The sequence below is a fragment of the Megalops cyprinoides genome, chromosome 2 (genome assembly GCF_013368585.1).
Source record: "Megalops cyprinoides isolate fMegCyp1 chromosome 2, fMegCyp1.pri, whole genome shotgun sequence".
Taxonomy (NCBI): Eukaryota; Metazoa; Chordata; class Actinopteri; order Elopiformes; family Megalopidae; genus Megalops; species Megalops cyprinoides.
The window spans coordinates 67,286,089-67,358,177 of record NC_050584.1 but is presented as its reverse complement, the minus strand read 5'-3'; the positions used below and the strand labels follow the sequence as shown (position 1 = coordinate 67,358,177).

Below are 72,089 nucleotides of genomic sequence, written 5' to 3'. Positions count from 1 at the left end.
TCACCGCTACCACCTGAGAAGAGAAGGATAGTTGGCTATCAAGCAGTAGCAGCGCGTGGCTGCAGTCCCAGCAATTCCCAAAATGAGATCCATAACTCGTTATTTAGAGGAAGACACTGGGACATACTCTGCTAATTTGTTGTGCTCTTGGCTGCTTGGCGCACTCAGTGGGGGAAAAACTATGCTCTTCTTGCCTTTGGTTGTCTCTGTGTTGTCTGAGTGTTGAATGTGTGTTCAGTGCGCACCTTTTGGCACCTGATACGGGGATGCAGAACGGTGATAGTGGGGACCCCTGGGGGTGTAGCATGGTCCCCAGTGACGGGGGTAAGCTTTCTTAATGCCTATCGAGTATATGCTTTACTTGCTAATGACTGCAGGGTTTCGAGTTAGGCTTAAAGTTATGGTTATTTAATATCTAGTGAGTAAATGTGCTACTTTATATGACATGAATTCACTTGTATCACTTGCTGCTTATTTTGCTTGTAATATCGCGATGCCTCATGGATACTGTGATCTAGTCACTGGGATGTATTGTAGTGTTACTACTTGACTTCCCTTAGTTTTGTAAGCTGTGTAGTTTCAGTTTAGCACAAGTTAACTTGTGGTAGTGCTTGAGTAATGTTGTACCCACACTCACTGGTCTGGGAGTGTTGTTAGCCCGGTCTGACACTGTTGCTCATTCAACTTAGCTAACTAAATACACATATGTTCTCTTGTGCTGGAAGCTGCTCTGGATAAAAGCATCTGCTAAATGAATGTAATGTGATTTCATGCTTGATGCATGTGGGGACTGAGTGTTCTACAGTAATGTGCCTGATATGGGCATCTCTGAGAGACCTGAACTCTGTCTCCACCTGCTGGTTGAAACAGTCACTGAGCTCATTCTCCTCCCATCGCCCTGTCCTGTCCAAAGCTCCCCTTTGTTGCAGGTATCAGTGTAACAGGGTTTCGTTGCAGGACAGGGTGGGGTAATAACCCAGTTCCCCATGCAGGCTGTGTGGGCACACCTGTCCCAGAGTTACCTGTAGGAGCTGTTTTTACACCTGGATCCTGCAGCAGCTCAGGACACCGAACGCCGACTGCTGATAGATGCACACAATGCACACATGAACACAATACCAGTCTAAACAACACCATTTACACACACACAATACACTGTACAAGCAGCCTATTCACCATTTACACACACAATACACTGTACAAGCAGACTATTCACCATTTACACACACAATACACTGTACAAGCAGCCTGTTCACCATTTACACACACACAATACACTGTACAAGCAGCCTGTTCACCATTTACACACACAATACACTGTACAAGCAGCCTGTTCACTATTTACACACACAATACACTGTACACGCAGCCTGTTCACCATTTACACACACACACACACAATACACTGTACAAGCAGCCTGTTCACCATTTACACACACAATACACTGTACAAGCAGCCTGTTCACCATTTACACACAATACACTGTACAAGCAGACTATTCACCATTTACACACACACAATACACTGTACAAGCAGCCTGTTCACCATTTACACACACACACAATACACTGTACAAGCAGCCTGTTCACCATTTACACACACAATACACTGTACAAGCAGCCTGTTCACTATTTACACACACAATACACTGTACACGCAGCCTGTTCACCATTTACACACACACACACACACAATACACTGTACAAGCAGCCTGTTCACCATTTACACACACAATACACTGTACAAGCAGCCTGTTCACCATTTACACACACACACACAATACACTGTACAAGCAGCCTGTTCACCATTTACACACACAATACACTGTACAAGCAGACTATTCACCATTTACACACACAATACACTGTACAAGCAGCCTGTTCACCATTTACACACACACAATACACTGTACAAGCAGCCTTTTCACCATTTACACACACAATACACTGTACACTCAGCCTGTTCACCATTTACACACACACACACAATACACTGTACAAGCAGCCTGTTCACCATTTACACACACAATACACTGTACACTCAGCCTGTTCACCATTTACACACACACACACAATACACTGTACAAGCAGCCTGTTCACCATTTACACACACAATACACTGTACAAGCAGCCTGTTCACCATTTACACACACAATACACTGTACAAGCAGCCTGTTCACCATTTACACACACACAATACACTGTATAAGCAGCCTGTTCACCATGTACACACACAATACACATGCTCATTTCACAGGTGCACACAAACTATACACAATACAGACATACATACAGTAAGCAGTCTACACACACACACTCAAAACTCACACACACATCACAGACACACATCACAGACACATACAGTCCACACAAGACACACATACACATGGAGGTTAAAAATCCAAATCACAAATCAGTTTATTAAAATATGTATAAAAATATACTTTTATATATACAGTATATACACACATAAAAGGCATCAGTGCTCAGAGGTGAAGTGGGTGTTGAGCAGTGCTGCAGTCTCTTGCTCAGTCTTCATCACTTTCTCTCCATTCTCTGCTTCCTGAGCAGATCCTTCAGCTCACAGCTGCACAGTTACTCAGGAAGTTCAGTTTCAGCTCCTCAGCTCCAGGGTGTGATTGCAGCGCCCCCCTCTGGACCCCCAGAGTCTGATGATTTGTGCCCCGCCCTCTCTCTCTCTCTGGGTCTGGGACGTCCTGCGTATCCAGCTATGCAGCTGCTTGCTTCTGGTAACCGTGGTGTAGCAGGATTTCTCTGGGTAAGTATAATTAAAGCTGGGTTAATGTCAGAAGACTGTAAGCACGACTACGGAGCCTAAAGAAGTCAGCAGAGAACAGATGACACACAAAACAGGTGAGTTTGGAAAATATATTATAAAAAAAACAATTACTCACATTCCCTGCCTATCTAAGCCGGCTTCCTAAGTGCACAGGCGCACATTACAGGGATCCCCAAAATAAAAGTTAAAAAAATGAAAAATAAAATTCTGTCAGATTCTGCTGGACAAAGGGAAATGAAGTTGATTCATTGTCTCTATTCTGTGATGTGTGTGTGTGTGTGTGTGTGTGTGTTCTTGAAGTGTCTTGAAGTAATTCTTCTACTACCCGGGTAGGTTTACATGTTATCTTATCTGTGTCTCAAGGAAGGAGAGTGATGATGATGATGGTTCCAAGGATGCCACGGCTGGCCACACCGAGCTCTTGGTCCGTTCTCTGTCCAATTCTGTGGTTGGCTCGCCACTGACCGCCAGGGTCAGGTTCAGATGATCTCTCTCTCTCGCAAAAAAACCAATCGGAGGAATCTTGAGGAGCTCGCAGATTCATGCGGCTCAACTCTCTCTCTCTCTCTCTCTCTCAACTTTCAACCTAATAAACACACAATATTTCAATAGTTGGTACAAGATGATAAAACCTAGTATCCTTCACAGGATATTTCCATACCGGGGTCTCAGTGGGATGACTGTGTGCTCTCGGCAACGTCTCGATCCAAAGAGAGCGAATACAGGCTGGAGTTCTTTTTCTTATAGCCTGCGCGCCACCCGCTGGTGGAACAGGGGATTGCAGTAGCTCGCAAAAGCTCTGTAACCTGATGTAGGTTACAGTGGCGATTGGGTGTCTGTGGATCCAGCCAGCTCCGCCCCCTGCCTGCCAGTGGCAGTGACGCTTGTCCTGTCTGTGATGTCACATGACGCAGGTGACCCCGTCCTTCCCCTCTCTCACAGTACCGCTGTCTATCACCATGGAGACAGCTATGCTCTACGGTGAGCCATTACCCAATCAGCTCGTTGTATTCAGAAAGTCCTCCAGCTCTCCGTTTCCTCCTTGTCATCGTGTTTCTTTTGACCCTCAATTACAAGAAGCAGAAAGTATGTGAAATGTTTCGAAATAAAGGTCAAATATCAATGTGGTAAACTCCAGCCAAAACATCAATACATCATAATCAAGTATAAATATAACGCAGAGTCATTACCTGAAGCACTCATAAGACATTGTTCCTGTTCCTCTTCTCCATCTCTTCTCTCCTGTTCCTCTACTCCTCCATCTTCTTCTCCATCTCTTCCCCCTAATTACCACCCAGAGGCTGTAACTCCTCTCCTCTATCTTCTGGTCCTTCTCCTCTCCCCTGGTTACCATCACCTGCAGGAAGGAGGATATGAGCCACAGAGAGAACAAAGCAGGCCCATCCACATCCAGAGGCCTTCAGTCCCGGTGCCCCACATTAACGAGGTGATGTCATCGTGCCCATTCTTTAAATGCCAGTAATGCTTAACTAACTAATCCAGAGGCCTTCAGTCCTGGGGCTCCACGTTAATGAGGTGATGTCATCATGTCTATGCCAGTAGTGCTTACTTCATTCAACTTTTATATTTGCATCACATACCACCCAAATCTTAATGTCAACATGCTGAACTCCAGTGAAAATGTAAACATAATATAATCAGTTTAATATAGTCTAGTTTAAATATTGACACTTTACTCCAGCTGTATTAATAACACATTACAATCCAGAATAGCTGTTAACATCAGTGCATTAGTTAAACTATCAATACATAATGTTTGAGTTCTAATACTAATGTACTGTACCTCAGTTAAAATATTTATGTAGTACAAAGAAGCTAAATATATCAGAACAGTGTATTCAAGTTAAAATATCAAAATACCATAACAGGAAATATGTAAACACTACACTGCCTTTTGACAGATGAGTTATTAATGTTCTGTATGATAGTAAGGAAATGCACCTGGATTCAGTCTTACCTCTTAGTCCTTGTATTAACTGTATTAATCTTTGGAGCCACCCTGTAGTACACAGACATGTAAATCATATCCAGGGCCATATGCATAACACTCACACTCACACTCACACTCTGATCAATCTCTATACAACAGGAGACAAAATACAGCTCCTTCATGTAACTGCTGTCAGTCTCAGTAACAGAATCTAAGCAGTGCATAATGTACATGTGTGAATGCACATGTGTATGTGTTTGTTTATGAATGTATTTCTGTATATTCGTGTGTGTGCATGTGTGGGTGGGGGGGTAGTGTGATGCCTATGATTATATGCTGGGAACAGCACTTCAGTTTAATTACCACTGTTCTGTTGGACTAAAGACAGATAACCTATAGTAAACAGCATTGCTATTGCAACGATAACAAGAACAATGATGGCAACAGGGTGCCAGGTGTCTCTCCAATAGTGTTATGCTGGAAATAAGTGTGTGCAGGTATACATGTATATTTATGTGTGCGTGTGTGTGTGTGTGTGTGTGTGTGTGTGTGTGTGTGTGTGTGTGTTTTGGTAAGTGCTTTATGGGTAGCAGTTCAGTTTGATCAGCACTGCACTACAGAGCTGGCAAAACAGTTTTAACATATGGGTATAAAATAATAAAATGAAAAGAGTTCATATTTCTCTGTACCTTTTCTCCATGCTACTATGAGGAGTCCTGTCACGAGAAGAACAGTAATAACCACAGCAACAGCAGCAGGGTGCAGGGTGGCACTCCCAGAATGCTTATCTGCACCTGTAAATAAAGACACACTTCTTCAGAGGGGGTTACAGCTGACAGCATTTTCACCCTGAACCAAAGCCAGTCATGAAGGAGGAGTCTAAGAATGACTTTCAGCAGCTCTTTCTAAGGAGAACTATATGGTATATGCACTAGAAGCCTCAGCATGTAACCGCAATATTATTAATAGAAGTATGCTGAGTGCCATAAGTAAGGAGTATCTTTGCACATTAAATGCTTATGTCAAAAATAGAACATCTTGTTTCATCTGATCATCTGTCCTGGTAATTGGTGTTATGGACAATGCCTACATGTTTGTTAAGGAGTCCCTAAAATATGAAGAATCACAGTGTAAATTCTGTGGCTTTCAGCACTAAAAAGATTTATTCTTAAAAATTCTGGCGTAGCGTTATCACAAATGGATTTGTATTAGTGGAAAGTGAAGCTCTCTGTGGCTCCAGACCAGCTCAGGTGAGTTTTATTCAGTTTCTTCTCTTTATCTTTCACTTCCTGGATTTGTACCTGTAAATCTGACATATGTCTGGACCAGCTGCAGGGTCCGGTCGGCTAACACCTTGCAGGTGTACGTTCCTGTGAGGTTCTGGCCTGGGTTCTGGATCAGGAGCGACCCGTTTTCTAAAAGGTCCTGAACCCGGTTCTTCCACAGGTCTGAGATATGCCGGTGTGAGGTGCCGCTGTTGTGTGTGAGGATGGGCAGGGTTTGTCCCATGAAGGTCCAGGTCTGAGTGAAGTTCTGGAGGCTGGGCTTTGGTACAGGGCAGGGGATGGCCAGGGTTTGGCCCACTTCTCCATGGATGTTCCCTGAAAGGACAATCAAACACAAATTGAGTTACACTTAGACCAAGCCCTCCATACCCAGACAGACCCGGTCCAGTAAGATGATCACACACTGCACATAAAAGCCCAGGTTAATCTCTGATATTATTTCTGTTCTGGGTTATTAAGTGAGTCAATAAAGTAACTGGCTCTATCCAGATTATTGCCAGTGATGATGTGACTAGGTATTGGAAGATGACCTCAATAAAACTGAAGGTCAAAGAGTAAATGACAGAGCCTTAAGGCCACACCCATTCTGGGGTTCATGAAGCCTCATTCTGCAATCAGTAGACACTCCCCTCTGTTCAGGAGATTGGTGGTGGTGTTGTAATCCAGGCTGCGGTACCTTGCTGTCTGAACGAGGCCCTCCACTCCCCGCTCCCGTCCTCTTTGGACACGGAGCAAATGTAGGCGTGGTCAGAAAGATTTCCCAGCATCCTCACTGTGCTGCTCACTGAGAACAGTCCCTGGGCATCTGCAGTCGGCTGGCTGGAGTCCTGCAGGGTTCCTGATGGTGTGGGTGGATCAGTGGACCAGGAAACGCGAGGGGTGGGGTAGATGCCCTGGGACATGCAGGCCACTCCCTCTCTGGTCCTCTCCATGCTCACTGATTTGATGGGAGCTGCAGTGATGTCATAATAGCAGTTAATATCCACTTCCTCTGCACAGTCAAGGTGGAACATACGACAGTTTCGTCAGCAACACAAGTCATATGCTACTCACTAAATTCGTTCAGGCACATCTTACGATGCATCCAATTTAACAGCAAAGGTTAAGCAACACTGAAGTGAGAGAAAATGGCACATGTACCGTCCACTTCAGCTGTGGAATCTGATGTCAGCAGCTTCTTACTACCCAAAATGCACCACTTAAGCAATTCACACCCCTTCAAGAATGTTCACAATGATCCATTAAATCAGAACACTTGGGTTTATTTGACAAGGACAGTTCACATTAATTATAATCCTTTATTTTTAATAATCCTTTTTGTAAATGTGCCAGAATTAGCCAAAATGGCTAGTTTTCACAGGCTGTCTCTGAGTGGGTAATGAAGACATTACATGCAACAAAAATAAAAAAATGACAAGCGTGAAAAATGAAATGACATGGATCATGGACAGCTAAAGCAGGTCAATGTCATGAATCATAAACAAAGGCACTTGAGAATCTACAGAAAAGTAGCAGCATAGATTATGCTTAGAAACCTTACATCGATTACTGGATGTTTTAATCCATTGTGTAGGTACATGATATTACTGTCCGTATATTTATCATAAATACCATTGTTTTTTATGCCCCAAATGAATATTCATAACACACAGCAAATCAGAATTAGCGTTAAATTGTCCAAAATGAAGCACGTCAGTCCTTGTCCTGTAGAAATCTGTAGTCGCATGGCTACAGGAACACTGTGGGTCATGAAGGAATTAGCAGGAGATGGTTGTGGGGAGACTTACCCTCCACTCTCAGGCTCACAAAGGACTCCTGGTTGCCCAGTGTGGTGCTGGTGTAACACTTGTATCTTCCATGGTCCTGAATGCTGGTGTTCCGTAGCAGCAGGGATGCGTTGCCGTGGGAGATCAGGTCCTTAAAGAGAGAGGTCCGTCCTTTGTAGCGCCTGTCTTGGTGCTCTAGCTGATCGTTGCCATGGTAGTAGCTGTGGACAGTGATGACATCCTGTCCAGCCAGCGTTTCCCAGGTAATGACCTCTTCAGGTGAGGGTGTGAAGCTGCACGGCAGCACACAGGCCTCAGAGAAGAGGCAGGTAACAGGTGTGTCTGCAGAGGAAGAACACACAGCAGAGTGGTTCAGCTGTTAGGGAGCCAGGCTCCTAACCAAAGGGTTGCAGGTTTGATTCTTTGCTGTGCTCCTGAGAAAGATACCAGATTACATCTCTATGTTACTCTTGAGCTGTGCATGTTTGTGTGGATGACTGATATGAAAGTAAATAGTAATAAACTGATGTGAAAACAACCATTTAATTGTACAATGTGAATTGGGTGGCAAATTAGGCCACCTTCCTACATTCCATTCTTATGATACTAGCTTCTTGAAAGGCCAGCACACCTCCAACAACACTGTACGTTTGACCAACTTAATACATATCAATGGTAACCGCTGTTGTGGTTGCGTTGGATGGAGAGAAGGAATCCTTTATATCAGCAGCATGGACTTTGGCTCAATTGACTCAATTCAGCAAATGGTTAGAAATTCTATACAAAACACCACAGCATCAATAATCACAAATACGGTCATTTCCAATCCATTCACTCTACATCACAGAACTAGACAAGGATGTCCTTTCTCACCATTTCACTTTCACAATGGGAAATTCTCTTTTGCTTATGTGGCACAACAGTACTCATTACCACAAAATCAAAACTTCAAATATATTCAACCACCTATTACCATCAAGTCCAAAATGGTCATCTCTTCTGAATTCCCTGCTAAACCTCCCAGACCCATTCCCTTACCCTGTAATGTACCACACACCAAGATCAATCTGACCAAACACATATCAAAACTCAAAGTACAAAAACATGTCTGTATTTCAATGGTTATCTTTTAATGAGTGATCACCTCAAACCAGTCAGAGCACTACAAGTATCTAAGGAGTATAAAGGAATATGACAATACATGTCATCCATTCATAACATCATAATTCATAACTGTCAAACACCCCCACCAACCCCACAACCCTGTCAGTTATCAGCATGGCCTCTCTCTCCTTACTGTTCATTCCTCTCTTTTCTTTTGCTGTCTACTAGGGGTGTATGATTCATCGTAGCACGATACATCGCAGTGCAAAAATGTGACGGTACGCATCGTATAAGTTGGACGGTTTTGATTGTCAGCTCGAATTATATTTTTGTATTATTATCATCACTAAACATAGATTTTATTTCAAATGTTTAGATATGCAAATACATACAAAAACAAAATATAACAAACACTATGTTACAATTCATCAGCGGTAGTATATAAATATAGAATATGAACGTAGCACCAGTGCACAACGTCATACGTCACGCTTCTGACATTCCAATCGAGGCCTCAAGTTTTACATGTTTCAGTCACAGACAGAAAGAAGAGGCTTCAGTAGCAGACTAGCAGCGTCAGCGAGAAACGTAATGAGTGCGGCTGGAGCTGAGATTGAAATCGAGGACGCGCCATCCTCCTTTAAATCAAAAGTATGGCAACATTTTGGCTTTCCGATCATTCAGCAGGAGAATGGCGACAAATTAACCGACAAAACGAAGATGGTATGCAAACACTGTAGAAAAACCTTCAGCTACACTACTACTTACAACGCCACCACAACGACAAATTCTGTTCAGGGGATGTGAGAAATAAAGTGTTTAAAGGCCAGACTTCTCTTGAAAAAAGTTTTGCATCCCCGTTGCCTCATACGTGTGCAAGAGCACAAGATATCACCAGATCCACAGGAGTGCTAAAGACATGAGACCATTCTCGGTAGTCGACAACGAAGGATTCTGCCGACTACTTAAGACACTAGAGCACAAGTGCAACATCCCGTCATGCCCGCACTTTAGTCAGTCTTTAATACCAGCCTTGTACAACGAAGCAAAAACCAAAGTGACAGAAATTCTGAAAAGTACGGTGTGTGGTGATGGCAACAGACAGGTGGACGTCCAGGGCTGTTCAGAGCTACATTACAATAACGGCGCATGTTATTAATAGCGAGTGGGTACTGAAAAGTTTTGTGCTCCAGACTCGTCCGCTTTTTGAGACGCACACAGGAACAAACTTAGCTGAAGTTTTAAAATCGGCCGTTTTGGAGTGGGAACTCGAAAGACCAAATCACAGTATCGCTGTCGTTACCGACAATGCACGCAACATGGAGGTGGCAGCGAGAGAAGCCGGGCTATCACCGCATATCAAGTGTTTTGCGCACACACTGAATCTAGCTACCAGACGGGATTACAGATAACCCGCGTCAGTCGTTTGCTCGGGCGAATGAGACGGGTTGTGGCCTTCTTTCACCAAAGTGCCACAGCAACAACTGTGCTCACTGCAAAGCAAAAGATGCTGGAGATTGCACAGCATAAGCTAATTATGGACGTTGTCATACACTGGAACAGCTGTATGGAAATGCTGGAATGCTATCCCGAGCAGCAAGCAGCTGTACCTGCTGCCCTGGTAAGCACAGAGGTGCGCAAAAACGCTCGTCAACTTGACACTTTGGATAGCTCTGACATCAGTGATGCCGAGGACTCAGTGAAGCTTCTGAAACCTAAAAAAACAGCTACCACTCTGCTGTCTGATGAAAAGAGTACCACACTGTCACTTACTGTACCCTTGAAATTCATGATTGAGCAGAGCATGGTACCCAACCAGGATGACTCCACCACTGTGGCTGACATGAAGAGCCATACTGCAAAATCTCTCTCTGACTGTCAGTACTGAGGTGCAATTTTCATAATTTCATATTAATGTAATACAGACAGACCCATTCAATTTAATATTTTATGTTTGAAGACTATTCAAGGTCAAGCTGTCATCACTTTAATGGTAAAAAAGACAACAATGGTTCAGCTTTGTTAATGCATCAAAAACAAATATATTGTTTTCATTTCAGTGTCAGTTCAATTGATTTTCTTAAAGATACTGTGGAAGAATCGAACCGTAAACATTGTATGGTGAATTGAATCGAACCGTGAGCTGAGTGTATCGTTTCATCCCTAGTGTCTACCCTTCCCTGCCATCTCCCACATCGCATCCTCTTTTCTTCCTTTCTCCTTTGAACTCTCTTTATACTTTGTTTCATTGGGGGGAAACGACACAGAATTAATCACTCAAGTCAAGGTTATTTTTCAGCTCTCAGGCACCAGAATCCACAGAAATGGATATATCCACCGATATACATACACACAGAGCACAAGGTGATGAGCACTGTAACCCACTATAGACATAATGCAACGTTAATGCAAAGTTCACATACCACAATACTACACATTTTGGACAACCACCTCACACAATCAAATTTTTGTGAAGGGCTTCTTATCAACATTATACACCACAGGAGTGAAAAGGAAAAAAAGAGCAGCTAGAAGCACAGCAGGTGAGAGTGAAGCTGGAAAGTGGGTTTTGTGTTACCTTGGCATTCAGTCAGAGTCAGTATCCACAGGAGGACGATGGTGACGGCCAGACGAGGCCCTGCCATGGCTGAGACTCCACCCAGCAGCTGAAAAATCAGTTTATTTATTAACTTATTTAGTTGAAAGGGACAGAGCATAACAGTCAACTGTGTCATTACATATAGTGCCAGATTTAGCTGTAAGATAATTCCACCAAGAACATTTTTTTGAATGTAGGTTCAGTATCACATTTTGGAATTTTAAATCCATAATATTAAAATTTCCTTTTCCCTTTCTGCAGTTCTCATCTATTATCTGCAATTTTGGAGATGACCAAGAGCATTCTTAACAGCTTTTAGCTTTTAATATTATCTAAGGTCAAGCCCTTTTTATCATTTAATGATTTCGAAAGGGTTATACGTGCTTTTATCTCGTCCCGGCTTGACTGCTGTAATGCTTTGTACGTTGGTGTTAGCCAGGCCTCCCTCTCACGCTTACAGATGGTCCAAAATGCTGCAGCTCGTCTTCTAACAGGAACATGCAAGTGAGAGCACATCACCCCTGTACCCGCCTCCCTTCATTGGCTCCCTGTACGTTTTAGGATTAATTTTAAGATTTTATTGTTTGTCTATAAATCGTTAAATGGGCTTGCTCCAACTTATCTTTCTGACCTATTACAACCACCCATCCCATCAAGATCACTCAGGTCCGCTAACCAGTTCCTTTTAGCTGTTCCAAAATCAAGGTAGAAGCATAGGGGAGATCGTGCCTTTGCAGTTACAGCACCTAAACTCTGGAATGAGTTGCCTCGGCATGCAAGGCTGGTCCCTACACTGCCTGTTTTTAAATCCCGTCTTAAAACGCATTTTTATTCCTTGGCTTTTAACTCAGTATGAGAGGTGCTTTTTCTTTCGTTTCATTGCTATGGTCTCATTGCTTTTATTTATTTTCTTTTGGCTATTTATTTATTTATTTATTGTTTTTTTGTACAGCACTTTGGTCAACTGCTGTTGTTTTTAAATGTGCTTTATAAATAAAATTGACTTGACTTGACTTGAGTATTCTTAACAGCTTGCAGTTTCCAGCATGGATCCCCCAGGTTCAGTAGCTGGGTAGCAGTGTAGCATAGCGGTAAGGAGCGGTGCTTGTAGCCAAAATGTGGCAGGGAGGATTCCCTGCTGGGGTGCTGCTGCTGTACCCTTGCACAAGGTATTTAACCTGGATTCACCTCAGTAAATATCCAGCTGTATAAACGGATAACATGTAAAAACAGTAACATGTGTTAAGTAGCTCTGGATAAGAGCATCTGCTAAATGCCATTAATGTAATTTCTACACTTTAAGAAGAAGGCCTGAGTAGACCCGAGGAGGCCTGGAGACCCAAAAGTTCATCTGGTGAACAATAGCACAGATGAGTCAATATTTGTATTACTTTAAAAATACAGATTAAGTACCATAGAGATCTTCATAGGTACCCTTGTGAACCTTTATAGAGCTGATTATTGTACTTCTGTATTGACGTTTGATTTGAGAGATACCATTGATATTATAAACAGACTGTTATCAGTCTAGGCAAAGTCGAAACACTAAGTGGGAAAGTTCAGAGTGAGTTCTTCCACAGATGACAGAAACCGTACTGAAAGTGGTTGCAACGGTAACACAGGCTTGTGATAGGGTTCCATTCACTGTGACCATTGGTGCCACATGCAGCAAAGTTGCCCTGCCTAAATATAAGAAAGATTATGATTTGTTTTCTCTTCAGGCTACGGCAGTTAGAAAGACACAGACTAACTTTAGATAAGGTTAGGCTACTAATTTTTCATGCATTTACTCAGCAGATATGAGTATTCAAAAATATTTTAAGAGAATATGGTGTGAGGAAGAGAGACGCACTGCACCACAGGTAATTTAGCCAACGTTAGCATTTAGCGTGAAATGGCATTAAATAAACGCATAAGCGTCAATAATTACATCTGTCCGTTAATTCGACGTGAAATTACAATTGCAGTCAACAGTGAGACGAAATGCAGAGGCCAAACTAGATTCAAGCTTGTTCTCAATTCCAGGGGTCGGTCAGGGGAGCACCTGGCTGCATGTCTGCGAATATCTCTAAATGGACCGGCACCAGAGGCGTTCCCATAAGCACAGGCGTTGGAGTGTTTTATCCTTATTATTATAATTATTATTATTATTATTTTTTGCTTTGTCTTACTCCTCCCATGTGGGTAGATGGAGGGGAGGGTTGGGGGGTCGATCTGTGAAATATATTATGTGAAATGAATGGAAATATTCAATAAATCAAAATATTGTGTTAAAGGTCACACGTATTTGTTTGGCACATGTAGAAGACCATTTTTGTGCCGGCAGGTAATACCGGCCCTTTCCGCCGGATACCACAAGTATATTTCCACGAGGATACCACGCGGTCGCATAGCTGCTTCTACTCCTTTACCAACTGGCCTGTGAAACCAGTTTTACTCAAAGAGGCGATTCACTTCATTCATATAAACCATATATAAATCATTCATTCACACATATAAACCAAAACAGCTGCTTTCACCTGAGAGATTTACCTTTAACTGTTCTCCCTTTCCACCTGCCACGACTGGGCTCCCAGTTCCGACTTTAGTCGTCCAATTTTCCTGAGCGTCGACACTAACCCGCATTTTCACCCCGACTAGCTACACTTATTTCACCCCACTAACACCATTATCAAACCGTGTCGCTCCCCTCGCTTCTTCACGCTCAAAACTCTTTCATCCAATCCCTCTACTTGTTCGTCGCTTTGTTTTTCCCCGCCTCTGGTATTACTCAATACGTTTCTTAAAGGGGCGTGTCCTAATTGCACAGATCACACACACAGGGCCTCTGAGTCATGTGTCCTGTGGTTCACCGCATACAGTTCCGGCAAGCACAGCGCTGCATCAGGGCGAGCTGCTGAATGTCTGCGCATGTTTCCAGCTCTGTCGGTTCAACTTCCTCTATCCATCCCAGACAAAAGTAAAACACCACCATTTAAGCCGTGAAACACAATGTGGTCGTCACTACACGGCCAGATTGTACTTATCTTAACACGATAGCTAGGCAGTCGAATTTCTAATTTGACATAACTGTGTTGTGAAGTTAAGTCTAGACTTTATACTGTGAGCCAGCTCGCCACTTGCTTTCATTTTTTCCGAACACAACTTACTTAGCAAGTAAGTGAGACCGATTTATTTCACCTCTTCGAGTGAGGGTAATAATAACTACCCTGTCCCCTCAGTGAAGATTAAGGCCTAATTTGATTTTTTTTTTTCATTTTAAAATACTAATACATAGTTTAGCTCACCATAATTAGCTAAAACCAAAGTCACGTTCTAGCCTACATTTTCAAATCCACTTGATTGGTTGTCTGGGTGAGTGCGAGCTAAGTAACGCAGCGTAAGCTTGTTGTGTTGCGTTGTGTGGACTCCGAGTTGGCAACTTTCCCACGGTATTTCAAGAAGGTAGCTAGCTTAGTTTATCTAGCTTTTAACAAACAAAATGGACATCCGAAAATGGATAAAAAAAACACGATAGTGGGCCCTGGGACTAGCGTATCAAGCAGCACTGACCAACCAGCCGCTCAAGACAACACAGGCAAGCCAGAAAAAAACGACTTTGGGGGAGCAGTCGCTCACTGACAGTCCTGCTCACCCTGCTACTTTCAGCCAGGGGACCTTGGCTTCAACCAGTGGCGTCGTTAGGTCCGATCATTCGGGGCTATAGCCCCGAATATTTTCGCCCTGAAAAAGGAGGTGTTTATAGCAAAACAACAGACTGTGTAACAGAGCGGGACTTGACTTGCAGCGTCCGAAGGTGTGAAAATATTTATTTATTGCTGGCTTTCGGTGAAATTGATGCAATACACATAGGTTCACATCTCTGTCTGTTGGTGAGCGCTCACAAATCGGAAATCTCATGGTACGCACTGTGCGTACAGCCGTACAGCTGCAGGCGCCCGTGGCTGCAGCAGTACTTCCACTTCAGAACTACTGAAGTTGTTTTTGCGCTTGGCTTCCGGGGCTCCGTCCTTAGATTTGCTTTTCGGCATTTCCTCAACTTTTCCCTTCTGATATCTCTAGGATAGCTTTAAGGGCATTTGCAGCCGTTTACCTATGCTAATTAAGGACAAGTGGCACGCGCTTGTCATGAATCAGTTCATGTTCATGAATCAGACGTAGACTTTTCTTAAGAATTTTCTTAAGAACAATTAAAGTTAATATTTGAGAAAATACTTAGGAAAATATTAGTGAATGAGGCCCATTGTTCGCACTTACCTAACACGACGATACTGTTCTCCGTTTCCACCTGTCACGACTGGGCTCCCAGTTCCGACGTTAGCCGTCCAATTTTCCTGAGCAACCACACTAAGCCGCACTTTTACACCGACTAGCTACACTTGTCTCACCTCACGAACACCGTTAACAAACTGTCGCTCTCGTTGCTTCTTCTTCACGTTCAAAAACGTCGCCAAACCTCTCCGCAGCTCCGATACTTTTGGACCGCTCACTGCTCAGATCCGGCGTTTGGTTTGCTCAGGTACTTCGCCTGTCGAAGCTGCTGAGGCGGCGCGTAGGTTGCTTAAAGTGGAATGTCCCCCTCCCACAGAACACGTGGGGAGGGACGCTGAATCCCCGCATCTAAATGACTCACCATACAGCACCAGCAAGACGAGCTGCCGAGGGCCTGCGCATATTACCGGCTCTGGCGGGGTAACTTCCTCTGTCCATCCCAGATAAAAGTAAAAATGCCAACATTTCAGCCGTGAAGGACTCTGTGGTCGATACGTGGCCAGGTTTTACTTCGCTAACGTATAACCAGAGAGCTAAACGAGTACACGCGTAACGAGCAAGATAGATGGCTGCTTTAATGTCTCATTTGACATACTGTGTAGTAACGTTCAGTCTGGACCATCTAATCTACGAGTCAACGAGCCACTTTCATTTTCTTTGAACACAACTTGATTAGCGAGACCAACTATATTTCACCTCTTCGAGTGAGTATAATTCTGATTGCATAACATTATATACTATACTATACTCATTCTACCAAAGGTTTCTGTGAATTATTTAATAAACTTACAAAAATTCGCATTTGTGCTCAGCACCTTTTTAGAGCAAGACTTTTGTCTGCAGAGGCTCAGTCTGATTTTAGCGGTTGACAGAGGACGCTGTCTGCTGTCCGTGTAAGGCAGATCATGATAAAATAAAGGAATCACACTTAAAGAAAAAAAGGTGGGCTTGATCCCGTTTACCTGACACGACCGTACTGTTCTCCGTTTCCACCTGCTATGACTCGGCTCCCAGCTCCGACGTTAGTCGTCCAATTTTCCTGAGCGACACTAACCCGCACTTTCACACCGACTAGGTACACTTGTCTCACCCCACTAACACCGTTAACAAACTGTGTCGCTCTCGGGATTTCATCAGCCTGTCTGCGCGCACTCCTCAGTTCCGCTCGTTCGTGGCTTTGTTTTTCTCCGCCTCTGGTATTCCTGCGCCCTGATTGGACGGAAAGCTGCTGATAAACTAAAAGATACCCATGTGCTGATTGCGTTTCTTAAAGGGGCGTGTCCTAAATGCACAGAACAGACACGGGGCCGCTGAGTCCTCATATCCACGGGGCTCACCGCATACAGCTCCGGCAAGCGCAGCGCCGCACCAAGGCGAGCTGCCGAGTGCATATTACCGGCTCTGGCGGTTTAACTTCCTCTGTCCATCACTATACTGTCATTTCAATATTGAAGGAAATACCCGTAGTATCTGCTGAGAAAGTTGCCCGCTTGTGTTTAGTTTGGGTGCTCAGATTCGAATAGTTACAGCTCGTTATAGATTGTGGTTTCCATCCGACAGGTGTCTGTCTGCAGGCTACTCATAAAACGCATATTTAGCCAGCACTGATTACAATTCAGTAACGATAAACACATGGATTGTCTACTTGTACGTCTCTAACGGTATCCTACCCAATATCCTTTACTACAGTCATTCTACCAAAGGTTTCTGTGAATTATTTAATAAACTTACAAAAATTCGCATTTGTGCTCAGCACCTTTTTGGAGCACGACTTTTTTCTGCAGAGGCTCAGTCTGATTTTAGCGGTTGACAAAGGACGCTGTTTGCTGTCCGTGTAAGGCAGATCATGACAAAAGAAAAGAGAAAAAAATCTCGTTTACCTGACACGACCGTACTGTTCTCCGTTTCCACCTGCTATGACCCGGCTCCCAGCTCCGACGTTAGTCGTCCAATTTTCCTGAGCGACGACACTAACCTGCACTTTCATACCGACTAGCTACACTAATTTCAACATTGGTTGAAAAAAATTAGTTATCCAAAAATTAAGCTTTTACATGGATAAGAGTTTCTGCTGGAAGTAAATGTGTATGTCCTTTAATTATAGCTGCATTTTAAGAAACAAAAAGTAGACCTGGAAAAATGTATAAATTTCCAAAGCGTTATAGCATGTAAGAACTTCCCACACTATGTTATTAATAATCAATTAAGTAATAGTGGTTGCTCCTTCAGATGGAAAAATATATGCACCATTTGGCATATAGTTCATCATAATATTATTCTTTAGGACACTGTGTCCTGTGGCCAAGTTACAATGTTTTATTGTTCAAAAGAACACCTTCCAGGGCACGATGTATCACTTGAAATAACTACATTTTGAAGAGCATTCCATGCTTTAAGTTGTTAAATGTCTATGTGGCTTTAGGGTGTTTAAATACACAAAAGGTGCATAGATTTCTTAATTGACAAATAAAAACAATAAAAATTATACCTTGTTGTAACTTAACCCAAACCACACCTACAAAACAATGTTGTCCATTTATACAGCTGGATATTTTTACTAAGGCAATTTAGGGTTAAGTACCTTGCTCAAGGGTACAGCAGCAGTGTCCCAGTGGGAAATCGACCCATCAACCTTTCAATCACAAGTCCTGCTCCTTAACCACTATGCTACACTGCCACCCTAATACAATACAATGTAACTTTCAAATGCAATACTGGAGCAAAGTTGAAAATATAAAATAATTTCAAAGATTAATTAAGTCTGATTATAACAGTGATTGATTACACCAAGAAGTAGTGTACCTAGAATACTGGGGAAAAGTAAAACCAGTTTGTGTTTATGCCACAGATCTGTGATCTCAGAATATCTAATTGTATGTGGACTACATGTGGTCATCTGAAAAGATATAAACCATGTGCTTTGACCTAATCTCAACCCTTCCACAACTTTCTGATATGTTGTGTTTTGGGTACAAGCACAGGCAATCTAAATAGACAACTTACCTTCTTTCCAGACAGGCCCTGCAAAATAGTGAGAAAAGGTGAGATTCACTGAGGGGCTTTCAACAAAATATAAAGCATCAATATTATCTGACTGATACATTTTACTATTATTACTCTTTGTACTCTTTGTTGTTTGAATGCCCTTATCCAGGTTGTCTGTAAATGGTTCCAGTTTTGTGTCTTACACAGTCTGAGACCCATATCCAGTTATACAAAAGCAACTGCAATACCAGAACCTCAACTCAGGGTGGCAGCAGTGCTCAAACTTGGATTTGTGCACATGGCCTTCAGTGCAAAGCTCCAACCACTAGAGCACATGCTGACCATACATTTTAAACTTTTGTACTGCATTCAGGATTAATGATAAAAACGTTTATTCCATTACATTGTACTGTCACAAAAATTCGCAGAGGAGGACTCTGGATCCCATAGAGAGCAGGAGACACTGTATGCTGTATGTAGACAGACTGTGTCATGGCAATAACAGGTGCTGCCGTGGCAGAATAATAGGCATGTTTGTTGATCGGTGACCTTGTGTTATTTAAGAGAGATTTTAAGTTCTGAATTTCTGATAATCAGCTGAAGTCTCTCCGCGGTCTCCTCCTGAAGTGCACTGATCTCTGCCTCAGAAAAATCCATCATGAAATGGCTGGTAGAGTGTGCAGCTCTGTCTGTGTGTGTGACACCGGGAAGCAGTTCAGAGACTCACCTGCATGTCAACAGAACACAAGCTTATCCATTCAGTTTAACTGAGCAACAGTGTCAGACCAGCCTCACAACACTCCCAGACCAGTGAGTGTGAGCTTAACAGTAGTCAACCCCTACCACAAGTTAACTTGTGCAATCTAACAGAAACCAAGTATACTATGATACAACAGTCCCTAGAACACAGAATCAATACACTTCACAGTATTACACAAAATAAACATCAAATACTAGAGGTAGCAGGTGTTAGGGGGCGGGGATTGAGGTGGAACCGAGATGCAGTCTGAAGAAGTGGGTCTTCAGTCTGTGTTGCAGGATGGCCAGCGATTCCACTGTCCTAACCTCCAATACCGACAGGGATCGTGTCTGAAAAGAGCAACCCCGTCAGGTCGGGACAGTCAGTTGCCCTGTAGATGCAGAGCGCAGCGAACTTGAGGGAACATAGGGTTTGAAGAGGGGTCATAGGTATGAGGGAGGCTGTCCCATTCACTGTCCTGTATGCAGCACCAAGGTTCTGAACTTGATGCGAGCAATAACAGGAAGCCAGTGAAGTGACTGAGGAGGGGAGTAACTTGACTATGTTTAATGAGATTGTAGACAGGTTGTGAAGCTGCATTCTGCACTCAATTAGCTGTAAAGGTTTGATTGCACAGGTGGAAAGGCAAGCCAAAAGGGACTTGCAGTAGTGCAGGTGTGAGAGCACCAGGGCCTGAACCAGGAGCTGTGTAGAGTATGTAGTGAGATAGGGGTGGATGCTTCGGATGTTGTAGAAGAAGAATCTGCACGCCTGACTCACCGCTACCACCTGAGAAGAGAAGGATAGTTGGCTATCAAGCAGTAGCAGCGCGTGGCTGCAGTCCTAGCAATTCCCAAAATGAGATCCATAACTCATTATTTAGAAGAAGACACTGGGACGTACTCTGCTAATTTTTTGTGTTCTTGGCTGCTTGGCGCACTCAGTGGGGGAAAAACTATGCTCTTCTTGCCTTTGGTTGTCTCTGTGTTGTCTGAGTGTTGAATGTGTGTTCAGTGTGCACCTTTTGGCACCTGATACAGGGGTGCAGAACGGTGATAGTGGGGACCCCTGGGAGTGTAGCATGGTCCCCAGTGAAGGGTGTAAGCTTTCTTAATGTCTAGCGAGTATATGCTTTACTTGCTAATGACTGCAGGGCTTAGGGTTAGAATTATTTAATATCTAGCGAGTAAATGTGCTACTTTATATTGACTGCAGGGTTTATTCTCAGGTGACGGACAGAAGCCCAGTGCTGACATACCTGTGTAGGAGATCAATATGCCATTTTCCTGAAGGGGGCGCTCACAGCCTGGGGAGGGTCAGTGCAGCGTCAGCCAGTGCAGGAAAGGAGTTAACCAAGCAGTGATGGTTTCCTCAAAGAAAAGTCACGTTGTACATGAATATGTGGATCATGTAGATTTTACAACAATGACTTACATGAATTCACTCGTATCACTTGTTGCTTATTTTGCTTGTAATATCGTGATGGCTTATGGATACTGTGATCTAGTCACTGGGATGTATTGTAGTGTCTCTACTTGACTTCCCTTAGTTTTCTAAGCTGTGTAGTTTCAGTTTAGCACAAGTTAACTTGTGGTAGTGCTTGAGTAATGTCGTACCCACACTCACTGGTCTGGGAGTGTTGTTAGCCCGGTCTGATACTGTTGCTCATTCAACTTGAATAAATGCACACATGCTCTATTGTGCTGGAAGCTGCTCTGGATAAAAGCATCTGCTAAATGAATGTAATGTAATGTGATGTCATGCTTGATCTATATGGGGACTGAGTGTTCTACAGTAATGTGTCTGTTTATAATACAATTATTATTACCTTATTCACCTTTAGGTATCTGTATCAAATAACACCCAAATCTTAAAATAACACACTCCAGTGAAAATGTGAAAAAAATCAGTTTTCTATAATCAAGTTTGAATAATAATGCACTCACACCAGCTGAAATAATACAATACAATCCAGAATAAATATTAAAATCAACGCGTCAGTTAAACAATCAGTACACGTTCGACTTCAGTGTGCTTGTGTGTGTGTGTAAGAGAGGGTGTAGATAATCATTAGTGACAGAGCTATTTCACCTCCTGTTTCTTGCTTTCAATTATGTGATATGTGATAGGTTCATTCTTACCTATTTGAGGTTTCAGGGTTATATAGAGGCCATACACGTGTAAAACATACACACACACACACACGTCCACACACATGCACACATACACACGCACACACACACACACATTCACATACTCACACACATATTGTGACACACACACACACGCATGCTCATGCACACACACACACACACTCACACACATTCACATACTCACACACATATTGTGACACACACAAACGCACACATACACGCGCATACACTCACACACACACACACACACACACACACACACACACACACACACACACAGTCTCTATACCACAACAGACACAATACAGCTCACATAACTCCGTCTCATGAGTCCTGTCACCCTTAGTAAGGAAATCTTAAGCAGTGCAAAGTGTATGTCTGAGTGTGCATGTGTTTGAGAAAACACATAAATATGCATGTGTGAGTATGTGTGTAAATGTGTTGGTGGTTCACTGGTTTGTATGTGTGGGTGTTTCTACGTGCATAATGTGCATATTTGTGTACTTCTGCATGTGAGTGTGCGTGTGTTGGGGGGGTAGATAGGCTCTCTCTGTCACAATGACACACTATGATTATTTACATTTACATTTATTTATTTAGCAGACGCTTTTATCCAAAGCGAAGTACAAAAGTGCATAGAGTAAGTATAGCGACAGTACGGGGACAGGATGTGTACAGTTCCACAATGAGACAGTTCTCAGCTGAGAGCTAATTTATAGAGCTACAGGGTATAGGGCAACTAATAAGATCCAACTTCAAACAGCGCAATGAATGCTAGAGTAAAGGCGGTAACAAGAAAAAAAATACACAAAAAGCACACAGCAATTCAATTCAATTCAATTCATATTTATATTTATAGCATATATTTATTTGTATAGCACTTTTTACAACACAAGTTGTCACAAAGCAGCTTTACATTGACCCAGGCCTGAGACCCCCTGAGAGCAAGCCTAAGGCAACAGTGGCAAGGGAAAACTCCCTATCAGGAAGAAACCTTGGGGAGCCCATCTGCTTCTGGCCGGCACTGGGCAGACAGAGTTAAAGACAAGTTATACAATGTACTTTAAGACATTCCAGATTGATAGACAATAGTAATTAACAGCAGAGTGATAAGAATGTCTCCTAGGATGTCCGGTTCTTGGAACGCAGTTGGCTTTGATGGGCAGGGCAGCGAGGTAGCAGGATTAGAAAACGGGATGAGACGCTTGGGCTACAGCTCCGGACAGGAGCCCGGAGCAGGGATAGGAAGCAAACAGAAAACAGTGGTTAGTGGATGATAAGAATGGCAGGGATGTAGAACAGAGAGGCAGGAGAGGAGGGGCAGTGAAAAAGGTGCCAGTGTGCACCTTTTCCAACAGCGCAATGAGTGCCAGAGTAAAGGCGGTAACAAGAAGACACAAAAAGCACACAGCAATTTATAACAGATCCAGATGTGGAGCTGAAAGATGACAGCAGACAGGAGTTGGGAAGTGAGTGGTCAGGGTGGGGGTGGGTTGTGTGATAGAAACAGTCCAGGTGGAGTCTGAAGTAATGTATCTTCAGACCATGTCTGAAGGATTGGAGTGATGGAGCTGTCCGTAGTGGACAGGGAGTTCGTTCTGCCACTGGGGAGCGATGTAGGTGAAAACGCCACTGTCTAGTAGAGCAAGAACCTCCTGCTTTGCCTGTGTGAGGAGCAAGACGTCCAGTTGCTGCGGAGCGTAGGGGCCGGGCAGGTGTGTAGGGCTGGATGAGGTCTTGGAGATGGGTAGGGGCTGTCCTGTTGACTGCAGAGAAGGTGAGGGTCAGGGTCTTGAATCTGATCCTGGCTGCAATGGGAGGCCAGTGGAGGGATTTAAGCAGGGGAGTAACATGGGAGAATTTGGTGAGGTTGAAGATTAATCAGTCAGCTGCGTTCTGGATGAGCTGCAGAGGCTGGGTGGTGCAGGCTGGGAGGCCTGCGAGGAGAGCCTTGCAGTAGTCCAGGCGAGGGAGCACTGTGGCCTGGACAAGGAGCTGCAGGGCGTATGTTGTCAGGAACGGACAAATCCTCCTGATGTTGTGGAGAAGGAATGGACAGCCCTGTGATGTGCGAGCAATGTACTCCTTGAAGTCTAGTTGTTGCTGAGGATGACGCCCAAACTCTTTGCTGATCGAGAGGATGGTGGTGCCATCGACAGTGATGGAGAGGTCTTGAGCAGTTCCGTTTTCTTGAGGTTCAGCTTCAGATGGTGGGATGTCATCCATTTGGAGATGTCAGCCAGACATACGGAAATTCTTTCATTGACCTGGGAGGTAGAGGGAAAAGAGAAAAAGAGTTGGATGTCGTCTACGTAACAGTGATAGGAGAAGCCATGTGATTTGATAACTGAGCCAAGTGAGTCGATGTAAACTGAGAAGAGTAGGGGTCCCAGTACTGAACCCTGTGGAACTCCTGTAGTGAGAGGGGTGGGTGCAGAGGTGGAACCTATCCAGTAGATCTGGGAGGATCTACCAGTCAGGTAAGACTTGAACCAAGAGAGGGTGGTCCCAGAGATGCCCATCTCTGACAGCGTTGATATTAGTGTCTGGTGGTTGACTGTGTCGAAAGCAGCGGAGAGGTCGAGGAGGATGAGGGCAGATGACAAGCCGGAGGTTCTAGCAGTGTGGAGAGCCTCTGTCACGGCCAGGAGTGCGGTTTCTGTTGTGTCCAGCTCTGAAACCTGACTGATGGGGGTCCAAGAGGTTGTTCCTGAGAAGAAAAGGGGAGAGTTGGTTAAGTACTGCACGTTTCAGGGTTTTAGATAGAAATGACAGAAGAGATATAGATTGGAGCAGAGTAGAGGGGATGGGGTCCAGAAGGCAGGTTGTGGCATGGTGGTCTGTGATGAGTTGGAGCACTTCCAAGTCTTTGAGCGGCATGAATGAAGACAGCTGGTTGATGCAGTTGCTCGTGGTGGTCAAGGGTGTTGTTGAAGGAGTGAAGGAGTCCTGGATGCTGGTCACCTTTTCCTCAAAGTAAACCCTGAAATCACTGGCAGAGAGGAGAGAGGGGGAAGGAGGAGGAGGGGGGGGGAGTGGAGAAAGTGGAGAAAAATTTTCGTGGGTTAGTTATGTTAGCATTATATGCCATTCTCTGCTTCCTGAGCAGATCCTTCAGCTCACAGCTGCAGTTACTCAGGAAGTTCAGGTTCAGCTCCTCAGCTCCACGGTGTGACTGCAGCGCCCCCCTCTGGACCCCCAGAGTCTGATGATTTGTGCCCCGCCCTCTCCCTCTCTGGCTCTGGGACGTCCTGTGTATCCAGGTATGCGCCCGCTTCATCCTGGTTACTGTGGTGATTGTGCATCTGTGGATCCAGTATGGCTGATAGGCTCAGTGTGGCTCCAGCTTCCACCAGCTTCCACCTCTCCATTTCCTCCTTCTTCTCCATCTTGCTCCTTTTGAACCCCACCTATTAGAGGCAGAAAATACGTAAAGTGTTTTACAATCAAGTTTAAACATCAGTGTGGTCAAAACCAGCCAAAACATCAATACTCTAATCAGGCACAAATATCAATGCACTTTATTTCAGTTAAAGAGCAAATACACTAATAGAGTTGAGTCAGCACCTGAAGAATTTGCTGTGTTGAGAAGATGATCCTCCACTCAATTATCTTCTTCTCCATCTCTTCTCTCCTGTTGCTCCACTCCTCCATCTTCTTCTCCATCTCTTCTCCCCTGTTCCTCCACTCCTCCATCTTCTTCTCCATCTCTTCTCTCCTGTTGCTCTACTCCTTCATCTTCTTCTCCTTCTCCTCTCCCCTGATTACCACCCAGAGGCTGTATCTCCTCTCCTCTATCTTCTGGTCCTTCTCCTCTCCTCTGATTACTCCTCAGTGGCTGTGCCTCCTCTCCTCTATCTTCTGGTCCTTCTCCTCTCCCCTGGTTACCATCACCTGCAGGAAGGAGGATATGAGCCACAGAGAGAACAAAGCAGGCCCATCCACATCCAGAGGCCTTCAGTCCCGGTGTCCCACATTAACGAGGTGATGTCATCGTGCCCATTCTTTAAATGCCAGTAATGCTTAACTAACAAATCCAGAGGCCTTCAGTCCCAAACCTCTGGACGAATGAAGCATCTTCATTGTTACTGAGGGATAAACACCTTCAGATTCAGGAGTTGAGGTTATTGTGCTTTAGTTTAAATGCCAGTCGTGCTGAATTTACTCAACCTGCTGAACTGTATCCATATGTGAAGCTATGAAAACACCACATAAATCATGAATATCAACAATGACTCTGAAGGAAGTCAAATCAACTTTAAATATCAGTACACTTTACTCCACTTGAAATAACATCACAAAGTAGCATAAATATTTCATATCAGTTAAATGATGAATATACTGAGTTACATATTGAGTTATATGAGTTGAGTTATAAAATATTCAGGTTTTTGGCAAAGCTATTTTACCTCCCGTTTCAAGTTTAGTTGTTTTAGAGGTCATACACGTAAGGTCATACATGTAAAACTCTCTCCCTCTCTCACACACACACGCACACGCACGTGCACACGCACACTCACACTCACACTCGCACGTGCACACGCAATCGCACACGCACGCACACACACGTGCGCGCGCACACACGCACATACACACACACACGCACATACACACACACACATACACATATACACACACACACACACACACACACACACACACACACACACAAACACACACATACACACACACACAAATTTCTATACCACAGTAGACACAATACAGCTCCTTCACATAATCCCGTCTCATACGTCCGTTCTGTCCCTGTTAGTAAGAGAATCAGTGCAAAATATATGGGGGGGGGGGGTAGATACTTAGTGTGTCTTTGTGACAGACACAGAGAGAGCCTATGATTATATGCTGGGAGCAGCACTTCAGTTTGATTACCACTGTTCTACAGGCTCTCATATTTGGTCAATGTGATTTTAAATCTTGGTCTGATATAATAAGGTGAAACAGGAATGAATTGACTTTACCTGGTCGGTGTGCTCTGAATAAGAATACTGCCACTAGACCAAGGGTAAGAACAACAGCAGAAACTGCAAGTCCAGCAACGGCAGCAGGGTGCAGGGTGTCACTCTCAGAATGTGCACCTGTAAAAAAAGACACACTTCGTTAGAGGGGGTTACAGCTGACAGCATTTTCAGCCTGAACCAAAGCCAGTCATGCATGAAGAGAAGAGTTTCAGAAACACTGTGCAGATGTGAGATTAATGCAAACTCATCTGAGTAGCTTCCTCAGAGTAACTGTGTGGTTTATTTATCTGTATGCAGCTACATGTTATTTACACCCCATATTCACAGCAGGTCATGGACACCACTCTTAATACATTATTCATTTAGCAGATGCTTTTATCCAGAGCGACTTCAGTAATAATAATAATAATAATAATAATATTAAACAGACCATCAAAAGGTGATGTTTTGTTGTGTTTTTAGGTGCGAGTCGTAGTTTTGAAAGTTTGTAAGGGATATTATCTGACAGCCTTTTGTAATAAAGTGAAGTCTGCCTGGATTTCTGTTACATAATACCGAAGAGGAGCTGGCGTGCTGTACCTGGTGAGGACGTCCAGGTAATGTGTCTTTCACAATACAACAGATGTATATCCATTCAAGTTGAATGAACAAGTATCTTTCACTTCCTGGATCCGTACCTGTAATGTTGACATATGTCTGCACCAGCTGCAGAGTCCGGTCGGCTAACACCTCGCAGGTGTACGTTCCTGTGAGGTTCTGGCCCTCTGGGTTCTGGATCAGGAGCGACCCGGTTTCTAAAAGGTCCTGAACCCGGTTCTTCCACAGGTCTGAGATATGCCGGTGTGAGGTGCCGCTGTTGTGTGTGAGGATGGGCGGGGTTTGTCCCATGAAGGTCCAGGTCTGAGTGAAGTTCTGGAGGCTGGGCTTTGGTACAGGGCAGGGAATGGCCAGGGTTTGGCCCACTTCTCCCTGGATGTCCTCTGAAAGGACAATCAAACAAGTCGAGTTATAGACTTAAGCCAGTCCCAAGATGGAACCAGTCCAGTAAGATGATCACATACTGACCCAGAGAAAAGTCCAGGTTCATCTCTGATATTATTTCTGTTCTGGGTTATTAAACAGCCTCTGACTCAGTAAAGTAACTGGCTCTATCCAGATTATTGCCAGTGATGATGTGATTCGGTATTGGAAGATGACCTCAATAAAACTGAAGGTCAAAGAGTCAATGACAGAGCCTGAAGGCCCCACCCATTCTGGGGTTCATGAAGCCTCATTCTACCATCAGTTGTTGCTCTCCTCTGTTCAGGAGATCGGTGGTGGTGATGTAATCCAGGCTGCGGTACCTTGCTGTCTGAACAAGGCTCTCCACTCCCCGGTCCCATCCTCTTTGGACACGGAGCAGATGTAGGCGTGGTCAGAAAGATTTCCCAGCATCCTCACTGTGCTGTTCACTGAGAACAGTCCCTGGGCATCTGCAGTCAGCTGGCTGGAGTCCTGCAGGGTTCCTGATGGTGTGGGTGGATCAGTGGACCAGGAAACGCGAGGGGGGGGGTAGATGCCCTGGGACATGCAGGCCACTCCCTCTCTGGTCCTCTCCATGCTCACTGATTTGATGGGAGCTGCAGTGATGTCACAATAACAGTAAAGTATCTATTTCATCTGCACAGTCTCACAAGGTGGAATATATCAAGTTTTCGTCAGCAACCTTGTCACATCACATAGTGCATCCATGTTTGACTGGAATGTGAGTTTTCAAAACCGAATGAATTTTTAGCAATAAGAGTTAAGTGACTCTGAAATGAGAGAATGGCAAATGTGCCATCCACTTTAACTGCGGAATGTTAGCAACTCCTTACTAACTATAATCCATTGCTTGAACAAACCACACCCCTTCAAGAATGTTCACAATGATCCAGTAAATCAGAAAAGCTTTTTTCAATGGATTTATTTGACAAAGGCCATTCACATTCATTAAAATTTCTGTAAATGTGCCAGAATTAGCCAAAATGGTTGGTTTTCATCTGCAGTCCCTGGGTAGGTAGTTAAAAGGCACTGAAAAGACATTACAAGCAATAAAAAGAAACAAAACAAATGACAAGTGTGAAACCTGAAATGAAAAGGAAATGGCAGAGGACAGCAGCAGCTCAGACTGTAACACGCAGCATAACATCAGGGTGGGTAAAGCTGACAGAATTAGCAAATGAAAAACAAACTCAGACAGTGAGGAGACTGACAGAGATAGCACTCTGAGTGAGAGGACCATGGAGTATCTGGTCCATATATAGAATATTTGAGGGTTATCTGAACTGTGGAAATAGAGGAGTTCCTGTATGAAAGGGCATGAGCTCTCGAAAATTAATTTTAAATTAAGTTACATTTTTTTTTCATTATATATTTCAAGGCTGAAAAACCTTACATCAGTTACTGGAAGTTTTAATCAACTGTGTAGGTGCATGAAATTCCTGGAAACGTGAATGGCATCAGGTGTGTCTACATACTTTTATTAAACCCTTTTTGGTTTGTTAAGCTTTTTTATTATTTCAGGGTAGTACTGGAAAGGTCCATTATTGCCCAATGAATACCAGGCTTTCCTAGAGAGGCATTTTCTGTCAAATACCAGGAACACTGTGGGTCATGAGGGCATTAGCAGGAGATGGTTGTGGGGAGACTCACCCTCCACTCTCAGACTCACAAAGGACTCCTGGTTGCCCAGTGTGGTGCTGGTGTAACACTTGTATCTGCCCTGGTCCTGAATGCTGGTGTTGCGTAGCAGCAGGGATGCGTTGCCCTGGGAGATCAGGTCCTTAAAGAGAGAGGTCTGTCCTTTGTAGCGCCCGTCTTGATGACTTAGCTGATCGTTGCCATGGTAGTAGCTGTGGATGGTGATGACCTCCCATCCAGCCAGTGTTTGCCAGGTAATGACCTCTTCAGGTGAGGGTGTGAATCTGCACGGCAGCACACAGGCCTCAGAGAAGAGGCAGGTAACAGGTGTATCTGCAGAGGAAGAACACACAGCAGAGTGGTTCAGCTGTTAGGGAGCCAGGCTGCTAACCAAAGGGTTGCAGGTTTGATTCTTTGCTGTGCTCCTGAGAAAGATACTGGATTACATCTCTATGTTACCCTTGAGCTGTGTATGTTTGTGTGGATGACTGATATGAAAGTAAACAGTAATAGACTGATGTGATAACAACCATTTAATTTTACATAGTATGTGTCAGAGCCTGTCTGTATGTTTCAGCATCTGTCAAACTCAATGTGAATTGAGTGGCAAATTAAACTAACTAACCTTCCTACAACCCAGCCTTCCTGACAGGTCAGTGTGCATTTCTCACAAACAATAAAGAGAAGGAACAAACTTACAAAAACAATAACTTATTTAAAACAAAGCAACATGCAAGAAGAACCAGCCTGGAGCACTTAACTTAACACAATGGGTAATTCTTCCCTTTTGTTTAACTGACACAACAGTACTCATTACCACACAATCTAAACTTTAAAATATTTAACCACATAATACCATCAAGTCCAAATCCATCTCTTCTGAATTCCCTGCTAAACCTCCCAGACCAATCCCTTACCCTGTAATGTACCGCACACAAAGATCAATCTTAGCACACACAACTCAAAACATAAAAACACAACATCTCTGTATCTCAGCGGTTACCTTTAGTGGTTATCTTTTACCCACCTCAAACTGAACAAAGCACTGTAAGTATCAAACGCAGAATCCATTCATTACTGTGGTGGAAAAGTTTTGTATACCCCATATGTAAATTATGAGTATTGCCACTTTCACCCCCCGAGAGAAAAGCAGAGCTTGACGTGGTAAAATTAAGCTTGTTACATGGTGGAAATAAATTATTGCTAACAAACATCATAAGCATTGCCAACAGATGTTAGCTTTTGATTTTTAACCACAGTTATTGACATATTAACTGAAGTTATTGATATATTACATTAGCTATTTACTTTATCTTTACTGTACATGTGGAGGTCTGGAAGTGTATAAGGAAACCAGACAATCTAATATGTTAGCCTTAAATAATATGTATTCTATTATACTTTGTATAGTGGAAAATATTGTATGCATTAAGCACTACTACTGAAAAGTAACATGATGTGATTCTGTGTCTAACCCTCCTGTTATGTTCAAATTTTCCGTTATGTTTGGGGTCAATTTGACCCCTGCAATTTAAACCTCCAGTAAATGGTGGAAATTAAAATTGCTACCCAAATTTATGTGTCAGATACTTTATGTTTCTTTGTTGACTACGTAATTAGGCTTTAAATAACTGACTATGGAAAAACATGACAATCACCATAAAATCTCACTGATTAACCTAAAATCGAAGAGAAAGATCTTTTTGGTATGTTAAAGCCTTTATATTATTTCTAAGTACAGATTTTTTGTTATTACAAAATGCAATCAGACATTCATCCACAGTCATGTGGGGGCCTGGATTGTAAAGAAAAGGTCATCGCTGAACCCACTTGTCCCATACATCCTGTATTGCTGCGAGTTTGTCACACTCTCGTTGGCCCTGCCTTGTTTCTCTGTCATCAAAGCGTATGACACGGGAGAAAAGATGAAATTTCTGTAGAGACATAGTGGCTGGAGATATTGCCCTTCCAGTGTCAGCATTCCAAAGGCTTGCTGTTGCTTCGCCTTTTGACTTGTAAACTTCTGCCAAAATGAGCAACCCAATATAGGCTTGCGAGTGGGTCACATCCAAGTCTTTCCAACTGCCCCCATACACACGCCTCCCCTCCAAGTTTGTCATCTCCAGTATATTCTTTTCAATTGATGGTGTTATGACGAGCTCAAATGCTGATTTTATGTCTTGGGCATGGCTGACAGCGTATCTGGTGGGGCCTGGAACCATCCTGATAACATTAGCAGCACTAAGTCTACCCTGTCGTTCAAGTGGGGAGAGGGACCATAATAACTTTCCATTTCTGGAAGGTAACATGCCTTCTGGTGGTTGAGAAACAGGAGGGTCAACACTTAAGAGTCTCATTCTCATCAGAGGAGGATGCCTCATAATCAGGGTCCTCCTCAACGTTATCCTCTGTCTCATATACAGTCTCCTCTATGTCACTCTCACTGGCAAACAGCTGTGGCAAAACCTCATTGGCAGAAAACCTTTGCTTAGAGTTCATTTACAATAGAGAGAGCATAAAGAGAGAGAACACAGAGCACCAAGAGGAATGGCTTTGAAGGATGCTGTGCAAGCTTTTGTATGTTTGCTCCTCCCCTACTGTCATGCGCAGACACAGGTGTGGGAACCATAGTTCCCCTCCCTCACAGCACGGGAAATATCAAAATTCTCATGGAAATTATGTTTTCCCCTCCCCCATGTCATGTGAACTGTCCGTGGTTCTCGCACTACTACAGGCATTATTATGATAGATTATGGCCCTAAAACAAAGGGAAGTCTTATATTATATTATAAAATTAAATTATAAAATTGCATGTTGCAGTGTCCTCAATATCATCCAAAACAACCAAAACAAATGTGTGTAAAATGTTGATATTTCTTATATGTTTTATACAGCTAAAACAGCCTGGGGTCAAATTGACCCAAAACAACACCAATGCGTACAACATGAGTACAGGGCTTTAAAAACATATCATCATGTTAATTTTGTGTTTACCCAGTTGTCCCTATTAAATTAGGAAAAGTCATTAAATATGAAGCAAAAAAAATGATGTTGAGCATTTATTTAGAGACGTTAAACATTGAATGGGGTCAAATTGACCCCAAACAACAGGAGGGCTAAGTAATGCTGGGGGGTTACCCTAGGTCATAAACATTGCATGTAGGCCATTGTAAGACACTGCTAGGAGGGTAATCTTGGGGACTATTACAGGACAGTAGGTGACCTTGGAGAAGGAACACTGCCTTCGGCATTGCCCCTCCCTTGAAGTCACCCCAGCTTCTCCGTGCATTATTGTTGCTTTTTCACATTTACGCCACTTTTTCCCATTGTCTCCCCCCGCATGCCCCTGTGGTGCATCAGCACATTTCTGTCTTCTTTAAAAATATGTATTTCACCTTAATTTTGCATTACTTTTAGGGGTTACACACCTTAAACATAAGAGTTGATTGCCTGCTTTGGCCTAGCTGACATCTACAGACAAATGCTTGCAAACTGCATGTGGATTTACTCTACTTTGTCATAGCTGCCCATCACAGTAGTGCTGAGCCAATGCCCCCCCCCCTCGCGGGGTTTAATTCTGCTTTGTCTTGCTCTCATGGCCCATGTCCAGATCTGGCCATGTCCAGACAGGGCCTAGTTCTTACACTAACCCTTTGTTTTAAGGCCTATCTTTGTAGCTTATGGCGCATAGATATCTGTGTGCCTTCTTACAGTCTACAGTGCCACTTTTTGGCGAGCACTTTGAGTTATTTAACCCTTTATAACTAAAAATGGAAAAAAATAATCCAAACGTGGGCCTGGAAATAATGGTTATATTCCGGGCATATATGCTTAAAAATAAAATGAACTCTGTATTATTTAATAATGTTTAAAAATCTTATAGGTGCGGAGTGGAAATAATGGGAAATTTCAGAAGTGTTATGTTTGAAAATAATATACAATTAATGACTATGGAGTTTATGGGACTTTCCAGGCGGGGTAAATGTAACAGCTTAAAAAAATAATGGTGCCATTTTCCTCTTTTCCCACTCCATCTTTCACATCCTTCACTGAACTAAATGACTCCCCAGCAACCTCATCTACATTGTTATGGGAAACGGCTAAGGCAGTATTGAGAGGAAAAATAATCTCATATTCCACCCACAGGAAAAAGAAAGAACAAGACTTGGAAAAAAAGCTTGAGCAGAGAGTTGGTAAGCTTACCCTGCTAGTAGCCGATAATCCATCAGATGACCTTCGTAAAGAACTCATTGAAGCCAAATATGAACTTGATACCATCATAAATAAGAAAACCCAATTCCTTATACAGAGACTCAGACATTACCATTTCGAACAAAATGACAAATCTGGACAGTATCTGGCGAATCAACGAAAAAGACAAGAAAAAACAATCATACCAGTCATTAAAAACTCTGAAGGGAATACCATGTCAGCTCCAAATGATATCTCAGCAACTTTCCAATCCTTCCACAATAACCTTTACAAATCCAACTGTACATGTGATCCGTCTGCAATTCAAACCTTTTTTGACAATATCAAACTCGCCAGGCTAAATAAAAATCAAGTTATAAATCTAGATCGACCACTTTCACCAGACGACTTTAAAAAAGCAGTTTTCAATGCCAAATAATAAAGCACCTGGAGCCGATGGTTTCCCAGCAGAATTTTAGAAACACTTCTGGCCAACAATATCACCATTATTTATTAAACTGACCACTGAAATGAGAAATTCCTCTGTCATTCCACTCCATATGAACACAGCACTTATATCACTCCTCCTTAAACCTAATAGAGACCCAACTCTCTGCTCAAGCTATCGCCCATTATCTCTCATTAACACAGATATTAAAATCATCAGTAAGGCACTAGCCATGAGAAACAGTCATACCTTCTATAATACACCCCGATCAAACAGGCTTCATTAAAGGCAGGCATTCATCAAGTAACATGCGCCGCCTATTCAATCTAAGCAGTATAGCCAAAAACAAAAAAAACCAATACAATTATTTTGTCATTAGATGCCGAAAAAGCATTTGACTGGGTTAATTGGACGTTTTTATTCTCCACATTAGAAAGATTCGGTTTTGGGGAGTCATTTATTCAATGGATCAAAATTTCAACTCACCCACAGCATCAGTAATCACAAATGGTATATTTTCACAATGTTTTACACTTCACAGGGTTGCAAGACAAGGATGTCCACTCTCACCCCTATTTGCCATGTTTATTGAACCTCTACCAGCTGCCATCCGCAAAGACACCAAAATCACTGGCATCACCACCATGAACACAACCCATAAGGTCAGTCTATATGCAGATGACCTATTACTATATACACAAAATCATCTAACATCACCTCCAGCTATTTTCAATCTGATTGAATATTCCGAGATGGTGGAAAATGTCCCAATCAACTGGTCAAAATCCATTATTCTCCCAGTCAACCAGGACCAGTGGAATGCTGTGTCCCCCAATCTCTCACTTAATATCCCTACAGGTAACATTTGATATCTTGGAATTGATATTTCCTCCAACCTTTCAGAGTTGTTTGAACTGAAATTCATACCAATTCTTAAAACCACTGGGAATCAGTTAAATCGATGGAATAAGTCAAAAAAGTCAAAGTCAAAGTCAACTTTATTGTCAATTCTCCAATATGCACAGGACATACGGAGGATTGAAATTGCGTTTCTCTCAGGCCCACGGTGACAATACAACAGTTCGACATAACACAATGAAGACACTGAGAGACAAGAACAAGAATTGCTACAAATTACACATATTACACATATTTACAGCAAGGGCATTCAGGCACATTGTGGGTTTATAAATATGGAGAATAAATATAAAAAATATAAATATAACTACGTATTCCACAGGAATACGATGTAGACTGTTTATATAAGTAAAGTAAAGTGACTGTGCAAATCTGTGTGAGTGTGTGTGTGATGATTAATGATGGGAGTAAGGATGGGTGGAGAATAGTCCAGGCTTCAGTATGAGGGGGGGGGGGGGGGGGGTTCAAAGCTCAGTCCTGTGTTGGAGCAGATGGCTGAGGGAGGGAAGAGAGTTCAACTTCCTAACAGCCTGGTGGATGAAGCTGTCCCTCAACCTTGAGGTACGGGCCTGGAGGCTTCTGAATCTCCTCCCCGATGGGAGGGGACTGAAGAGCGTGTGCGAAGGATGAGTGGGGTCAGCAGCAATGCTCTGTGCTTTACGGGCTAGGCATGTGTTGTAGATGTCCAAGGGGGAGGGGAGTGAGGCACCAGAGATCTTTTCTGCTGCATCCACTATGCGCTGCAGGGTTCTCCTGTTGGCGGTGGTGCAGCTCCCAAACCACACAGTGATGCAGTTGGTAAGGATGCTCTCAATGGTGCCTCGGTAGAAGGAGCACATGATGGGAACTGGGGCTCTGGCTCTCCTCAGTTTGCGGAGGAAGTAGAGGCGTTGCTGAGCTTTCTTGGCCAGTGATGTGGTGTTGTTTGACCAGGAGAGGTCTTCTGTTATGTGCACACCCAGAAACTTGGTGCTACTCACCCTCTCCACAGCTGCACCATTGATGGTCAAAGGACGATGCTGGGTGTGCTCTCTCCTGAATAACTTACCACTCTCACTCTCTGGCTGCATAGCTGCAGTAAAAATGTCAATCCTACAAAGAATCAACTATCTTTTTTCAATGACTCCTGTCTTTCCAATATCCAATTGGTTTTCTACTCTAAACTCAATAATCACAAAATTTTACTGGAAAAATAAACAACCAAGAATTAAACTCTCAGTACTTCAAGAAAGCAAGCTGGTTGGTGGCTTAAATGCCCCAAACTTTGTTCATTACTTCTTAGCTCATCAGTTACAGTACATAATGAAATGGATATATTCAGACATGCAACAAGACCCCTGGCTTGAAACAGAACAGTCAATATGTGAAGAACTCACCATTAAAGACCTACCATTCTTGTCCCAATCAATCAAAAAACGTAACCGCTACAAAACCATCACCATTTCAACAACGCTGGAGGCTTGGTGGTAAATCAGTAAGATCACCAACCACCCACTTAATCCCTGCTAACTCACACCAATTTGGAATAACCCAGATTTCTTAATAAGACTACCTTCATATTTAACTCATGGAAAAGTAAAGGTATCACCCACATACACCACCAATTTGAAAATGATAAATTCTTGATGATCCATGAACTAACACAGAAATATGACATCACCCAAGAAAACTTTTTACAGTGTCTTCAATTTAAGAATGCACTTAAAAATAAAATACAACAACTATCCAACAATAATTTGCAACCACCACCATTAATAGAAAACAGAGCATCCATTTCAACATCTAAGAAACCTTTATCTAAACTATATAAACTCATATCACCAAAAGAAAAAACACTATCCATCCCAATTACAGACTGGGAAAAAGATTTAACAATCAAGACTGATCTCAATTTCTGGAAACAAATATGTAGCAACATCTACTCCATGTCTAACAACTCTCGACTACAGCTAATCCAGTATAAGATTATGCACAGAACACACATCACCAATCGCAGAATGCACCTCAGGGGCTTAACCGATACAGATATCTGCCCACGATGGACCCTCAACACAATAGATTGTTATTATCACTCTTTTTGACAATGCACACCAACCCAAAATTTCTGGCAAACTAACAGTTGAACTCTCCAAAGGGGATACCACAATCCCCTTCTCTTTGCCTTCTAGGAGATCTCACACCCATCAGTCACCTTCAAAAATATCACAAAACCATACTCATCACGTTGACCATAGCCAAAAAAACAATACTCCTTAACTGGAAATACAGGCACAAACTCTCAATGTCACAATGGCTTAATCTGTTAATAGACTATATCTCAATGGAACGAATCTCAGCTAAAAACAAACAATCCAAACAATTCAGTGATACCTGGGAACCTGGGAACCCATCCTTGTAAGCCTCAACTTGCAGACAAATTGACCCCCCAGCATTCCTTCCCTACTTAACTTTTTTTCTCCATTACCACTATTCATTGGCTATTATTATTAACATTATTATTGATATTTCTCTTAGTATTGTTGTTACAGTTATCACTTATTACTCACAATCACTACTAAATCACTACTATTATTGTTATTATTGCTGTTATCATCATTTATCATTATTATCATTAATATTATGATTGATGACTGAAGATTAGACCCAGTGATGTTTTGTGTTGTATGTTATGTTTGTATGTTTATCAATAATTTTGTGTTATACATGTTTATCTGTCAAAAAAAAAAAAAAAATTAATGGGGTATTAAATGGAAAATGGGGTGATCTTGAAGGAGGAGCCTGGGAGGAGTTGGAAATTGTGGTCTGGGATAGGAGGAGTGAGAAAAGGCATAAAGGATGGATGCAGGCTGAAGGGAGGGCAGAGTGATTGGGGAGTGCTTGTGAATACACACACACACCGCATATACACCTGTTGCTCCGTGGACCAACCCGGTTTACTGTATGTGATTGATCACCATATGCAATAAACCAAACAACCATGATTACATCAGACTCTGAGGACTTATTTTCTGGAAGGCATCAAAATGTGGAGGAAGACCCTCGGTCCATTTGGCCCAGACCAGGGGGATATCCACCACATTACACCATAAAATTCACAACACTGACATTATTCCTGTCCAACACCCACCACCAAACCCCACAACCCTGTCAGTTATCAGCATGGCCTCTCTCTCCTGACTGTTAATTCCTCTATTTCCTGTGTCTACCCTTTTTCTTTTCCTCTTTTTTCTCTCCTCTGCCCTCTCTTTTTACTTTGTTTCATTGGGGTGAAAAACAAAATTATTGAGTCAACTCCTGGTAATTTTTCAGCTCTCAGGTACCAGAATCCACAGATATGAATGTTCACCTCACCCAATAAACTTTCTGTGAAGGGTACTGTGAGGCCTAGGCAACGACCTGAGTCTCCAGGATGACGCTAAGTGGCCACACCAGCTCAGCAGTAATCACGCAGGCCTTAGGATTCCCAGGGATAGATTTTTTTTTTTTTTTTTTTTTTATTATTTACGGCAAAAAAATGGTAGCCATCAACATTCCTCATAGAGGAAGACAAAAACCAAAATGAAATTCCAATAGAAGAACAAAAAAAAAAACAAGTTAATAATAACTTAAACAAAATTAACTCAAATTAACCAGCTGCACCCAGCTGCAGCATGCCGGCCTGCACAGACACCAGCTCACTCTCCTCTCTGTCTATCATGCTGACCATATTTATATAGGCTCGAACACCCCCTGAACAGGGGAGTCCTAGCGAGTCTACATTCAGAAACTGGATGAATTACATTTGAATAACAGTTTAACCAAACAAAAAAAGGTAACATTATATTCAAAATGACAACCACAACCAAAACAACAAAACAAACATTACATATACTAATAAAACAAACTACCAATATCCCTTCCTCCCCCCTCCACTCCTACGATGAACCTTCCTTCGCGCGAAACCTCAAAAGGGACGTAGTCAGGGCGCGCGCTTCCTCTGACCACCTCCTTCCCCGAGCAGCTGCCTTCCTCCACACACCGAGACCGCGCATCAGAGAGAGAGAGAGAGAGCTAGCTGCCTAGCTACGCTGCAGTGCTCAGTAACACAAACAGCACCAGCAATACCAAACTGGAAGAGATCAGAGACCTACTTGGCATCATATGCACACGACTGATGGACTAGTTGTGAGTAACTCATGATGTCTAATTAAAATAATTCATGATTTTGACCAATACAAAGGTATAACAATAACACAACAATATAGTGAAAATATTAATTAAAAAAAAAAAAAAGATTTCAAAGAAAGATTTCAGTATGGGTTTTGTTCATTGTAGAGTTCCTGAAGCTTGTTAAATTTTGTTAAATGCTTGTATACAATGAAATCTTTAATGATTACAGTATGGAATATCCAGGGCATTCATTCATCCAGCTTTGGTTATAAAACTAAAGCCCTGGAATTTAGGAAAAAAATGAAAAACATGGATATAATAATCCTTCAAGAGACATGGTGTAGAACTGGTGAAGTGACTCTCTGTCCCACAGGATACTGTGAAGTAGCAATTTCATCCAAGAAACATCCAAAGGTCACACGTGGAAGAGATTCAGGGGGCATAATTATTTGGTTCAAAATAGAAACAGCAAAATACATCACTACAATCAAAAAAGAAGAATCACATATCTGGCTAAAAATCAACAAAAAACTAACACAGACAGAAAATGACATATTTCTCTGTGCTCTGTACATCCCCCCCTCTGAATCTCCCTACTACAATGAGGAGATCTTTGATAATCTTCACAGTCAGATCAACCACTTCCAGGCCCAGGGAAAAGTATTGATCTGCGGAGACTTAAATGCAAGGACAGGATCCCTACCTGACTACAATTCAGATGAAGGCAACAGCCACATATTTGGCAGCAGTTATACACAAGACCTGGTCAACTTTGCCCGTAATACCTCTGACAAACTTATAAACAAAAGCGGCAAATCACTCATTGAGCTCTGCAAAAGCCTCGGTCTGTACCTGCTCAATGGCAGGGTGCGAGGGGACTCCTTTGGGAGGTATACCTACAGCTCATCACTTGGCTGCTCAACAGTTGATTATATGATTACAGATCTGGACCCATTCACTTTCAAAGCATTCACGGTCAAACCACTAACACCTCTATCAGACCATAGTCAAATTACTGATTATTTTAAAATAAAAAATACTAACACACTCACAAGGCCCAGCAAGCTCTATAACAGAGAAAAATACAGATGGGCCGAAAACAGCAAAGAAAACTACCTGAGAGCAATCTGCCAACCCCAAGTCAGCTCACTGATAGAAAACTTTTTAATTAATACTTACCCCCATAGTAAAGAAGGCGTAAATCATGCTGTCAAAAACCTAAGTAACATTTTTCATTACTTGGCATCAATTTCTAATCTTAAAACAACAAAAAGAACTCATAAGAATAGCCAAGAAAAGGAAAAATGGTTTGATAGGGATTGCAAAATTATGAGAAATAACCTTAGGCTACTATCAAACCAAAAGCACAGACAACCCAACGACCCTGATTTACGCCTTACTTATTACAATGAGCTTAAAAAATATAAAAGCACACTCAGAAGGAAGAGAGAACAGTTCACTCAAAATCAATTAAAAACAATTGAAGAATCTATAAACTCAAACAACTTCTGGAATAATTGGAATACACGGAATAAAAAGCAACATGAGGAACTTGCCATACAAAATGGAGATATATGGAAAGGCCACTTTGAAAACTTGTATGGTAAATATAACATGAACTCAGAACAAATGCAAATATACGAAAAAATGATCAATATGGAAAAGACAATTATGGAATATCAAAACCCTTTAGATTACCTAATAACAGAAAAAGAATTATTAGAAAAAATCCAAGACCTGCAACCAAAAAAGGCAAGCGGGCCTGATGGCATTCTCAATGAAATGCTCAAAAACGCAAACCACAACCTCCGTATGGCTATTCTAAAACTGTTCAACTTGATTCTGAGTGTCGGATACATCCCTGATGTCTGGAACAAAGGACTCATTACACCCCTTTTCAAAAGCGGAGACAGATTCGACCCCAACAACTACCGAGGCATCTGTGTGAGCAGTAACCTGGAGAAGTTGTTTTGTAGCATTTTGAACAACAGAATTATAAAATTCCTTATCAAACACAATGCCTTGAGTAGAAGTCAAATTGGTTTTTTACCTAAATGCAGAACATCAGATCACATTTTCACCCTACACACCCTAATTGACAAATATGTAAACCAAAATAAAGGCAAAATATTCGCCTGCTTTGTAGATTTTCAAAAGGCCTTTGATTCAATTTGGCATGATGGATTATTCTTTAAACTTATTGAAACTGGTGTAGGGGGAAAAACATAACATAATAAAATCAATGTACTCAAAAAACAAATGTGCAATTAAAATTGGAAACAAACAAACAGAATTCTTCACTCAAGAACGGGGTGTGAGACAGGGCTGCCCACTATCACCGACCCTCTTCAATATTTATATTAATGAATTGGCAAAAAGACTCGAGCAGTCAGCAGTACCTGGTCTCATTAAATGACTCTGAAATTAAATTCCTTCTTTTTGCAGACGACTTGGTCCTGCTGTCTCCAACAGAAGAGGGTCTACAGCAGAACCTAAATCTCTTGCACAAATTCTGTCAGACCTGGGCCCTGACTATTAACCCCCAAAAAACAAAAATACTAACATTTCAGAAAAAATCCAGATGTCAGGGAAAAAAATTCACCCTTGGTTCAAATACAATCGAACATGCAAAAAATTACACATACCTTGGGCTGAAGATTACTACAACCAGTAACTTTAACCTGGCCGTGAATGACTTGAAAGAGAAAGCAAGAAGGGCTTTCTATGCCATTAAAAAATCTATCCAATTTGACATACCAATTAGAATCTGGCTCAAAATTTTCCAATCAGTCATAGAACCAATTGCATTATACGGCAGTGAAGTGTGGGGTCCACTCATGTACAGTGGGTTTGAAAAATGGGACAAACACCCAGTTGAAACCCTGCATGCAGAGTTCTGTAAGCATATCCTCAAAGTACAGAGGAGCACACCTAACAATGCATGCAGGGCTGAATTAGGCCACTATCCCCTATCAATTAAAATTGAGAAACGAGCCATCAAATTCTGGAAACACCTCAAATCAAGTGACCCCAACGCTTATTGTTTTAAAGCCCTGAAAAGCCAAGAGATGAGCACAAAAATAAGTCCCCTCTGCCAGCTAGTGTTGAGGCTCACACAAACTAATACGACAAACAAGAATAACCAGACTAATACAACTAACAATCAGCCTCAGGACTATGCCACCCTCGCACAAACAATTCGGCCTAACCAAATTATAAAAACACAAAAAGAAAACTCTGACATATTGGATTGAAACAACAAAAAGTCAAAGTAAACTTCAATGCTATTTGGCCCTAAACAGAGAATACACTGTAGCAGACTACCTGTCCACAGTGTCTAATACAAAACAAAGGAAAACCTTGACCAGGTACAGACTAAGCAACCATAACCTGGCTATTGAAAGAGGCAGACACAGGCAAACCTGGCTGCCCACAGAAGAGAGACTATGTACCCATTGCAGCCAGGGCATGATAGAAACAGAGCTCCACTTCTTGAGTGAATGCTGCAAATTCAAAGATATCCGGAAGAAATTCTTTCCTGAATTCAAAAAAATCTACCCAGACTTTGAAAAGTTTGAGGACAGTAAGATCCTAAGAATTTTACTAGGCGAGGAACAAGATAGTGCCAGAGTCGCAGCTAGGTATGTGGATGCCTGCCACAGAGAAAGAGAGTCACTCCATCGGTAAAACACCTCAAGAAATAAATACACACACACACACACACACACTTCTGTATTTGTTGTTTGTTTGTTTTAATGTATGTAGAAATGCTTTGGCAATACAAATGGAGTTTTTGTCATGCCAATAAAGCTCATTTGAATTTGAGCGAGAGCGAGAGCGAGAGCGAAAACGAACAACCAATGTACACGGTACCTACATAAACTACAAAACTAAACAAAACGTAACAAGTACTATAACTAAATATAACGATAACTAGAGGAGTGTTGTTTAATGGACTGAAAACTAAACCCGGAAATCATTCGGAACCACATAACATGGTACTGAACTACTGTGCTGTAGGAAACCGGCTAGCAACTAGTGAGGCACCCATCGTACGCCTGAGCACACTCGCTATGCGTAGCGATCTCCCTGCGTTTATATGAGGAACGAAGGGACAGTGGAGGAGCATCAGTTAGCTTCTCCACAGGCACTTAGCACTTTCTCAACATTAAACACATACTGCAGGAGTGACAAGAAAAAAAGAGCAGCTAGAAGCACAGCAGGTGAGAGTGAAGGTGGAAAGTGGGTTTTGTGTTACCTTGGCATTCAGTCAGAGACAGCATCCACAGGAGGACGATGGTGACGGCCAGACGAGGCCCTGCCATGGCTGAGACTCCACCCAGCAGCTGAAAAATCAGTTTATTTAGTAACTTATTTAGTTTATAAGGACAGCACATAGGATGGAGATCCTATTTCATGGATTTTAAAAGTCAGGCATGTGCCAGGCTTTCAGGTGGAAGGACCCAGTCGCAGACTGGAACGCCGAAACAAGTACTTATTTGACTGCAAGCAAAAAAAAAAAAAAGTATTTATAATACAGTCCAAGTCTACACCAGAGCATCCACAGACAGAAATCCAAAATCACAAGGCAAGGTCAAAATCAAAAAAAATACAGACAGAAAGTCAAAAACCAGAGCACACAGCTATCAACAGGCAGGAATGAAACCGTCAAATACACTGAGACGAAACTGACAGAGAACAAAGAAGATGGAGGGGTATATGTACACAGGCTGGTGATAAATTAACCGGGAACAGGTGTTCTGGCTGGGTTTCAGGTGGTGGGTGCGGCAGCAGGGCAGATAAGCGGGACAGCAGGTGGGCCGACAGAGAACATGGGTCTGTAAAGAAAAACAAAGATGTTGTATTTCGTGAAGTATTCAAGGCTAAATAAATGACACACTGTGTCAACTTAAAAAAAATTAAGGGAACAATGTGCATGGATCTTTTAAAGAAATTCCAACTCAGCCATTACTGAGTAAAGTATAACAGGGCGGCAGTGTAGCATAGTGGTTAAGGAGCAGGACTTGTAACCGAAAGGTTGCCGGTTTGATCCCTGCTGGGACACTGCTGCTGTACCCTTGGGCAAGGTACTTAACCCACAATTGCCTCAGTAAATATCCAGCTGTATAAATGGATGACATTGTAAAGAGCTGTAAGCTATGTAAGTCGCTTTGGATAAAAGCGTCTGCTAAATGAATAAATGTAAATCCCATGAGACTTTTATAGTTAGACTGACTCAATTACTTAGTACATTCAACATGATTTGCTTTGTCCTCTGAAAGCATAATTAAGTTGAATCAACTTAATTTTAATGAAAAAGATTTTGGTGATATTAAGCCGTGCCCCCTCACACTGTAGCTGCACGTTGAGCTCTTCTGTCTCCTGGAGTGATATCATCTTCTTCCTCCTGCTTCTATATATTTTTTTTTTGTATGTTTGTATGTTTGTTCAATGTTTCAGTTAATCAACAAAGGAACATAACATAGATTCAGTACTGCTTCATTACCAGAAAAACACACATGTTGACCTCGTAGGAGGGAACTACATAAGAGGAACACAGTCACACTCATCATGGGTAAAATAACAGTCCATCGCAACAAGGCATGCTGGGAAGCTCCGCCCACTGCTACGATCGCTGCATTAGCGTGTAGATGTACGAGTTGCACTAACTTAATATGTAACATTATGTTATTGGCTTTTAGCAGACACTCTTATCCAGAGCAACTTACAATACTATCCATTTATACAGCGAGATATTTTACTGAGGCAATTGGGTGTTAAGTACCTTGCTCAAGGGTGCCCCAGTGGAGAATCAAACCAGCAACCTTTTGGTCTCGAGTCCTGCTCCTTAACCACTATGCTACACTGCAGCTACTTTTCAATTATTAAAAAAAATGTTTATTCAAAATCGATATATATCTAAGTTAAGACAGTTTTCTTTATCTTCATTTTGACTAACTTCTTAAGATGAGTTATCAACTGACTAAAACATGTACATGTAACAAACTTAATTTTTTTATGCTGAAAAAGCTCTCGATTTTAAGATTTACTCACTAACCCACCCACTAACTCACTACTTTTTTTAGAGTGTAGAATATATACAAGTATCCCCATTACAAACAGTGAGAATCAAAATCACGTTCGGTGAGTCTACAGGTACAAGTAGTTGCCAGGCAGCAAATTTGCTTAGTTAGCGAGCCAGTGTTAAAGCTAATGAGGCGTTACCAAAGGTGTCAGAGAGGCAAAATGTATGTTACGGTGATTATGAAGTCCTACATACAGAAAAGCCTATTCTATCCAAACAGGCCTATTCATTATTTTGTGGAAACACGTTATTTTGTTAAATAAATGCAATTTTTATTCATCAACCTTATGAAGCCTACCAAACTTCTTCTGATGGAGCACGATTACAGAACTTTTTTGTGAAAACATTTTTACTGTTTAAGAGAGGAAATTAACTTCATTCAACATATAAAACAGCTGCTTATAGCGGTAAAACATCCCTTTAATCTACGCCATGCATTATGTTGCGCCCCCCCCCCCCCCCCGGAAAAAAAAAACTGCATTACCAATTTTTACTTCCATTTTTTTTTTTTTAAACTTTCCCTTCGCTGTTTTTCCATCTCACCCACCCATTATTTTGTGGAAACACCTTGTTTTGTTAAATAAATGCAATAAAATAAAATTTTTATTCATCAATCTTATGAAGCCTACCAAACTTCTTCTGATGGAGCATGACTACAGAACTTTTTTGTTAAAACATTTTTACTGTTTAAGAGAGGAAATAAAACCAAAACAGCTGCTTATAGCAGTGAAACGTCCCTTCAACCTGCACCTACAATGCGTTATGTTGGGGCGACTGCCCCCCCCAACACACACACACACACACACACACACACACACAAGGGAAAAAACATCACCGCATCATCCCTTTTTTCAAGCTTCGCCTCGCTGTTTTTCCATCTCACTCACCCACCTGCGCCCTGATTGGATTGAAACTGCTCACAGGCTAACAAGATCCCCATATACTGATCCTTTTCTCCAGGTAGACTTTCTCAAAGGGCAAAGTCCAATGTACACACAGACACTGTATGTACACAATGTAGACACAGAGAGAGCAGCTGAAACTGCTTTAAATAACCGTTAGAGCTGCTGCACAGTCTGTGCACATTATCAGCTTTGGTGGTTTAACTTCCTCTTTCCGCCCTAGAGCAAAATAAACTGCCACCATGAAAAACATGGCTCAACACAGCTGGATATTTTTGGACATTTAACCACAACCCCCAGTCAACGAACATGCGCAGACTCTGGGTTAAGAAGGCCAGGCCTGGAAAAAATCAATCGTATTTTGCATGAAAATTGATACTGAATACACGTTTAAATACACGTTTGTCAGTTTCCCTGTTATGTGATGATTGTCTATGTGCTCGCTTATAAAAGGCACTCGGCTACACACTTGGTTATTCTGTGTGAAGTTTTTGGTGTTCTCGGCTGCCCGGGGCACTGAATGGAGGATATAAAACACCGCTCTTGCTGTTGGTTGTCTCTGCGTTGTCTGAGTGTTGAATGTGTGTTCAGTGTGCACCTTTTGGCACCTGATACGGGGGTGCAGAGCGGTGATAGTGGGGACCCCTGGGGGTGTAGCATGGTCCCCAGTGACAGGTGCAAGCTTTCTTAATGTCTAGCGAGTATATGCTTTACTTGCCAATGACTGCAGGGTTTCGAGTTAGGATTAAAGTTATGGTCATTTAATATCTAGTGAGTAAATGTGCTACATTATATTGACTGCAGAGTTTATTCTCAGGTGACGGGTAGAACCACACTGCTGACATACCTGTGTAGGAGATCAATATGCCATTTGCCTGAAGGGGGCGCTCACAGCCTGGGGAGGGTCAGTGCAGCGTCAGCCAGTGCAGGAAAGGAGTTAACCAAGCAGTGATGGTTTCCTCAAAGAAACGTGACGTTGTACATGAATATGTGGATCCTGAAGGTTTCACAATGACTTACATGAATTCACTCGTATCACTTGCGGCTTATTTTACTTGTAATATCGTGATGGCTTATGGATACTGTGATCTAGTCACTGGGATGTGTAGTAGTGTCTCTACTTGACTTCCCTTAGTTTTGTAGGCTGTGTAGTTTCAGTTTAGCACAAGTTAACTTGTGGTAGTGCTTGAGTAATGTAGTACCCCACTGGTCTGGGAGCGTTGTTAGCCTGGCCTACTGTTGCTCATTCAACTTGAATAAATACACTCATGCTCTATTGTGCTGGAAGCTGCTCTGGATAAAAGCATCTGCTAAATGAATTTAATGTAATGTGATGTCATGTTCTACAGTAATGTGCCTGATATGGGCGTCTCTGAGAGACCTGAACTCTGTCTCCACCTGCTGGTTGAAACAGTCACTGAGCTCATTCTCCTCCCATCACCTTGTCCTGTCCAAAGCTCCCCTTTGTTGCAGGTATCAGTGTAACAGGGTTTCGTTGCAGGACAGGGTGGGGTAATAACCCAGTTCCCCATGCAGGCTGTGTGGGCACACCTGTCCCAGAGTTACCTGTAGGAGCTGTTTTTACACCTGGATCCTGCAGCAGCTCAGGACACCGAACGCCGACTGCTGATAGATGCACACACGAACACAATACCAGTCTAAACAACACCATTTACACACACAATACACTGTACAAGCAGCCTATTCACCATTTACACACACACAATACACTGTACAAGCAGCCTATTCACCATTTACACACACAATACACTGTACAAGCAGCCTGTTCACCATGTACACACACACACACAATACACTGTGCAAGCAGCCTGTTCACCATTTACACACACAATACACTGTACAAGCAGTCTGTTCACCATTTACACACACAATACACTGTACAGGCAGCCTGTTCACCATTTACACACACACACAATACACTGTACAAGCAGTCTGTTCACCATTTACACACACAATACACTGTACAAGCAGTCTGTTCACCATGTACACACACAATACACTGTACAAGCAGCCTGTTCACCATTTACACACACAATACACTGTACAAGCAGCCTGTTCACCATGTACACACACAATACACTGTACAGGCAGCCTGTTCACCATTTACACACACACAATACACTGTACAAGCAGTCTGTTCACCATTTACACACACAATACACTGTACAGGCAGCCTGTTCACCATTTACACACACACACAATACACTGTACAAGCAGCCTGTTCACCATTTACACACACACAATACACTGTACAAGCAGCCTGTTCACCATTTACACACACAATACACACGCTCATTTCACAGGTGCACACAAACTATACACAATACACACATACATACAGTAAGCAGTCTACGCACACACACTCAAAACTCACACACACATCACAGACACACACAGTCCACACAAGACACACACACACACATGGAGGTTAAAAATCCAAACCACAAATCAGTTTATTAAAATATGTATAAAAATATACTTTTATATATACAGTATATACACACATAAAAGGCATCAGTGCTCAGAGGTGAAGTGGGTGTTGAGCAGTGCTGCAGTCTCTTGCTCAGTCTTCATCACTTTCTCTCCATTCTCTGCTTCCTGAGCAGATCCTTCAGCTCACAGCTGCACAGTTACTCAGGAAGTTCAGTTTCAGCTCCTCGGCTCCAGGGTGTGATTGCAGCGCCCCCCTCTGGACCCCCAGAGTCTGATGATTTGTGCCCCGCCCTCTCTCTCTCTCTGGCTCTGGGACGTCCTGCGTATCCAGGTATGCAGCTGCTTGCTTCTGCTACTGTGGCGATTGGGTGTCTGTGGATCCAGGCAGCCCCGCCCCTGCCTGCCAGTGGCAGTGACGCTTGTCCTGTCTGTGATGTCACATGACGCAGGTGACCCCGTCCTTCCCCTCTCTCACAGTACCGCTGTCTATCACCATGGAGACAGCTATGCTCTATGGTGAGCCCTTACCCAATCAGCTCGTTGTATTCAGAAAGTCCTCCAGCTCTCCGTTTCCTCCTTGTCATCTTGTTTCTTTTGACCCTCAATTACAAGAAGCAGAAAGTAAAGTATTTTACAATCAAGTTCAAACATCAGTGTGTTCAACTCCAGCCAAAACATCAATACACCATATTCAAGTATAAATATAACGCAGAGTCATTACCTGAAGCACTCAGAAGACATTGTTCCTGTTCCTCTTCTCTGTTTCTTCTCTCCTGTTCCTCCACTCCTCCATCTTCTTCTCCATCTCTTCTCTCCTGTTCCTCTACTCCTCCATCTTCTTCTCTATCTCTTCTTTCCTGTTGCTCTACTCCTCCATCTTCTCCATCTCTTCCCCCCTGATTACCACCCAGAGGCTGTGCCTCCTCTCCTCTATCTTCTGGTCCTTCTCCTCTCCCCTGGTTACCATCACCTGCAGGAAGGAGGATATGAGCCACAGAGAGAACAAAGCAGGCCCATCCACATCCAGAGGCCTTCAGTCCCGGTGCCCCACATTAACGAGGTGATGTCATCGTGCCCATGCCAGTAGTGCTTACTTCATTCAACTTTTATATTTGCATCACATACCACCCAAATCTTAATGTCAACATGCTGAACTCCAGTGAAAATGTAAACATAATATAATCAGTTTAATATAATCTAGTTTGAATATTGACACTTTACTCCAGGTGTATTAATAATACATTATAATCCAGAATAGCTGTTAACATCACTGCATTAGTTAAACTATCAATACATAATGTTTGAGTTCTAATACTAATGTACTGTACCTCAGTTAAACATTTATGTAGTACAAAGAAGCCAAATATATCAGAACAGTGTATTCAAGTTAAAATATCAAAATACCATAACAGGAAATATGTAAACACTACACTGCTTTTTGACAGATGAGTTATTAATGTTCTGTATGTGATCGTATAGAAATGCACCTGGATTCAGTCTTACCTCTTAGTCCTTGTATTAACTGTATTAATCTTTGGAGCCACCCTGTAGTACACAGACATGTAAATCATATCCAGGGCCATATGCATAACACTCACACTCACACTCACACTCTGATCAATCTCTATACAACAGGAGACAAAATACAGTTCCTTCGTGTAACTGCTGTCAGTCTCAGTAACAGAATCTAAGCAGTGCATAATGTACATGTGTGAATGCACATGTGTATGTGTTTGTTTATGAATGTATTTCTGTATATTCGTGTGTGTGCATGTGTGGGTGGGGGGGTAGTGTGATGCCTATGATTATATGCTGGGAACAGCACTTCAGTTTGATTACCACTGTTCTACAGGCTCTCACATTTGGCCAGATTTTAAATCTTGGACTAAAGACAGATAACCTATAGTAAACAGCATTACTATTGCAGCTATAACAAGAACAATGATGGCAACAGGGTGCCAGGTGTCTCTCCAAGAATGTCATGTTGAAAATAATGTGTGCAGGTAAATAGGTATGTTTGTGTGTGTGTGTGTGTGTGTGTTTTGGTAAGTGCTTTATGGGTAGCAGTTCACTTTGATCACCATTGTACTATAGAGCTGGCAAAACAGTTTTAACATATGGGTATAAAATAATAAAATGAAAAGAGTTCATATTTCTCTGTACCTTTTTTCCATGCTACTATGAGGAGTCCTGTCACGAGAAGAACAGTAATAACCACAGTAACTGCAATACCAGCAGGGTGCAGGGTGGCACTCCCAGAATGCTTATCTGCACCTGTAAATAGACACACTTCTTCAGAGGGGATTACAGCTGAGAGCATTTTCACCCTGAACCAAAGACAGTCATGAGGGAGGAGTCTAAGAATGACTTTCAGCAGCTCTTTCTAAGGAGAACTATGTGGTATATGCACTGGAAGCCTCAGCATGTAACCGTAATATTATTAATAGAAGTATGCTGAGTGCCATAAGTAAGGAGTATCTTTGCACATTAAATGCTTATGTCAAAAATAGAACATCTTGTTTCATCTGATCATCTGTCCTGGTAATTGGTGTTATGGACAATGCCTACGTGTTTGTTAAGGAGTCCCTAAAATATGAAGAATCACAGTGTAAATTCTGTGGCTTTCAGCACTGAAATGATTTATTCTTAAAAAATCTGGCATAATGTTATCACAAATGGATTTATATTAGTGGAAAGCAAAGCTCTCTGTGGCTCCAGACCAGCTCAGCTGAGTTTTATTTAGTTTCTCCTCTTTATCTTTCACTTCCTGGATCTGTACCTGTAAATCTGACATATGTCTGCACCAGCTGCAGGGTCCAGTCGGCTAACACCTTGCAGGTGTAGGTTCCTGTGAGGTTCTGGCCTGGGTTCTGTATCAGGAGCGACCCGTTTTCTAAAAGGTTCTGAACCTGGTTCTTCCACAGTTCTGAGATACGTTGGTCTGAGGTGCCGCTGTTGTGTATGAGGATGGGCGGGGTTTGTCCCATGAAGGTCCAGGTCTGAGTGAAGTTCTGAAGGCTGGGCTTTGGTACAGGGCAGGGGATGGCCAGGGTTTGGCCCACTTCTCCATGGATGTCCCCTGAAAGGACAATCAAACACAAGTTGAGTTACACTTAGACTAAGCCCTCCATACCCAGACAGACCCGGTCCAGTAAGATGATCACACACTGCACATAAAAGCCCAGGTTAATCTCTGATATTATTTCTGTTCTGGGTTATTAAGTGAGTCAATAAAGTAACTGGCTCTATCCAGATTATTGCCAGTGATGATGTGACTAGGTATTGGAAGATGACCTCAATAAAACTGAAGGTCAAAGAGTAAATGACAGAGCCTTAAGGCCACACCCATTCTGGGGTTCATGAAGCCTCATTCTGCCCTCAGTAAATGCTCCCCTCTGTTCAGGAGATCGGTGGTGGTGATGTAATCCAGGCTGCGGTACCTTGCTGTCTGAACGAGGCCCTCCACTCCCCACTCCCATCCTCTTTGGACACGGTGCAGATGTAGGCGTGGTCAGAAAGATTTCCCAGCATCCTCACTGTGCTGCTCACTGAGAACAGTCCCTGGGCATCTGCAGTCAGCTGGCTGGAGTCCTGCAGGGTTCCTGATGGTGTGGGTGGATCAGTGGACCAGGAAACGCGAGGGGTGGGGTAGATGCCCTGGGACATGCAGGCCACTCCCTCTCTGGTCCTCTCCATGCTCACTGATTTGATGGGAGCTGCAGTGATGTCACAATAGCAGTTAATATCCACTTCCTCTGCACAGTCAAGGTGGAACATACGACAGTTTCGTCAGCAACACAAGTCATATGCTACTCACTAAATTCATTCAAGCACATCTTACGGTGCATCCAATTTAACAGCAAGGGTTAAGCAACACTGAAGTGAGAGAAAATGGCACATATGCCATCCACAACTGTGGATCTGATGTCAGCAGCTTCTTCCACCCAAAATGCACCACTTAAGCAAATCACACCCCTTCAAGAATGTTCACAATGATCCGGTAAACAAGAACATTTTTTTCATTGGGTTTATTTGACAAGGACAGTTCACATTAATTATAATTTATTTTTAATAATCCTTTCTGTAAACGTGCCAGAGTTAGCCAAAATGGCTAGTTTTCACAGGCGGTCTCTGAGTGGGTAATGAAGACATAAATACATAAAAAAAAAAAAAAAATGACAAGCATGAAACATGAAATGACATGTAACATGGACAGCTAAAGCAGGTCAATGTCATGAATCATAAACAAAGGCATATGAGAATCTACAGAAAAGGAGCAGCATAGATTAGGCTTAGAAACCTTACATCGATTACTGGATGTTTTAATCCATTGTGTAGGTACATGATATTACTGTCCGCATATTTATCATAAATACCATTGTTTTTTATGCCCCAAATGAATATCCATAACACACAGCAAATCAGAATTAGCGTTAAATTGTCCAAAATGAAGCACGTCAGTCCTTGTCCTGCAGAAATCTGTAGCCGCATGGCTACAGGAACACTGTGGGTCATGAGGGCATTAGCAGGAGATGGTTGTGGGGAGACTTACCCTCCACTCTCAGGCTCACAAAGGACTCCTGGTTGCCCAGTGTGGTGCTGGTGTAACACTTGTATCTGCCCTGGTCCTGAATGCTGGTGTTCTGTAGCAGCAGGAATGCGTTGCCGTGGGAGATCAGGTCCTTAAAGAGAGAGGTCCGTCCTTTGTAGCGCCTGTCTTGGTGCTCTAGCTGATCGTTGCCATAGTAGTAGCTGTGGACAGTGATGACGTCCCGTCCAGCCAGTGTTTCCCAGTCAATGACCTCTTCAGGTGAGTGTCTGAACCTGCACGGCAGCACACAGGCCTCAGAGAAGAGGCAGGTAACAGGTGTGTCTGCAGAGGAAGAACACACAGCAGAGTGGTTCAGCTGTTAGGGAGCCGGGCTCCTAACCAAAGGGTTGCAGGTTTGATTCTTTGCTGTAAACAGTAATAAACTGATGTGAAAACAACCGTTTAATTGTACAATGTGAATTGGGTGGCAAATTAGGCCACCTTCCTACATTCCATTCTTATGATACTAGCTTCTTGAAAGGCCAGCACACCTCCAATAACACTGTACGTTTGACCAACTTAATACATATCAATGGTAACCGCTGCTGTGGTTGCGTTGGATGGAGAGAAGGAATCCTTTATATCAGCAGCATGGACTTTGGCTCAATTGACTCAATTCAGCAAATGGTTAGAAATTCTATACAAAACACCACAGCATCAGTAATCACAAATACAGTCATTTCCAATCCATTCACTCTCCATCACAGAACTAGACAAGGATGTCCTTTCTCACCATTTCACTTTCACAATGGAAAATTCTCTCCTTTTGCTTACCTGGCACAATAGTACTCACTACCACACAATCAAAACTTCAAATATATTCAACCACCTATTACCATCAAGTCCAAAATGGTCATCTCTTCTGAATTCCCTGCTAAACCTCCCAAACCCATTCCCTTACCCTGTAATGTACCACACACCAAGATCAATCTGACCAAACACATATCAAAACTCAAAATACAAAAACATGTCTGTATTTCAATTATCTTTTAATGAGTGATCACCTCAAACCAGACGAAGCACTACAAGTATCTAAGGAGTATAAAGGAATATGACAATACATGTCATCCATTCATAACTGTCAAACACCCCCACCAACCCCACAACCCTGTCAGTTATCAGCATGGCCTCTCTCTCCTGACTGTTCATTCCTCTCTTTTCTTTTGCTGTCTATGTGTCTACTAGGGGTGTATGATTCATCGTAGCACGATACATCGCAGTACAAAAATGTGACAGTACGCATCGTATAAGTTGGACGGTTTTGATTGTCAGCTCGAATTATATTTTTGTATTATTATCATCACTAAACATAGATTTTATTTCAAATGTTTAGATATGCAAATACATACAAAAACGAAATATAATAAATACTATGTTATAATTCATCATTGGTAGTAAATAAATATATAAAATGAAAGTAGCACCAGTGCACAACGTCATACGTCACGCTTCTGACATTCCAATCGAGGCCTCACGTTTTACATGTTTGTCATAGACAGAAAGAAGAGGCTTCAGTAGCAGACTAGCAGCGTCAGCGAGAAACGTAATGAGTGCGGCTGGAGCTGAGATTGAAATCGAGGATGCGCCATCATCCTTTAAATCAGAAGTGTGGCAACATTTTGGCTAATTCAACAGGAGAATGGCGACAAATTAACCAACAAAACGAAGACAGTATGCAAACACTGTAGAAAACTATACACTGCCAATACCACGAATATGATGCAGCATCTTCAACACCATCACAACGACAAACTCCAGTCAGGGGATGTGAGAAAGAAAGTGTTTAAAGGCCAGACTTCTCTTGAAAAAAGTTTTGCATCCCCGTTGCCTCATACATGTACAAGAGCACAAGATATCACCAGATCCACAGGAGTGCTAAAGACATGAGACCATTCTCAGTAGTCGACAACGAGGGATTTTGCCGACTAAAGACACTAGAGCCGAAATATAACATCCCGTCATGCCCGCACTTTAGTCAGTCTTTAATACCAGCCTTGTACAACGAAGCAAAAACCAAAGTGACAGAAATTCTGAAAAGTACGGTGTGTGGTGATGGCAACAGACAGGTGGACGTCCAGGGCTGTTCAGAGCTACATTACAATAACGGCGCATGTTATCAATAGTGAGTGGGTACTGAAAAGTTTTGTTCTCCAGACTCGTCCGCTTTTTGAGAACATAGCTGAAGTTTTAAAATCGGCCGTTTTGGAGTGGGAACTCGAAAGACCAAATCACAGTATCGCTGTCGTTACCGACAATGCACGCAACATGGAGGTGGCAGCGAGAGAAGCCAGGCTATCACCGCATATCAAGTGTTTTGCGCACACACTGAATCTAGCTACCAGACGGGATTACAGATAACCCGCGTCAGTCGTTTGCTCGGGCGAGTGAGATGGGTTGTGGCCTTCTTTCACCGAAGTGCCACAGCAAATGAAGTCACTGCAAAGCAAAAGATGCTGGAGATTGCACAGCATAAGCTAATTATGGACGTTGTGATACGCTGGAACAGCTGTATGGAAATGCTGGAATGCTATCCCGAGCAGCAAGCAGCTGTACCTGCTGCCCTGGTAAGCACAGAGGTATGCAAAAATGCTCGTCAACTTGACACTTTGGATAGCTCTGACATCGGTGATGCCGAGGACTCAGTGAAGCTTCTGAAACCTAAAAAAACAGCTACCACTCTGCTGTCTGATGAAAAGAGTACCACACTGTCACTTACTGTACCCTTGAAATTCATGATTGAGCAGAGCATGGTACCCAACCAGGATGGCTCCACCACTGTGGCTGACATGAAGAGCCATACTGCAAAATCTCTCTCTGACTGTCAGTACTGAGGTGCAATTTTCATAATTTCATATTAATGTAATACAGACAGACCCATTCAATTTAATATTTTATGTTTGAAGACTATTCAAGGTCAAGCTGTCATCACTTTAATGGTAAAAAAAGACAACAATGGTTCAGCATTGTTAATGCATCAAAAACAAATACATTGTTTTCATTTCAGTGTCAGTTCAATTGATTTTCTTAAAAATACTGTGGAAGAATCGAACCGTAAACATTGTATGGTGAATCGAATCGAACCGTGAGCTGAGTATCGTTTCATCCCTAGTGTCTACCCTTCCCTGCTATCTCCCACATCGCATCCTCTTTTCTTCCTCCTCTTTCTCCTTTGAACTCTCTTTATACTTTGTTTCATCGGGGGGGAAACGACAAAGAATTAATCACTCAACTCAGGGTCATTTTTCAGCTCTCAGGCACCAGAATCCACAGAAATGGATATATCCATCGATATACATACACACAGAGCACAAGGTGATGAGCACTGTAACCCACTATAGACATAACGCAACGTTAATGCAAAGTTCGAATACCACAATACTACACATTTTGGACAACCACCTCACACAATCAAATTTTTGTTAAGGGCCTCTTATCAACATTAAACACCACAGGAGTGAAAAGGAAAAAAAGAGCAGCTAGAAGCACAGCAGGTGAGAGTGAAGCTGGAAAGTGGGTTTTGTGTTACCTTGGCATTCAGTCAGAGTCAGTATCCACAGGAGGGCGATGGTGACGGCCAGACGAGGCCCTGCCATGGCTGAGACTCCACCCAGCAGCTGAAAAATCAGTTTATTTAGTAACTTATTTAGTTGAAAGGGAAAGAACATAACACCCGTTTCATTACATATAGTGCCAGATTTAGCTGTAAGATAATTCCACCAAGAACATTTTTTAGAATGTAGGTTCAGTATCACATTTTGGAATTTTAAATCCATAATATTAAAATTTCCTTTTTCCTTTCTGCAGTTCTCATCTATTATCTGCAATTTTGGAGATGACCAGGAGCATTCTTAACAGCTTTTAGCTTTTAATATTATCTAAGGTCAAGCCCTTTTTATCATTTAATGATTTCGAAAGGGTTATACATGCTTTTATCTCGTCCCGGCTTGACTGCTGTAATGCTTTGTATGTTGGTGTTAGCCAGGCCTCCCTCTCACGCTTACAGTTGGTCCAAAATGCTGCAGCTCGTCTTCTAACAGGAACACGCAAGTGAGAGCACATCACCCCTGTACTCGCCTCCCTTCATTGGCTCCCTGTTCATTTGAAGATTAATTTTAAGCTTTTATTGTTTGTCTATAAATCGTTAAATGGGCTTGCTCCAACTTATCTTTCTGACCTATTACAACCACCCATCCCATCAAGATCACTCAGGTCCGCTAACCAGTTCCTTTTAGCTGTTCCAAAATCAAGGTTGAAGCATATCGTGCCTTTGCAGTTACAGCACCTAAACTCTGGAATGAGTTGCCTCTGCATGTAAGGCTGGCCCCTACACTGCCTGTTTTTAAATCGCATCTTAAAACACATTTTTATTCCTTGGCTTTTAACTCAGTATGAGAGGTGCTTTTTCTTTCGTTTCATTGCTATGGTCTCATTGCTTTTATTTATTTTCTTTTGGCTATTTATTTATTTATTTATTGTTTTTTTGTACAGCACTTTGGTCAACTGCTGTTGTTTTTAAATGTGCTTTATAAATAAAATTGACTTGACTTGACTTGAGTATTCTTAACAGCTTGCAGTTTCCAGCATGGATCCCCCAGGTTCAGTAGCTGGGTAGCAGTGTAGCATAGCGGTAAGGAGCGGTGCTTGTAACCAAAATGTGGCAGGGAGGATTCCCTGCTGGGGTGCTGCTGCTGTACCCTTGCACAAGGTATTTAACCTGGATTCACCTCAGTAAATATCCAGCTGTATAAACGGATAACATGTAAAAACAGTAACATGTATTAAGTAGCTCTGGATAAGAGCATCTGCTAAATGCCATTAATGTAATTTCTACACTTTAAGAAGAAGGCCTGAGTAGACCTGAGGAGGCCTGGAGACCCAAAAGTTCATCTGGTGAACAATAGCACAGATGAGTCAATATTTGTATTACTTTAAAAATACAGAGTAAGTACCATAGAGATCTTCATAGGTACCCTTGTGAACCTTTATAGAGCTGATTATTGTACTTCTGTATTGACGTTTGATTTGAGAGATATCATTGATATTATAAACAGACTGTTATCAGTCTAGGCAAAGTCGAAACACTAAGTGGGAAAGTTCAGAGTGAGTTCTTCCACAGATGACAGAAACTTTACTGAAAGTGGTTGCCACGGTAACACAGGCTTGTGATAGGGTTCCATTCACTGTAAGCTCTATTGGTAATAAAAGCCGAATCTCTCTGTCTCTCAGTCTCAGAGTGGCACCATTACAATAAGTAGGCATCCAAATCTAAAGTTAAAAAAAACCTCTACCATTCATCATTTGTTGATTTATTTGTATTATGATTAGTAATTGCACTCTGGCTGTTTATATGGTGTATACATTTTTGTTTTTCTGCAGAGACTGTTTATTTTCACAAAAATAAAAACGTATGGAATATGACTCATCTGGCAGAGGCATCGGTACATCCTCATGCACAAGAGTTTGTTGATGTTGTAAAGCTTTGCACGTGTGTCATATTCCATACATTGAAGAATAACAGATCCACAAATTGAAGGCTGGAAGTGGCAGATCCAAGAAGCAGAAAGGATATAGCGCTGCTCAAGTGTGTGTCTGCTCAAGCATCAAAGCTGGCCGAAATGAGCTCTGCAGAACATGACTTGGCACGCTTGGCATGCAGGTCCACACCCATTTTCAGGCGTACTCTGATACCAATTCTCCAAAGGAGGAACAACCAAAGAAATGAATGTGAGAGCTGACATGTTCATTCCTCAGTTGTGTATGTAACAGTGTTATATCCCCTGTTCACCCCTGAAGAAACCCTTTTACAGTCTGTACCGCCTTCCTGTTCTATCCTGTGCTGCTGCTAATCTTCACCAATTTAGCCAGCTCTACTCAAATATATTGAACAAAATTTTAAACAGGTTGTTTAAGACTGTGCTCCCCATGAATAAAAATATATGCATTCTAACTGTATAAAATTTATTTGAGGTGCATAGCTGACTTGCTGCTGTTTAGCACATTTTATTTGTTCCACATGAAGAATTTGCTTGATCGACTACCACTAAGTAATATTCCAGCGTTTCCAAAATAAAGTACACTGATTCAAAGTCACTAGATTATCTACCTCCATATGAGAAATTAGCTACCTTAACAGGTTTATTATTTACATTAACATGTATTACCTGGCACTGCAAAGAAACCATCTTGTTGCAAAAAACTAACCTAATTTTGGGAGATACCTAGTGAAGTATGAGTAGTAAAAGTTTCTAGCCAGTACCTTGCGTTCACTGAGGCTGTCTCTCTCCAAGATTACTGTTCAATGCAAATAGCCTCCACCAAAGAGCTTGATTCTGTACTCTTTGGACAGGTGTACACAACCACAAAAGTCTGGCTCCAGGTGAGAAAAATGGTAGGGTAATTCAGCAAAGACAAGTTAGTGGCATGCCGATTCACCTGTATATATCTGCCAATACCCTGTACATGCGATATAAGGTACGACTAAAGGGAAAAAACATATGGGAAGAAACCTAACGCCACATACCGGGTATAGCTGTTATTGCAATAAAATATCTATGCGATATATCGCGATGGCTATATTGCCCAGCCCTAGTAAGGATACCAAGAAACTTCCTAATTAAATGGTAGTAAGTCTGAGGGTGTGGTCATCTTCCTCCTCTAGGATTTGGTGGCAGACGGAACGCTGTATACTGTATTGCTGCCACCCACTGGTCAGGAGTCCTGCAGACACTGAGACCACAGTCTGGAATGCAAGGCCACTGCGTTAATGCATTAATGAAGCTTAAAACCAGGAAGAACACACTTACCTAATTTTACTTATTTTTACTTACTTAACTTACTGTTTAACTATTTACTTTATTTACTAGGTCAGTGTTTCCCACACATAGACTTTACTTGGCTGGGCCGCCCAGGTATATTAACGGCTGCCTAAGTATATTTGGCACCCCATTTTAGCATTTGTTATTTTTATTTTTTTATCCGTCCGAGAGAACAATGCCATCCGCGATCGATTAACTAGTGAAAAATCTCCCCTCGCTCTACCCTCCCGTACCTGTTCATTCTGCTATTGCGAGAAGGGTCTGCTGACAATCGCACATGCTCTACAGAGAAACAGAGAGAGAGGGAGGTTCTCTGGTGTTACATTAGAAGATGTGGATATTTTACAAGCACGGAACAGGCAAAGCAACTCCTTTTCTCCGTATTGTGTAATTGTGCTCTGACTTTGGTAGTAGTTTTGAATCCTATGAAAGAAAGCGGCAACTATGCTGCGTTGGTAGCTACAAAACTCAAGAGCGTATTCAGCACACGTAACTTGACCATTGGTGCCACATGCAGCAAAATTGTCCTGGCTAAATATGAGAAAGATTATAATTTGTTTTCACTTCAGGCTACAGCAGTTAAAGACACAGACTAACTTTAGATAAGGTTAGGCTACTAATTTTTCAGCAGATATGACTATTCAAAGATATTTTAAGAGAATATGGCATGAGGAAGAGAGACGCACAGCACCACAGGTAATTTAGCCAACGTTAGCATTTAGCATGAAATGGCAATAAATAAACGCATAAGCCTCAATAATTACATCTGTCAGTTAATTCGACGTGAAATTACAATTGCAGTCAACAGTGAGACGAAATGCTGAGGCCAAACTAGATTCAAGCTTGTTCTCAATTCCAGGGGTCGGTCAGGGGAGCACCTGGCTGCATGTCTGCGAATATGTCTAAATGGACCTGCACCAGAGGCGTTCCCATAAGCACAGGTGTTGGAGTGTTTTATCCTTATTATTATTATTATTATTAATTTTTGCTTTGTCTTCCTCCTCCCATGTGGGTAGATGGAGGGGAGGGTTGGGGGTCGATCTGTGAAATATATTATGTGAAATTAATAGAAATATTCAATAAATCAAAATATTGTGTTAAAGGTCACACGTATTTGTTTGGCACATGTAGAGGACCATTTTTGTGCCAGCAGGTAATACTGGCCCTTTCCGCTGGATACCACCACAAGTATATTTCAGACTTGTGGGAAACACTGTAGTTACTGTCCTTACACTTTGCTTTTATTTAAGTTACAAATAAGCTTACTTTCCTTACTTTTACTTGCACTCTCCCTTTACTTTTACCTTAACTCTTATCTTACATGACTAACTTTCAATTCACTTACTTCTACTTCCTTAACTTACCTTTACTTTTACTTACTTTAACTTATTCTTTTACTTTAAATGACCTTACTTCTGATTTACTGACTTTGCTTAATACTTCTTATTACACTCCTTTTACTTAATTCAGTTTTAAATTACTTATTTCTTCCCTCCCTCATTCTCGTGTGCTCCCAGAACCATCTACATAGAAGGAAACCTCTACATCGGCCAGCCTGCAGAATAACTCTTCTCTCCCTAGCAAAGCCCACACACTTTAAAAGCCCATGTGTTACTGCTCCTGATTTCCCAGACTTTTCACAGCCACCATGAGGATGTTTTCCCACCACCTGGAATCCCTGCCCTCAAACCAAAACATCCCAGCCTAAACCTGCAAATCACAGGCCCTTTCTCCATCACAGACTGATTGATACAAGTACCTGCTCCTAATTTCCATGTTCCACTCCTGATGTCATTTGTGACCTACGCCCACCCCATTCTGTTCCCGACATCTGCCCTGCTGAAGGCAAGTGTCATCCCCCCCAAACCCTGTGCAGCTTTAGCAGCATCATTGGCCTTTCATTCCCCTCCACACCCACATGCACTGGGACCACACAAAAAGCCCCCAGGCATCCTGCCCTGACCTATGTCCCCCTATACCATGTGTAGAACTGTGTCCACACAGTAAAGGTGCTGTTTGATAGCAGGGCTAACTTTTCCACTGGTAGCACTGGTGCTACCAACTTTCTCAGCTGGTCGCACCAGCACATGATTTGGTCGCACCATGGTATTAATCAATGACCTTGCATGCTGATGAATAGTTGTCTTAATTTGCATACCCTAGTTTTGCATTGATGTAAAGATCGAAAGTGACTCGAGACTTGATATTTGCAAAATATTTTAATCTGAAAATTAAGCTTCCCTCGTACTGCAACCACGGGTACTGCGTTATCCATTATGGTTTTTAACCTTTTCGCGCATACGGTCACACCAGTGTGATTAGCCGTTTAGCGCGTTTGCTAAAACCAGTGCGATTAGAACACGAAATTGGAGAAACTCTAGCTTTGAGGAAACAGCGATTTAACATAAAAAAGTTAGCAAATGCGGCGGTGAAAACTATGAGAAGCTTAATAACGCTAATGAAAACATAACGAACCATGTAACGTAACACGCGCTACATAGCATAAAATAAGTTACGTGCGAAAGGGTTAAAACAATCAGCTATAGACCGCTTCATCTTTGGAACGCGGTAACAGCTAAATGGATTGTTTCACGCGTTTCATCATCAGTGCTTGTGTACAGGCAACAACTGAGCCAGTGAAGAAAAAGTACTACTTTCAAGCACAATGGCTAACGCAGTACCCGTGCCGGAGGGGCACCAAAACAGCCTAATGATCATCATGCACTCGCACGAATGCAACCACGTGAAATTTTAACTCGCACAGTGTCAAAAAAAAATGGTCGCATATGTGGGCATATTTGCAAGTCGCACTGTCTCCAAAAATGGTCGCAAAATGCGACTAAATGGTCGCAGTCTGGAGCCCTGGATAGCCTCTCCAGACAGCAGGAAAGCCGAGGATCTGAGTCCCCACTTCCCCAGCATAGTTCTTCTATACTCTAAGCTGCTGTAGACAGGGGTGGAAATGTAGGGCTTCAGTGTTGCGAAATGTCATGGGGCTAGCCTAAGTGTTTCATCAAGGCAGTGCATTGCCCTAATGCCACCATGTAGTGGGTTTGGGGCTGTGTGGGACACCTACAGGGAAGACATGTCTTTTAATAGATGCGTAATAATAATAAAATGGTAGCAGCTACATAAATAAATAGTTTACCTCTGAAACCAAATTTACATTGCATCATTTTACCATAGATCACTTTTTTCACAAATGTTTGGGTCTAAGTAATTGCATTCTATGAATTTGACGTTAGATGCCGCATAAGGATTCAAAATTTGTCTTGTAAACAGCACTAAGCAATGAACTAAGTGGAAAAAAATGAAACAAATGAGAAAACACAAATAAACATCTTCGACAGCACAGTACACCTTCTACACTTGGGAGTTAGACTTTACTTGGTCCAGAGGGAAGTGGGCCCTCAACCATGCCTGAAACATGCTATGAGGTCCGGACCTAGGGGGCGGCAGTGTAGCATAGTGGTTAAGGAGTGGAACTCATGACCAAAAGGTTGCAGGTTTATTTCCTCGCTGGGGCACTGCTGTTGTACCCTTTGGCAAGGTACTTAACCCACAATTAAATACCCAGCTGTATAAATGAGTAACATTGTTAAAAAAAAGTGTAAATGTAAGTCGCTCTGGATAAGAGCATCTGCTAAATGTCAATAGTGTAATTTGTTTAGAGCTGAAAAATAAAATGTGAAGGTAAATACATCTGGATAAAAAAAATAAATCACTGGTTGAGAACTTCTCCTCCGAGACGAATGTATGGTTAATTCAGTTTAGAATTATTTAGTGTCTGCTGTGTGTGAGAGTTGTGAGAGAGGGTGCAGCCCCTTGCATCATCAGCACTTCCATTAAGAGCAGCAATTGGAATTTATGCACGTTGGCAGCAGCAGGTGGCTTGTGTGTGAACTGGCAGCATACCAATCGGTAAGACAAAGCAATGATCGTTATACCATTATTGTAAGAAACGTTCAACACAGTAACCTGGTACAGAGTCTGGAGTAAATGCAATTGTATGAAACATGTTAAATATGTGTACTCTGGCCATGATAAAGGCTAGGCTATTTCTTTCATAATAGTAGACTAGCTAACGTTTCACACAACACCACTGATTAAAAACAGCTTATGTAGGCACCGGAATCAATAATAGTAGGCCTACGAAACATTTCAAAGCCAAATTTGGACATGAATATAAATGTATAATGATGTTAGCTTGTACCAGTGTTACTCTCAAGCATTTTTATAGCTAGCTATGGTTACAAATAACCTTCGCTTAATTATCATGCTTCATACTGTAGACCTATATATTTTGATGCTCTAGATCAGGGGTCGGCAACCTTTTTGACATGAAGTGCCAGTTTGAAATGTTCTTGTTAATTAGAGTGGAATATACATTATGTTTAACATTAGGCCAGCACAATATGAGAAAAATCTGCGATGTGCGTTAACATTGTTCAATATTGCAATGACGATATGATTTGCGATAAATAAACAAATACTGAAGTGTGCATATCAACTATACAGTTCCTTTGTCTTTCTGCTTTAATAGATACACTGCTAGCATAGACCCCAAACATTGAAAAGCCTACACCCACTGAATAAAGAAATGAAATAAATTGTTTCAAACACTCTTATTGAACAAATTGCACATGAATGTCCAACCAATTAAACAGAACATTAAATTAAATAAGACAATATAACTAGAAGAAATTAATCCCTTTAAAATATTTTCTTCTAAGACAGAGGTGCCCAAATTCTTTCCTATGAAGGGCCAAAAAATCTGGATGGAGGGCTGTGGGCCAAAAATAAATGTTGATGTTATGTGAAATTACATTAAAATGTGATATATTTTATAGAAAATTAACATTAACCAACTATCCCCTTTTCTTCTCAGGAACAACCTTTTGGACCCCCATCAGTCAGGTTTCAGAGCTCAACAGAAACCGCACTCCTGGCCGTGACAGAGGCTCTCCACACTGCTAGAGCCTCTGACCTGTCATCTGCCCTCATCCTCCTCGACCTCTCTGCTGCTTTCGACACAGTCAACCACCAGACACTAATATCAACGCTGTCAGAGATGGGCATCCATATGCTTCTTTTTGGGAGCATAAACATATTTAAAAGAAAGAAACCTTTCGGACAGAAAGTGCATACAACTCAAGGTGCTTTAGAAAATTAAGTTGAAAACGGCCGTATTGTCCATCTTTGTGATCAAGAGTGAAAATTTGACTTCAGCTTGAAAAATTGACAAAAATATAAAGTTAAACATCATAGTGACAACTGAATGACAAATCAATATTGGATATTAAGTTTACATTGAGCAACGTTTAAGTTACACATCACAAAATGTCCCCACATGGTAGCTGATATGGAGAGCCACAATATCAAAACGTATTAACGAAAACGAGCTTCTCATTCACAGGGTCCCGTTTTATACCATTTTTTCGTTTTATAGTAACGTTGGCTAACTAATAACACCAACAGATTATTGGTCGGAAACACAACAGAATCCGCTACCCGGGCTGGCAGGTTTGGCGTAATTATTTTGCCTAATTGGTAGTGACTTCGCACTGACTTGTGTGACTGAAATAGCAATCGTTTGCTTTCCTTACTGAGATCGGGTCAAACTAAACAAAATAAAACATGCACTTTAGCCATCAATTTCAGCAGTCGTTCCTACGCAGGAATAGCCACAGTTTGTTTCTATGGTTAGCAGCTTACTGTAAGTAAACACTTGGCAGAGTGGTGCTTTACTGCTTTTTCCAAAGCGAAACTTGTCGGCAATCAGTTTTTATAGCATGTAGCACGATTTCAGCTTTTTATGTAAAGTAACATGAAATCAGACTGACAACCCTGTCGAAAAGGCCGACTGTAGTTTATCACAAAGCCGCGCTTCTTTAGAGCCTTTTATTTCTTCAACCGGCGCTCGCTCCGCCCCCGCCCCTTCCCGCTCATTGGTGGGACGTCACTCATCTTACCCGGAAGAACATGGCGGTGGGAACTAACTGAAGCTTAATAATGCTAATGAAAAAATAACGAACCACTAATATATAATATATAACACGCGCGCTACATAGCATAAAAATACGTTACGTGCAAAAGGGTTAAAAAATACATTAATTAAAAATCATCTGTCGCGCTTATCGCCAGCGTGCCAATGGTGGCATGCGTACCTAAGGTTGCCGACCCCTGCTCTAGATAATGTTCATACCATTTATTATTCATAGCAATACATATCAATATGAAAGCTCCACACATGAGAAGTTATTCAGTACAATCCAGTTCAGATGGTGTACCTTACAATTAAAACACAAATAAAATTTGTTTCTTGTAAATAGCAACAGGTCTTTCTATGTATGTAATGTTTATATGTGTAATTTGGACAAAAACCTAAACCCCCACCAACTGGCCTGTGAAAACACTTACTCAAGAGAGGCGATTCACTTCATTCAACATATAAACCAAAACAGCTTCTTTCACCTGTGAGATTTACCTTTAACCTGCACCCGCACAGCGTGGTAATTCCGGACCCACTAACTAGCTAGTGGGATTTTTTGCATTTACCTGACACGAAAATACTGTTCTGTTTCCACCGGCCACGATTCGGCTCCCAGCTCCGACGTTAGCCGTCCAATTTTCCCGAGCGACGACACTAACCCGCACTTTCACACCGACTAGCTACACTTATTTCACCCCACTAACCCCTTTAACAAACCGTGCCGCTCCCCTCGCTTCCTCCATCTCATTCCTCAGCCTGTCAATACTAGTGTGCAGCTCTCCTCAGTCCCGCTCGCTCGTCGCTTTGTTTTTCCCCGCCTCTGGTATTCCTGAGCCCTGATTGGACGGAAAGCTGTTGACAAACTAAAAGATGCTCACGTGTTGATTGCGTTTCTTAAAGGGGCGTGTCCTAAATACACAGAACAGACACGTGCTGCTGAGTCCTCATATCCACGGGGTTCACCGCATACAGCTCCGGCAAGCGCAGCGAGTACACGGGTAACGAGCAAGATAGATGGCCACTTTAATGTCTCATTTGACATACTGTGTAGCAACGTTCAGTCTGGACCATCTAATCTACGAGTCAAAGAGTCACTTTCATTTTCTTTTAACACAACTTGAGTAGCAAGACCAACTGTATTTCACATTTCAACTGTAATACTGACCGCTTAACATTGCAATCAAAAGCGAGAGATTTACTTGATGTCGTTATATTACTATACTGTCATTTCAATTCATTTAAAATAAACATCTGTAGTATCATGTTGAGAAAGTTGCGTTTGTGTTTAGTTTGGGTGCTCAGATTCGAATCGTTGCAACTGGTTATATTTTCGTTTCTATCCATTAGGTGTCTGTACTCATGTAACGGGTGGTCTCTTGCGTTGTTTTTTTAATGTGATGTTACGTGGGTCGGCGAGCGAGCGGGTTTCGAACCGAGGTTCTTACTGCTCGCTGCCAACCCCTTAAAGCCAGCGTCGTTGCCAGTTGAGCTAAAGGCAAATTGCCGTTAGCCTGTCGGCGACAACGCTACTTAACCAGGTCTCAGAGGGAGTGACGTAGCCGCTGCAACCACTCGGCTACCTGCTACCCGCTACCTAAGGCTTTACGCAGGACTCACACGAGCTACTTCAGCTCCGCTACACTCATAAAACGCATAATCACACTTCAGTAATGATAAACACATGTATTGTCTAATTGTGCGTCTCTAACGTTATCCTATCCAATATCCTTTACTATACAATCATTCTACCAAGGGTTTCTGTGAATTGCTGAATGAACTTAAAAAAAAGTAGCATAGCTAACCAGCTAGCTAGCTAGCGAGCAAAGTCAGGTTATCACATGGTCACCCATCAAGCTTGCTAAGTGGACCGATTGTTAGCCCACAATTTTGAATGATGAAAAACGCCCGAAGCCTTTGAGACATATCTACAGAGTCAACACACCTTCATGTTTAAGCAAAAAATCATTCTGCTTACACGTGTAGATTTGGGCGCTCGACTTGAGTGAAAATGCAGTTAGCTTCATTTGATAGACGTCTCTCTGATGGTGTGCTTATCCTCTCCAAAATCCCTTACTAAACAGTCATTTTATCAAAGGTTTCTGTGCATTACTGAATGAACTTCGCAATTTTTTTTCAGCACATTCTTTGAGCAAGACTTTGTGTATAGAGGCTCAGTCTGATTTTAAAACGCTTGCATGCACCGGTGTTTTAGAATAAATGCTCACTGTTCATTAAATAAAAAGGCGTTTGGGGTAAAAGCACTGGATCTATCGGCTTCCCTGGTGTACAGATACTGACAGGAGAAGTGGCCAGAATGCTGATCCATTGAGATCAAGAAAGAAAAGAATTATGAATAAATAAATAAATGAAAACCTTCAAGACGCTGCAATATTTTTCTAACAATCGGGATCTTGTACAGCTGTGGATTGAATTGTTATTCTAAAAAAAAAAAAGAATAAATAAAAAAACATAGTACAGCAAATCAGTTTCTTGTAAATAGCAAAATACGTTTATAAACAATCATTCACAGTATAGATTGCTCAAACTATATTAGCCGGCTTTTTCGCACCAGGAACAATTTTTGAGCGGTTGACAAAAGAACGATGTTCTGTCTGTAGGCAAATGATGACAAAAGGAATCACACTAAAAAATAGTGGGATTGTTCTCACTTACCTAACACGGCGATACTGTTGTCCGTTTCCACATGCCATGACTGGGCTCCCAGCTCCAACATTAACCGTCGTTTCCAGAGCGACGACATTAACCCGCACTTTTACACCGACTTGCTACACTTTTATTCAGGCCGCCTGCACACCTCTGCCCAGCTCTCTGTTCGCACTCTTCGCGCAAATTTTTTCCCGTCTCTAATAACCTAAGCCCCGATTGGAGGGAAAGCTGCTGATAGGCTAAAAGATACTCACATGCTGATTACGCAGTGCCATTTGTTTTACGTTCCTTAAAGGGGCGTGTCCTAAAAGCACAGAACAGACACGGGGCCGCTGAGTCCTCATATCCACGGGGCTCACCGCATACAGCTCCGGCAAGCGCAGCGCCGCATCAAGGCGAGCTGCCGAGTGTCTGCGCATATTACCAGCTCTGTCGGTTCAACTATCCATCCCAGACAAAAGTGAAACACAATGTGGTCGTCACTGCATGGCCAGGTTGTACTTAGCACGATAGCTGGCCAGTCGAATTTCTAATTTGACATAACTGTGTTGTGAAGTTAAGTATAGATTTTATAATGTGAGCCAGCTCGCCACTTGCTTTCATTTTTTCCGAACACAACTTACTTAGCAAGTAAGTGAGACCGATTTATTTCACCTCTTCGAGTGAGGATAATAATAACTACCCTGTCCCCTCAGTGAAGATTAAGGCCTAATTTGATTTTTTTTTTTTTTTAAATATTTTCATTTTAAAATACTAATACATAATTAAGCCCACCATAATTAGCTAAAACCAAAGTCACGTTCTAGCCTACATTTTCAAATCCACTTGATTGGTTGTCTGGGTGAGTGCGAGCTAAGTAATGCAGCGTAGGCTCGTTGTGTTGCGTTGTGTGGACTCCGAGTTGGCAACTTTCCCACGGTATTTCAAGAAGGTAGCTAGCTTTTAACAAACAAAATGGACATCCGAAAATGGATAAAAAAAAACACAATAGCAGTCGCTCACTGACAGTCCTGCTCATCCTGCTACTTTCAGCCAGGGGACCTTGGCTTCAACCAGTGGCGTCGTTAGGTCCGATCATTCGGGGCTATAGCCCCGAATATTTTCGCCCTGTAAAAGGAGGTGTTTATAGCAAAACAACAGACAGACTGTGCAACAGAACGGAACTTGACTTGCAGCGTCCGAAGGTGCGATAATATTTGTTTATTATAAAGGTAGATTCTTACATTTACGTTTATTCATTTAGCAGACGCTTTTGTCCAAAGTGACGTACAAAAGTGCATACAAAGACCATACAAAGCAGATGGTGCTGAAGCTGAGCACAAAGTCAGTGTAGCGAGACAGATCAAATGCAATCAAGGGACGAAGAAGTACCGCTATGCTACACAGGTAAAACGTGCTACAAATACAAGGTGAGAGACAGAGCTAAAAGTACTTGCAAAGAATTAGGTCAAAATGGCAAGGGTGTCAGTCCAGCTAGAGTCTGAAGAGGTGTGCCTTTAGACCATGTCTGAAGGCTTGGATTGAAGGGGTTGTTCTTAGGGGGGCGGGGAGTTCATTCCACCATTGGGGGCGACGTTGTGGGGAGTGTGGGCCTTTCGTTCTGATGGTGGGAGGAGCGAGGCGTCTGGATGTAGCAGAGCGAAGTTGTCGAGCGGGTGCATAAGGTAGGATGAGGTCCTGGAGGTAGGTTGGGTCTTTTTCGCAGCGGAAAAGGTGAGAGTCAAGGTTTTGAAGCGGATCCTGGCTGCAATCGAGAGCCAGTGGAGCGATCTCAGCAAGGGGGTGACGTGGGAGAACTTGGGGAGGTTGTAGATCAGCCTAGCAGCTGCGTTTGGGATGAGCTGCAGTGGCTGAATGGTACAGGCTGGGAGGCCTGCGAGGAGGGCGTTGCAGTGGTCCAAGCGGGAGAGCATGCTGGCTTGGACGAGCAGCTGGGTGGAGTAGGTGGTCAAAAAAGGGCGAATCCTCCTGATGTTGAAGAGGAGGAATCGACAGGAGCGTGTTGTCTGTGAGATGTAGTTGGTGAAGTCCAGCCTGTTGTCGAGGGTACTCCCAGACTCTTCACCGAAGTGGAGGAAGTTACTGTGATACTGCAGATTCTGTTTTTCAAAGCAAGTTTCCCTTACAGAGGTCACGGAGTTCAAGGATCGGGCGAAAGATCTACATTTACGTTTTTGGTCATTTAGCAGACGCTCTTATCTAGAAAGTCTTGCAAAATGTTATGCTAGAAGGTTCCAGAATTCAACATGTGAAATGCATGCCGAATATGGCTTGGAAAGAAATATCAAAATACTACTTGAATCGAAGGCCTACCAAATGAAATGTAAAAGTGCATGGACGAATGGATAGATGACTGAATGATTGAATTGTGCACAGAAACGGCCCATACCGAGTGCAATTAGAAATCAGCAGTTCGCCTCACGTTTTCTTGAGTCTTGCTTACTGTTATCCACAACTTAATTGGTGTTTTAATCAGCAAAACTGAGCAAATGATTTGGACTGTGAGAAGACACGCGTCTCAAGTGGATGAATGTGTGGGCAAGACGATATCATATATGTGCACAGCTCTTAAGACATAATTACGAATTTATTTTAAATAATTTTAATTTCATTTTAATAGTATCTTTTCTAATGTCTAATACAATGTTTGCTGATCATATGTAGGCAATGCATTGGCCAGAAGATACCCGATATTTCATGTAAGATTGCATCGTTCTGACGGTTTTGTGCATGCATCAATATTTCTGAAAACTATTTTGAGCACCCAGCGCGCTTTTTTGTGCACGCTTCCATTCACATCTAGCATACGGGGCTTCCCGAGAAACCATGACCGCCGCAGCCTCGGTACTTTTGTGCAAAAAAGGAAGGAACTTCCTCCTTCTAACTCTAGTGACATGCTGCTCATTACGGCATCCCCCGCTGCCGTGACACACTGCATCTCCTGTTGTTCAGTTCAGCCTTTTTTCCTTTTAACCATCACCTTCCTGTGGTTACACAAGAACCATAACCACACCAACACTTTTGTCTCATTTTAACGCAACCGTACACCGACCTCTTCGTGTTTTCACGCAGCGTTACACACCAACGCTCTCATCCCCTTTCAGCACAGCCATACAAATACCTTGATCTCAGATTAACACACACCCCACACACTAATATCTTCGTTTTAAATTAACATACTCCTACACACTAACATAATTGTGTCAGATTAACAAATATATTGGCATGTTCAGGTTTATGTCACATTATTAAAAAATCATACACCATCATAATTTTACCAGCCAAACCCCCCAACCGATCCTCATCGTGACGCAACCCTACATACCATCATCTTTATCTCTGGAAAAAAAAAGAAACCTTACACACCACCATCTTGATATGAGATTTACAACCTCCAACAAAACAAATTATCTATCTCAGATTAAACATACTGTGTATGACAACCTTTTCATTTGTACCAACATAACCACATATATGAACATCGCACCACAGTAACAATACCAAACACAGCAACCTTTTCATCTCAGATTGACAGATGCATATGCCAGACTATCTTCATAACGGAGAGACAGAGAGCAAATCGGA

General features: G+C 42.3%; 4 long non-coding RNA genes across 5 annotated transcripts; all 4 read right to left on the bottom strand.

The window, feature by feature from the left end:
* Positions 1-4,126: 4,126 nt before the first annotated feature.
* On the bottom strand, positions 4,127-5,538 carry LOC118773834. Its single transcript, XR_005004752.1, has 3 exons — positions 5,441-5,538; positions 4,779-4,820; positions 4,127-4,157 (listed from the first exon to the last, which is right to left on the bottom strand). It is a non-coding gene; the product is annotated as an uncharacterized LOC118773834 (long non-coding RNA).
* A 2,574-nt stretch (positions 5,539-8,112) lies between these two features.
* Positions 8,113-16,788, bottom strand: LOC118773841. 2 transcript variants are annotated; one of them, XR_005004758.1, is made up of 3 exons: positions 16,741-16,788; positions 11,486-11,573; positions 8,113-8,145 (listed from the first exon to the last, which is right to left on the bottom strand). It is a non-coding gene; the product is annotated as an uncharacterized LOC118773841 (long non-coding RNA). The 2 variants fall into 2 exon arrangements; XR_005004757.1 differs by lacking the exon at positions 16,741-16,788 and adding an exon at positions 15,764-15,812.
* A 32,591-nt stretch (positions 16,789-49,379) lies between these two features.
* LOC118773836 lies at positions 49,380-50,690 on the bottom strand. The gene is made up of 3 exons (XR_005004754.1): positions 50,603-50,690; positions 49,943-49,984; positions 49,380-49,409 (listed from the first exon to the last, which is right to left on the bottom strand). It is a non-coding gene; the product is annotated as an uncharacterized LOC118773836 (long non-coding RNA).
* A 2,593-nt stretch (positions 50,691-53,283) lies between these two features.
* LOC118773840 lies at positions 53,284-68,579 on the bottom strand. Its single transcript, XR_005004756.1, has 3 exons — positions 68,511-68,579; positions 56,557-56,644; positions 53,284-53,312 (listed from the first exon to the last, which is right to left on the bottom strand). It is a non-coding gene; the product is annotated as an uncharacterized LOC118773840 (long non-coding RNA).
* Between the last annotated feature and the right edge of the window lie 3,510 nt (positions 68,580-72,089).